This window comes from Aristolochia californica, unplaced genomic scaffold, assembly GCF_029961685.1.
Source record: "Aristolochia californica isolate CCGP_79_NKW_82.1479 unplaced genomic scaffold, dmAriCali1.0.hap1 SCAF_8, whole genome shotgun sequence".
Lineage (NCBI taxonomy): Eukaryota > Viridiplantae > Streptophyta > Magnoliopsida > Piperales > Aristolochiaceae > Aristolochia > Aristolochia californica.
This window is the reverse complement of record NW_027182279.1, coordinates 7,568,217-7,640,305: the sequence shown is the minus strand read 5'-3', so window position 1 is coordinate 7,640,305 and position 72,089 is coordinate 7,568,217. Positions and strand designations below refer to the sequence as shown.

Sequence of the window (72,089 nt, the reverse complement as noted above, 5' to 3'; positions counted from 1 at the left end):
TGTAGATGAGTGGCGCGCATGCCTACAAGCTGTTGAGGCTGGCTAACAATTTCTTTGTCTCATTTAAAATTTAAAATTTTAACTCGGATCAATTCAAATGCTCTTGAATTATATTTTATGAGCTTATTTAGGCATTTTTGACAATGCCAAGTTTGAATTTAAATAAAGGGGTAAACCTCGTACTTAGGTGGGAAGATCATACTGATCCATGTAAGATGAAGGGATAAAGATTCTTATCCCTAGTTTGCATATAAGTAGGCTTTGTAACCACAAGTGTAAACCATCTTCATTTTGTGCACAGAAGTTTCCCTTATTTTCAAAGCTCTTTTTTTTGTTCTTTTAAGGTATTTCTTTTTCATTTGGGAGGCCAACTAGCTTTCTTTCATCATAGTGAGTTAGGCCATATGTTGGGATTCTAAGAGTGTCCTTGAGGAAAGATTGTTTTGCTCGAAGGCCATATGAATATGATACTTCAAGTAACTCCAACTAATTTTCTGCTTAAACTCCATGGTGCACTCCCCCTTTCTCCAAGGTATATCTCCATTGTATTTAATTTATTATTAAAATTTTAGTAAGTTTTTTGGGTCAAATGTATAGTCAAACTCTTGTGGTCAACATTTTTACTCAATTTTGTGCTCCATTGGTTAGTTACTACTTTGGTTAATTTTTTGTGATCATTCTATTTCTTTTGACTCCTTGGTGTAAAACAATGGTCACATTTGTTAGTCATCTAGAAATGGTAATGAAACTTCTTGTATTTTTTTAATTTCATATTTTTTTTATCACTTCAGAGCACTGGCTATACTTCCACTACCTACATAGAACAAGAGTGCACCCAATAGTTAGAGTGAGTTCAGTTTTTTTATTCACCAAAGAAGAATACTTTTTTGAGCTACCATTAAAATAATGAATAATCTTTCTTTTTTTCATGCACTAAAATTGGGCTTGTCTGCCTTCGAAATTGAAAGGAGTCTTTTTTCAAACATAGATCATTTTGAAAGGAATATGGAGTTTTATCATTTGGCTAGAATGATGCTTTCTTCTCTCATATTTCCTATGTTCAATTTGGGCCTCTTCAAAAGGAAAGGGTCACTTAATGGAGAGAAGTAGAAGGAGAAGTTCAAAAGAAGAGGAGTTGAGAAGTAGTGTTGGTAAAAACAAAATTTAGAAATAATGAACATCTAAGTTTGGAGGAGGATAGGTGATGAAAATTTATTTCCATGCAAAAGTTAACAACTCCAATTTGAGGGGAGTTTTTGAAAAAGCAAATATGGAAGAGTCTAATATGATTTTCATGGTAAAGGAGTCTCATGGTGGAACGATTAAAATGACAAAGTATTATTTGAGTCTCATGGGAAAGAATCTTACATAAAAAATCTTTTGATTCTATCAATTTTCTGTAATAGTGATTTACTTTGTTTCGTATTAGGAGTTCTACTCAAGTGTTAAGTGGAACATGGGTAGGTTTAATTTTATTTTGATTCAGTGAGTTTTCTCTATTATAAATAGAGAAACAATGTACTCATTATACAATCAATTAATTGTTTTCTCTCTTAATATTTTAAGAATCAATTCCTATGCCTAATATTTTTAATGACTCAAATAAAACAAATAGAAAATAAAACATAGTATAAAAATAAGATATCCAATTATAACTTCATAACATGAACTAAAAGCATGGTTCTCCTCATTTGTGCTAAAGTAACTCATGACATTACCAGAGGATTTCATAAAGAACAACCAATTGAATAACCAAAAACATGTCAGTACTTTGTCAACTCGAGTCTAATAAGTTAATCTTATAAAAAAGAAATAGAACATGAGTTGAAGAGCTGATATGAGAGAGTCATATATGACCAACCAAGGGAAAATGTGATGACTTTGCTAATGAAAGAGTCATATATGTTAGTGCTATTTAATAGAAGAAATGGCCAACAAAGAGCTTAATTATTACCATTCAGAGGAATAATATTGGATGAATAAAAATTCGGAACAGATAAAGTTTGATGAATTAAAAAATAAACAACAATACTAGAAAGTAACTAACTGTAGGCTTCATGTTCCACAGTTTCTCAAAGGGTGTAACAAATCCTAACCTTGGTTGAGAAATTTTTTTTATCACAAAGGATGCAGTCCTCATTGCTTCAGCCAAAAACCTTCCAGGTACATTTTTCCCATCTAGCATGCTCTGACACATCTCTGCAAGATGCCGGTTCTATCTCTCTGCTACACCATTCTGTTGTGGAGTGTTGCCACACGTGTATTGATGACGTATGCGATATTCCCTTAAATATTGGGAGAAATTGCTTGAGCTGTATTCGCCCCCATTGTCTGCGCGCAAGCAGCGGATCTTCTTTCCTACTTCTCCCTCAATTGATTCTCTGAACTCTTTAAACCTTGAGAATGTGTCAGATTTTTTTTTCATGAAGAAGACCCACACGTACCTTGAGAAGTCATCAATGAATGTCACCATATACTGCATACCACTGATTGATGGTTGCTTAACAGGCCCGAATACATCAAGTGGACTAGCTCTAACGGTTCCTTTACTTTAAACTTTGAATCCTTGTATAGTAATCGGTGTGCTTTAACATATTGGCATCCAGCATAGATCATGTCTGTTCGAACAACTACTTGAGGAAGCCCCTTAAGCGTCAACTTTTTCACTATCACACTTAGGTTAGAATAGCTACCATGACCTAATCACATGTGCCATAGATCTGTTGTCTCATTTTTCCTTGTCTTGTCTACATATGCAGACTCTGCTGATATTATGTAGACTAACTCCAATCATCGCCCCTCCATGGGTGTTTCTAAAATTCTGAGATTACGATACACCTTCACATCTCGGGGACCGGACAGAACATAGTGGCTTGAAGATGTCAATTGAGCCACAAATAGCAATTTTTTCTTCATTCCTAGGACATGATAAACATCTTGAGGTGGTATCTGGTCGGGATTATACAGAGGCATAACTATGGTCTTACCGATGTGAGCTTTCAGTAACCTTGATTTGTCGGTTGTCACCACCACATGGCTTCCCTTGTACTCAGGCAGATTTTGCAGCTTCTGTTTATCACCTGTCATATGATTTGAGTAGCCCAAATCTACGATCCATTCTTGTAGTCAATCCGTTCAGGTGATGTTACAGTGAGAGCTAATTCTTCTTCCCCCATAAAAAATAACGTTTCTGCCTTACCCTTCAGCGAGACTTCTCCCATTTGTTTAGCTAAAACTTCTTGACTAGCAAGCAAATTTTCAAACTCAACAAGCTTACCAGTCACAACTCAAGATAGCTTCACCAAAACAAACAAACGGTCCCTGACCGTCCCGCTCTCATACCAATTGTTGAATAAATAACAGACATATTACCTAGGAAGCAAAAATACCATAGACACCAATTTTTAATGTGGTTCGCCCAAATCTGGCTAAGTCCACAGGCTGCTGCACAATTCTTATATATGGAGAAAAATCCTTACAGAGAGTGTTTACAATACTCTCAAATCAACAAACCCATAACTGCATCTAAGCACAAAGAACAAAAATTTTTACTTACTGTTGTAGTCCTGTCCCTGTTGCTGCCGGCAACGGTAATCAGTCCAACAACTGCAGTGTCGAGTCCCACTGTATCTCACAGCAGCATCAACCTTCAGTAGCGTCGAGCCCACTGAACCCTCTCAATTCAGCAACGTCATTCTGAGAGATCTCTTCTATTTCCCGCAGCGACGAGTCCCATGGCCTCTCTCTGAAGTGTCGTCCTAATGACTCAGAAACCTTTCTCTCTTTTCACACAGCAGCACACCACCACCCAGATCTAGAAATCCAGACCTAAGCTCCCCTTTCCCCTTTTCTTTCTTCTCTATTTCTGTCCCAAATTTTCCCCCTTTCTATTTCTACTTTCTCGACACACCGCTACCACGATTTTGCCCTTTCACTTTATTTTCAACTTACTATTTCTATCTCTCGACGCACTGTTATCTACATGTGGGCCCACATGGGTAGGGCCCCCTTAAAGGTCTAGGGTTGATTTTCAACACTCCCCCTCAACACCAGCTCTCACTAGTTGCACTGTACCGAACTGATAGCGAAACATTTCGAACTTGCCAATCCTACCAATCCCTTTCCTGACTTCCCTCTTCCCCCGTGTTCTTTCCACATTCTTTCCATAAAATAAAATTAAAATTAAAATCTTAAGAAAAAATTGAGATATAAAAAATTAAAAAAGAGCGCTATGTCATTGGATTAAAGAAATAAAACATTCTCTGGCCATGTCTAAACTTAACCAAACTACATTAATAATGGAAAACAAAACAAAATCGTAGTTTTTTCCCTCTTCACTTCTACCCGAACATTTCGAACCGTTAAAAAAGAAAACAAACTATATATACAAATACGTTTCTCTGCCTCTAACTGCAGCATTACGAGGGAGAAATTATCTAGTGTCAAAGGAAAAAAAGGGTAAAAAGGGTAAAAAGGGGTGCAACAAGAGGACTTCTTAGGAGGTCACCCATCCAAGTACTGCAGTCGACAAAACACGTTTAACTTCGGAGTTTTGATGGGATTCAGTGCATTAGTGTTGGTATGATCGCACATGTTTGTGTTTCCCTCTCCATACTACCAATCCCTTCCTCGGCTTCCCTCTCCCCCCGTATTTTGTCGGCCTTTTCAACATTCCCTCCATAAAATAAAATAAAAAATTAAAATCTTCAGCAAAAATCAGGATATAAAAAAGTAAAAGCGTTATGTCGTTGGGTTAAAGAATAAAACATTCATCGTCCGTGTTGAAACTGAAATAACGGAAAACAAAACAAAATCGTACTTTTTTTTCTTTTACCCCCTCTTCTCTTCTACCCAAACGTTTCGAATCGTTAAAAAAGAAAACAAACTATATATGCAAATATGTTTTGCTGCTCCTAACCATAGCATTGCGAGGGAGAAATTAGCTGGTGGAAAAGGGAAAATGGGAAAAAAATGGGTGCTACACGAGGACTTCCTAGGAGGTCAACCATCCTAGTTCTAGTCTCATCCAAGCACGCTTAACTTCTGAGGTCTGATAGGATCTGGTGCATTGGTGCTAGTATGATCGGACTCGTTTGTGTTACCCTCTCCATCTTACCAATCCCTTCCTCGGCTTCACTATCCCCTCGCGTTCTGTCGGTCTTCTCCACATTCCCTACATAAAATAAAATAAAAATTATAATCTTATGCAAAAATTAAGATATAAAAAATAAAAAAAGGAGTGCTATGTTGTTGGATTAAAGAATAAAACATTCATCGTCCATGTCGAAAGTGTAGCGAACTGCATTAATAAAGAAAAACTAAACAAAATCATACTTTTTTTCTTTTTTCCCGTCTTCTCTTCTACCCGAAAGTTTCAAACCGTTAAAAAAGAAAATAAACTATATATACAAATATGATTTGTCACCCCTAACCGCAGCATTGTGAGGGAGAAATTAGCTGGTGGCAGTGGAAAATAGGGCAAAAAGGGGTGCAACACAAAGACTTCTCAGGAAGTCACCCATCCTAATTATATAACTAGAATGTGTTTAATTAATTAGATAAGTACGTGCTTATTCCTTTTTCTATTAAATAATTGATTAGTTATTACATTAAATAGGTCACTTGGCCGATTAATTAGCAAAAATCATCAGGTATTTAATTATTTCTTACTTAATCAGTAATGATATGATTACAAAATACATAATGTCATTAATTAATTAGTATTAGCTATGATCAAGATAGTTTCGTATTACATTAAATGTGTTATTTAATTAATCCCGACCCAACCCTTGCCCCCACCCAGGCATGGGTGAGGATGTAGGTGAGGTGCGTGGGTGAGCCACTTAGGCAAGGCACGTGTGTAGGTGAGTGGCGCGCGTGCATTCAAGCGGTAGAGGTTGGCTATCAATTTCTATGTCTCGTTTAAAATTTAAAATTTTAACTCGGATCGATTCAAATGCTCTTGAATTATATTTTATGAGCTTATTTAGGCATTTGTGATAATGAAAAGTTTGAATTTAAATAAAGGGATAAACCTCATACTTAGGTGAGAAGATCATACTGATCCATGTAATATGAAGGGATAAGGATTCTTATCCCTAGTTTGCATATAAGTAGGCTTTGTAACCACGAGTGTAAACCATCTTCATTTTGTGCAAAGAAGTTTCCCTTATTTTCAAAGCTCATTTTTTTGTTCTTTTAAGTTATTTCTTCTTCATTTGGGAGGCAAACTAACCTTCTTTCATCATAGTAAGTTAGGCCATATGTTGGGATTCTTAAAATTCTGGTACTTTTTTTGGGTCAATTGTTTAGTCAAACTCTTGTGGTCAACATTTTTAGTCAATTTTGTGCTCCATTGTTTAGTTACTATTCTGGTTAATTTTTTGTTATCATTCTATTTCTTTTGTCCCCTTGGTGTAAAACAATGGTCACTTTTGATTGTCCTCTAGAAATTTTAGAATTTTGGTATAGGTAAAGAAACTTCTTGTATTTTTTTTATCACTTCAGAGCACTGGCCATACTTCCACTACCTACATAGAACAAGAGTACACCCAATAGTCAGAGTGACTTAAGTTTTTTTATTCACCAAAGTAGTATTTTTTTGTGAGCTACCATTAAAATAGTGAATACTCTTTCTTTTTTTCATGCACTGAAATTGGGCTTGTCTGCCTTTGAAATCGAAAAGGAGTCTTGTTTCACACATAGGCCATTTTGAAAGGAATATGGAGTTTTATCGATTGGCTAGAGTGATGCTTCCTTCTCTCGTATTTACTATGTACAATTTGGGCTTCTTTAAAAGGAAAAGGGTCACTTAATGGAGAGAAGTAGAAGGAAAAGTTCAAAAGAAGAGGTGTTGAGTAGTGGTGGTAAATTTTTTTTTTAGAAATAAAGAACATCTAAGTGAGAAGGATACGAGATCAAAATTTCTTTTCATGTGAAAGTTAGGAACTCCAATTTGAGGGGAGTGTTGAGGAAACAACTATGGAAGAGTCTAATATGATTTTTCATGGTAGAGTCTCATGGTGGAAGAATTAGTATGACAAAGTCTTATTTGAGTCTCATGGGAAAGAATCTTACATAAGAAATCTTTTGATTCTATCAGTTTTCTGTAATAGTGATTTACTTTGTTTCGTATTAGGAGTTCTATTCAAGTTGTAAGAGGAACATGGGTAGGTTTAATTTTATTTTGATTCTGTGAGTTTTCTCTATTGCGAATAGAGAAACAATGTACTCATTATAGAATCAATTAATTGTTTTCACTCTTAATATTTTAAGAATCAATTCGTATGCCTAATATTTTTAATGACTCAAATAAAACAAATACAAATAAAACATAGTATAAAAATAAGATATCCAATTATAACTTTATAACATGAACTAAAAGCATGGTTCTCCTCATTTGTGCTAATGTAACTCATGACATTACCAGAGGATTGCATAAAGAACAACAAATTGAATAACCAAAAACATTTCAGTACTTTATCAAATTGAGTCTAATACGTTAATCTTATAAAAAATAAATAGACCATGAGATGAAAAGCTGATATGAAAGAGTCATATATGACCTACCAAGAGAAAATGTGATGATTTTGCTAATGAAAGAGTCATATATGTCAGTGTTATTTAATAGAAGAAATGACCAACAAAGAGCTTAATTATTAGCATTCAGAGGAATAATATTGGAGGAATTAAAATTCGAAACAGATAAAGTTTGAAAAATTACAAAATAAACAACAATGCTTACTAAAACATGCAATGAAACCAAAAATTGAATATTTACCCACGTAAATAAATTCAAACAAATAAATCAACTTGTCAGTAGGCTTAGATTATAACACATGAATGATTTATATCACTTTATAATGGCATCATAAATTTATCTCTAAAGGAATTTTCTATTGTTGTGGGCGACTAAAAAATTGTTTTAAATGTTTCTATCCAATCCAAATTAATCACTTAAATATAACAATTACCACGTGAGGTTAAATTATTAGCTTTCCATGGTTATTCACAAATTTGTATGTCATTAACTTTATGTGAGTAAATTTAATGTCACTAGACATTTTTCATAATTAAGAATGTTGTGGTTATTACTTAATTATTCCATTGTAAACCAAAATATGACATCAAAATAATTGACTAAAATTTATGCCAATTATTAATTTCTTATATTTAGGTCGATCATAATATGCATAGAAGATTAAGTTTGCATAAACCCTAAAAAAAAAATTATACAGATAAAAATTAACTAACACATGCATATTAAACATTCATATATGCATATCCAATTATTTAATCCATATGCACTAAAATGAAAAAGAATGAAAACTAAAATATTCTATTTTTCCTATTGTTTATATTTGAATTAAATGTATCCAATGATAACATTGGGCATGGATGGGCTGTGAGCACGTTTGGTGCTCTTGCACGTACAGTGGTGCGGGACAGCAGGAGATCATGATGTCGTGCTTCAGGCTTTGGCTGTGCTCCAATGAGAGGACGGAACACCGGCGCACACAACACCGGTCTCTGCTTTGTTCGCTCATGCCGCTCTCGGTTGCTCATAGCCAGGCACCTCATCCGTTCAGGACTCTACTAACCATCCCCGCACCGCCGTCTCCTTCCTCTGCTGCCATTGTCACCGGTGTGCGTCCGACGAGATCAACACATCGGTGTACACAGGATTCCATTACAACGTCTCTCTCTCGGTGCTCTGTGATTGTTCCTCTCGGCTGTGCTTCGACGCATTGTCTGGTGTTCATTGCCACCCACCGAAGCAACAACTCTCGACCGAGAATCAGTTGTGTGTAACGCTGGTCTCCAAGCGACTGGAAGTGAGGAACGGGACCAACCGGGAGTCAGGAAGAAAATTCGCACAAAACGTCGACGGTTCGATGCCAACACACACAACGAGCCCCGTCGTTCGACTCCCCTCGTCAACGATCCCCTTTGCAAACCCGAACGACGGCTGATGGCTGGCTATGGGCATTTTCTTCCCACAGGCGCATCTGTTCCCACTAACATGCAGACACCTCCAGCACACTATGCGCAACCTTCTCTGGCACACCAGTGCAGCCATCTTGTCTGGCCGAGGACGCTGTTCGAAAACATCACTGCCTCTCCTGGATGCTCTCTAGTCGGGAAGCACCAGCGTGATTGAGATCCGCTAGGCACACAATGTATTGACAGTTACATGTGCCACCACTGGTGTTCGAAGAAGCGCGGGGCTCATAAGGCCTCATCGTAAGTCTACGTCCTCCTGTACTCGAAAACGACACATAATTTTATTTTATTTTTGGCAGAAAAAAATATAGACAACATTTTACAAAAAAAAATAATGGTATTTTAATCAAGACGAGAGATTCCAAATGTAAATCATAATTTCTTAAAAAATATAAAATTCATAAAAAGAAAATCGGTAACCCAAGATGCATACCTTCAGTCATGGAAGACAAAATTCTAGGAATTTTCAGAATAATGTCTAGTTTATTCCTGTTGATGGATAAAACTAAGGCTTATTTCTAGTCCAAATCCCATTTAACGTACAATCCAAACTCAGGCTCACTATCCTTACATCTATGGGAAACTACCTAATAATGGATTAAACCTAAAAAGGGGAAACAACTATCAAAGGGGTCATGGGCCATTCTGAAAGGAGGGAATGGAGGAAGAGTCATGAGATGCTTGGTAATGGGATTGTAGAGATAGCAACAGAGCTTGAGATTAGTGTGGATTTTCTTGCACTAGAAGATGACCCCATTGCATGAACCCATATTCTTGACGTTGTGATGTGAAGGGAAGACAAGGGAGTCTTGGAGCGTGAGTGCTCCTTTGTCATCCAGGTGACAAAACATACTTTCACATATGAAGCCATAGTCGTAGTATTTGCGATAGACAAAACCGAAGTCAATTGATTTGGCAGTGAAAGAAGCTAACTTTCTTGATCATATTCTGCCATTTCATTAAAATAGCTTCACACTTGAGCCGTCATTTCTTGGGTAGATGTGAAAGAATTTCAAGTGAGATGTCTTTGTTGAGGACTGTGAAGCCTGGTCCATTGCACACGATTCTGTTGTCGAAATAGAGATGGTGTGAATAGAGTCCCTTGCAAGAAGACTTTGTCTCTATTGCCGAAACAGGGACGTTGCGCGTAGAGAGTCTTGCATTTAATTTTTTGTTTACTATTGAGAATAATCATAATTTGTCGCATTTTTTTGTGATCTCTTGTTTGCTTAGACAATGAGGGAGCGAGGGACATTAAACATGCATAGAGAATCCATTTTGAAAAAAAAAATGGCATGAAAAAGGTAGGTCGGTTACGCACTTGGGTGGTCGTCTAGGAATACGGCGTGTGCTCTTCCATGGTGACTTGTGAGTGGGGGTGGTAACCAGAAAGTGGAAAAAAACTGGCACTCACTCTCATACTTCTTCCTCGCTCCTATCACAGTTTCCCCAAAGTTCTTCTCGATTTCGCATATTTTCCATGGTGAGATCTAAACTCGAGATGAAGTTCATTGGCGACGAAAGGGCTCGCCGCAAGGTTTTCAAGAACCGAGTCGAAGGGGTTAAGAAGAAGTGTCATCAATTGTCTCTACTCTGCAGCATTGACGTCTTCTTCTTGTGTTCTCCTCCCGAAAGCGAGAAAGAATTCTCTCCTCATTCCTGGCCTCCAAATAATCCTGAAGCTCTTCACATCCTCTCAAGGTACCGTAATCGAAGCAATGAAGAAATACGTAAGCATCCAACCACTTGAAGTGCCAACTCGTCGAAAGAATCTCTGCGGAATTTGTCTTACAAGATTTCTGGAAAATGGGAAGAAGCGAAACAGAGATTGGAATTTCCCAAGGGAATGGGACTGGTGTGCGAAGGAGCATCAGATAGAAAAATTGAGACGCAACCCACAGTTGCTTGAACAATCCTTCCCATACTGCTGTTTCCCTGCTCCCCTCAAATTATAACATCAAAATTCATAAATCAATATGGCGAATTGTATCTTCCGTCGCCAAAAGGGTCACCCTTCAATTCCCCGAAGGTCTCCTCATGTACTCACTTGTTCTTTTAGACATTTTTGAAACCTTTGCTTCTATTGATGAGTGCTTTATTTTGGGTGATGTCACATATGGGGCATGCTGCTATGTGGATGATTTTTCTGGATCTTTTGGTCCATTACAGGCATAGCTATTTAGTCCCAACAGATTACACCAAAATTCCTGCTTTATATGTTTTCGTTGAAATAAAAATTGATGTAGACCATCTCATTAATATAATTAAAGCGTTATTTTGTGACAAAAAGATTGCAATGGCAGCAACCATCCAATTCACAGCAGCTGTGAAAGCTATTATATCTGCTTTAGCTAACTCTGATACTGATATCATTGTTCCACAGTCTAAACCTTTGTCTTCAAGGGAAGTGCATCTCCTACAATTCCTAATAGTATTGCAGTTGATGCTGTTGTATTTGTTGCATATGGTAGATTCCATCTAGAGGCATCTATGATAGCAAACCCCCATATTAGGGCATTTCAATATGATCCATATCTCAAACTTTTCTTCTTGGAAGAATATGATCTCAATGGGATGAAAGAAGCTCCAAAAAAACCAATATTGAATGCAAGGAAAGCTAAGTTCTGAGGTATTGTGCTTCGGACATTGGGGCGACAGTCCATATATACCTCATGCTTCCAAACCATGTTGGGCAACTTGTTCCCTATATTGACTTGCTCGACCAAGAGATCGAGCATTTTGTTGTCTTCTTCGAAGATCCAAATGTCATAATATTGAGCAAAATATGGTCTTCTTACAGCCATTTATAATCTAAATCCGAGATGGTTCTCATCAAACCACAAAAAATAAAATACCATGTGGTGGATATTTATAACGCCTGAATCTCCTCTCCACATGGCAAAATCATTCTATAACACTTCAATAATTTTCAACAACATTCTAAAACATTTCAAAATTAACCAAACTATTTCCATTGTAGATACACTAAACATTGCAAAAACACACATATCAAGTCCAAATTCACTGAAAATCCGTGGTAGAGCCCCATATGATTTTGAAACTACTACAAAATGTACCTCGTCAGTGATGGGGGTCGGGTTTTGTTGGCTAATGGACGCCTTTGTAGGCGACTCATCATTGTTTGAACTGGACTCAACACCACAAACCCTAAACCCTATTAACCCTAAACCCTAATTCTAGAACCAGAACCTAAACCCTAAACCCTAAACCCTAGACCTTAAAACCCCTAAAAGCCCTAAAACCAGAAAACTGAGAACCCTAAAAAAATTAAAAAAAACCTAAATCCTAAAAATACAATAAACCCTAAACATAAACCCTAAAATACCAAGCACCAAACCCTAAATACACTAAACCCTAACCCTAATCCCGACATTAAACCTTATGAAGACAAAATTGAACCATAAACCCCAACCCTAAATCCCACAATTATGCAACAATTAATACATATTATGCACAAAAATTAAAATTAAATCAAATACAACACTAAATAATATAAAAAAACTCAGGGTTTAGGCACGTTCTTAAATTTGGGGAAAACCGAAGTCGAAGGGTGAAATTGAAGCCAAATCGAAATAGAATTTAAGAAATTGATGCCGAAATGTCAAATATCAAAGAAAATCAAAATTGAAATGGGGGAATCAAATGAAATCGGGAAGAATTTTGGGCGAAGAGAGAATAGCTACAGGGAGAAGGGAGTGGGAGGCCGAGAGGACGTTCATAACAAGAGGCAGAAGGGAGAAGGGAGATGGAGAACGAGAGGGAGGAAAAAAAATTTGGAGGAAGAAGAGACAAGAAAAGAATTAGACCGAGAGAGGGAAGAATGCAGAAGAGAGACTGAAAAGAAAAAAATTGACGAGGGTTCGAGGCATCCCGTCCGCTTCATCTGGATGATTCTCAATATACTATGGAATCCGGATTCCCGAAATTAAACTATTGAGATGATTTTTGGGTTCTTTTGATTCATCAACATGAATCATGCACTGGTGCTCCACTAACGATGTCAAGAGATGAACTGAATAATGTGGTTGAAGTTCATCTCCTGCGTGAGTTGACTAACCCTATTAGAACTGAAGTCAATTACTTTGTGTGTTGCTTTCCTAGAGTGAGCACAAAGGTGATCTGAAACCTATCAGCATTAGCATCATTTATACTGAAAATTCAGTTTTCTTCATGTCTGAAAACTATTTTCTGAGCTGATGGGTTAGTTCATTGGAGAAAGAGAATAGAAACTGACTCTTATTACATTAACTGAAATTGCAAAAATGTTTTAGCTTGTCTATCATACTCAGAATTTTTTTCTTTCTACCACATTTATCAAAATGCCAAATTTTATTGATCGCACCCGTTTGTGTTACCCTCTCCATCCTACCTATCCCTTCCTATGCTTCCCTCTTCCCCCGTGTTTTGTCGGTCTTTTCCACATTCTTTGCATAAAATAAAATTAAAAATAAAAATCTTAAGGAAAAATCGAGATATAAAAAATTAAATAGGAGCGCTATGTCATTGGATTAAAGAAATAAAACGTTTGCCAGCCATGTCAAAACTTAACCGAACTACATTTATAATGGACAAAAAAAAACAAAATCGTAGTTTTTTCCCTCTTCTCTTCTACCCGAACATTTCGTACTGTTAAAAAGGAAAACAAACTATATATACAAATATGTTTTGCTGCCCCTAACCGCAGCATTACAAGGGAGAAATTAGTAGGTGGCAAAGGAAAAAAAGGTAAAAAGGGGTGCAACAAGAGGACTTCTTAGGAGGTCACCCATCCAAGTACTGCAGTCACCGAAACACGTTTAACTTCGGAGTTTTGATGGGATTCAGTGCATTAGTGTTGGTATGATCACACCCATTTGTGTTTCCGTCTCCATCCTACCAATCCCTTCCCTAGCTTGCCCCTCCCCCCGTATTTTTCGGTCTTTTCCACATTTCCTCCATAAAATATAATAAAAAATTAAAATCTTAAGAAAAAATCAGGATGTAAAAATTTAAAAGTTTTATGTTGTTGGCTTAAAGAATAAAACATTCATCGTCCATGTTGAAACTGAACAAACTATATTAATAACGGAAACCAAAACAAAATCGTACTTTTTTTTCTTTTTTTCCCCTCTTCTCTTCTACCCAAACATTTCAAATCGTTAAAAAAGAAAACAAACTATATATACAAATATGTTTTTTCCGCCCCTAACCGTAGCATTGCGAGGGAGAAATTAACTAGTGGCAAAGGAAAAATGGGTGCTACACGAGGACTGCCTAGGAGGTCAACCATCCTAGTACTAGTCTCATCCAAGCGCATTTAACTTTTGAGGTTTGATGGGATCTGGTGCATTGGTGCTTGTATGATCGCACTCGTTTGTGTTACCCTCTCCATCCTACCAATCCCTTCCCCGACTTTACTATCCCCCCGTGTTCTGTCGGTCTTTTCCACATTCATTACATAAAATAAAATAAAAATTATAATCTTATGCAAAAATCGAGATATAAAAAATAAAAAAGGAGCGCTATGTTGTTGGGTTAAAGAATAAAACATTCACTGCCCGTGTCGAAAGTGTAACGAACTACATTAATAAAGGAAAACTAAACAAAATCATACTTTTTTTCTTTTTTTTCCCCTCTTCTCTTCTACTCGAAAGTTTCAAAACATTAAAAAAGAAAATAAACTATATATACAAATATGTTTTGTCACCCCTAAACGAAGCATTGCGAGGGAGAAATTAGCTGGTGGCAATGGAAAATAGGTCAAAAAGGAGTGCAACACGAAAAACTTCTCAGGAAGTCACCCATCCTAATTATATAACTAGAATGTGTTTAATTAATTAGATAAGTAAGTTATTACTACTTTTTCGATTAAATAATTGATTAGTCATTACATTAAATAGGTCACTTGACCGATTAATTAGCAGAAGTCATCGGGCATTTAATTATTTCTTACTTAATCAGTAATTATATGATTAGTAAATACATAATGTCATTAATTAAATAGTATTAGTTGTGATCAAGATAGTTATGTATTGCATTAAATGTGTTATTTAATTAATCCCGACCCAACCCTTGCCGCCCACCCAAGCGTGGGTGAGGATATAGGTGAGGTGCGTAGGTGAGCCACATAGGCAAGGCACGTGTTAGGTGAGTGGCGCGTATGCATTCAAGTTGTAGAGGCTGGCTATCAATTTCTTTGTCTTGTTTTAAATTTTAAATTTTAAATTTTAACTCGGATCGATTCAAATGCTCTTGAAATATATTTTATGAGCTTATTTAGGAATTTGTGATAATGCCAAGTTTGAATTTAAATAAAGAGGTAAACCTCATACTTAGGTGGGAAGATCATACTGATCCATGTAAGATGAAGGGATAAGGATTCTCATCCCTAGTTTGCATGTAAGTAGGCTTTGTAACCACAAGTGTAACCCATCTTCATTTTGTGCAAAGAAGTTTCCCTTATTTTCAAAGCTCTTTTTTTTGTTCTTTTAAGTTATTTCTTCTTCATGTGGGAGGCCTTCTTTCATCATAGTAAGTTGGGCCATATGTTGGGATTCTAAGAGTGTCCTTGAGGAAAGATTGTTTTGCTCGAAGGGCCATATGAATATGATACTGCAATTAACTCCAACTAATTTTCTAGTTAAACTCCATGGTGCATTCCCCCTTTCTCCAAGGTATATCTCCATTTTATTTAATTTATTATTAAAACTATAGTAATTTTTGGGTCAATTGTTTAGCCAAACTCTTGTGGTCAACATTTTTAGTCAATTTTGTGATGCATTGGTTAGTTACTATTCTGGTTAATTTTTTCTTATCATTCTATTTTTTTGTCCCCTTCTTGGTGTAAAAGAATGGTCACTTTTGTTACTCCTCTACAAATTCTAGAATTTTGATATAGGTAATAAAACTTCTTGTATTTTTTTATCACTTCAGAGCACTGGCTATACTTCCACTACCTACATAGAACAAGAGTGCACCCAACAGTCAGAGTGAGTTAAGTTTTTTTATTCACCAAAGTAGTATATTTTTTTGTGCTACCATTAAAATAGTGAATACTCTTTCTTTTTTTCATGCACAAAAATTGGGCTTGTCTGCCTTTGAAATTGAAACGAGTCTTTTTTCAAACATAGACCATTTTGAAAGGAATATGGAGTTTTATCGTTTGGCTAGAGTGATGCTTCCTTCTCTCATATTTGCTATGTACAATTTGGGCCTCTTTAAAAGGAAAGGGTCACTTAATGGAGAGAAGTAGAAGGAGAAGTTCAAAAGAAGAGGTGTTGAGAAGTAGTGGTGGTAAATATTTTTTTTTAGAAATAAAGAACATCTAGGTATGGAGGAGGCTGGAGATGAAATTTTTTTTTCATGCGAAAGTTAGCAACTCCAATTTGAGGGGAGTGTTGAAGAAGAAAATATGGAAGAGTCTAATATGATTTTCATGGTAAAGGAGTCTCATGGTGGAAGAATTAGTATGACAAAGTCTTATTTGAGTCTCATGGGAAAGAATCTTACATAAGAAATCTTTTGATTATATCAGATTTTTGTAATAGTGATTGACTTTGTTTCGTATTTGGAGTTCTATTCAAGTTGTAAGTGGAACATGGGTAGGTTTAATTTTATTTTGATTTTGTGAGTTTTATCTATTATAAATAGAGAAACAATGTACTTATTATACAATCAATTAATTGTTTCCTCTATTAATATTTTAAGAATCAATTCCTATGCCTAATATTTTTTATGACTCAAATAAAACACATAGCAAATAAAACATAGTATAAAAATAAGATATCCAATTATAAATTCATAACATGAACTAAAAGCATGGTTCTCCTCATTTGTACTAATGTAACTTATGACATTACCAGAGGATTTTAAAAAGAACAACAAATTGAATAACCAAAAACGTGTAAGTACTTTATCAACTTGAGTCTAATAAGTTAATCTTAAAGCTGGGGGTGAGATAACATCGTAGATACCCAACTTGCAACAGATGGTGGACAAGATTTTATGAGTGACTGATTAGGTGAGAATGTCTGCAACTTGCCCTTGTGAGGAGATATGTTTGAGAGATAATATGTCAGCTTGGAATTTCTCTTGTATAAAGCGGCAGTCCACCTCAATGTGCTTTGTTCTCTAATGGAAGACTGGATTTGAGGTGATGTGAATCGCCTCTTTATTATCACCATGTAAATCCATACGAGTTTTTTTATAGAATCCCAATTCAGTGACAAAAGATCTTATCCATAGAAGCTCACTAACTGTGTGTGCCATGACTCTGTATTTTGCTTCTGAACTGAACTTTGAAACTACATTATGCTTCTTGCTTCTCCATATAACCAACTTCCCTCCTATCATTGTACAATATCTCAAAGTAGATTTTCTGTCATCCGGGGATCCGACCCAGTCTACATCTGAGAACCCTACTACGTTGAAGTGACCATGGTTCTTATAGAGAAGCCCTCTTTCTGGAGCTCCTTTCAAGTATTACAATATTATTTCTAGTGTTTGCCTATGAGTAAGTTATGGTTTGTGCATGTATTGACTCACCACACTTACTGCATATGATATTTGGCCTTGTTACACAGAGATAAATGAGTTTTGCCAAAAGTCTTTGATATTTTTCGATATCCACATCTTGTCTAGTGCCTGCAGATAATTTTGTACTTGAATCCATAGGGGTTTCTGCTGGTCTACACCCCTTCATTTTTGTCTCCTCCAATAGATCAATGACATACTTCATTTGAGATAGTATAATCCCCCAGCTTGAAGGGGAGTGTTGGAAGATGAGCCCAAACCCACACAACCAAGGAAGGCCCACATATCTAAGAGTATTGTAAGATGGGTCACACAACCAAGGAAGACCCACATATATAAGAGTATTGTAAGATGAGCCCAAGCCTATAAGAAGTAGGACCCACCATGATTACCACGAGGTGGCATCCTTATCACATAAGTTGGAAGATCAAGTAAGACTCACAAAGATAATCACAAGTTGGTTGTAAGATCAAGAAGGACTCAAAAGGATAACCACGAGCTAGTTAGAAGATCAAGTGGGACCCACAAAGATTATGGTCACGTCCTCGTAGAAGAGTTATAGTTTGAGTTATGTTGTCTTCTATTTATATTGAGTTATTTAATCATTCTATGACTTATCTTTAAGTGTTAGAGTGTTACGGTCCTAGATCTCACATAGTGATTTGTAGGGTAGAAGAAGAGAAGAGAAGAATCAAGCTGAAGGGAAGTTTGAAAACCCTAGGTTCGTTAAGGAGAATGCACACCCCTGAGCTCGTTGAGGAGAACTCAAAACCCTTGTTTACTCTAAATCAATACTTGCCTTTTCTCATTTCTCTTACCCCTTAAATAGGGTTCACCCTTATAAGGTTCAAGATAGAATATTATAAAAATGCCCTTATGGCCTATTAATTTTTTAACTGAAATAAAATAAATTAAATTAAAGAAAAAAAAGTAAATAACTTAGTAATGTTATTGAAGGCATAACATTACACCCCCCTTGGAGAAAGAGCTTATCCTCAAGCTCGAAGGTAGGGGCTGCTTGCTGAACGTCTCCCCCTGTTCCCAAGTAGCATCTCCGATATCTGTGTCAGCCCTTTGGATGACAAAACTGGAGCATTCTTTCGAGAAGCAATTTTTTTTTTATAATCCAACACTGCCAGCATCACTTGTTGTAGCACACCCTAATACAGTTAAACAACCAAACAACAAGTTGAACTATCACCTGCTCCATTTTGGAAACATCTGCTTCTACATTAACAACCCTTGTGTGATCTGCCTCATTGGCAAAATGCAGCATATCCCCGGTAACCTTAGTAACCGAATTGAGCTGATTCCTAATTACTGCTGGCTGGCCAAGTTCATCCAGTGGTCATTCACTTGTCTGTGTATACATTGTTGTTATGGCTATAAAAAAAATAAAAAACAATGAAGAGGGCACACTAGTCTTGTCAGCCAATTGGCATTGTGGATGATCTATTATCATATCAACCAAACTATGTTGAAGGTTTGACTTGGCAGCATCAATGTTGCTGGAATTGGGCTGAGAAGTTGGTGCAAAGACCACCCGGTGATGTAGAGAAATTTGTGTTCCATTTTCTTATGTAGAAAGAGTCTGATTCCATACCGTGACCTTGAATTTGTTTTTTAGGAGATTCATAGACATTGCCTTCCCCATGATTCCTAAGCCCTGAAATCCGACCTCCATTTCTGCAGTTTCTTTAGCATAGGGTGATCCATGGACTCGGGAAAAAACTGCTTCTCTAGGATCACTCTGCATATCCTCTTCACTTGTCTGCTTTTTTTTTTTTTATATAAAAAAAAAAAAACTCCACAAGCAGTCGTGACAGTACTGGTTACGGCCCTGATTAATGTTGTGTATATAATTCCAATTTTTGGTACACCAGCAACTGCAAGACTTGGATCCAGATCAGGTTAAATTGGTACATGTCGCCTCTCCACATCCAGAAGTGAAGTCAATGCAGTGTCACCAACATGCCCTTGTTCAACTTGAGCACCCAAGTTTGTAGTATCACTAGTTGAAATGTCAGTGGAGGGTAAAGCGTTACAGCAGCTGCTGCCAAGTTCATTCAAGGATGAGTCTCTATAATGCTCAAACTCCTCTGTGGCAAATTCTCTGTTCCAGGTATAATGCCCTTGTTATGGCTGTCACCCATAGAAACCATTGTCTCAGAGAATGGAGGACTGAAATGTGTTCTCTTCCAGCTCCTTCCAGTCCCTACTTCGTTGAGGCACATATCCAGCCATTACATTAAATTGATCTGGTTGTAAACCCAGTGACGGTTCCCCCAAGTTGCAGTAACCCTCAAGGAGAGCATTCCATGCTGGTAGCACTTGCTGGTCCCTGCTATCAAAAACAGAAAACGGATCTTTGTTGTCGCTATATGCTGGGACTTGCTGGGACTGACCTGCTCGACTGAGAACAGCCACGCAGCAGGCATCGTTTTCAATCTTTGGAACCAGTCCATGTTCATCAAATAGCCCAGCCTTCATTACTAAAATACCATGAGTGTAAGCACAGGCTGAGAGGACTGAAATAATAGCAACCCCAGCAAGCTTAACACCTCCTTGGTCGTTCTGCTCAGCTGTATCAAAATCCTTACTCGCAGTTTTCATGCTCTACTGTTGGTTACCGTTCATCACTGCAATAGCAGCAGCAATGTTAAATTTCATCCTCGTCTCAGTCTCAAGAGCTCCAAGAATGTCACATGCAGCAAGAACCCCGATGACATATGTTGTTGTCCCTGTGCTGCAAGAGTCAACAGCATCCTGTACAGAACTATAATCCTTACCCACAGCAACATCACCACCCATTTTAACAAAACCTCTTAGCATAGAAATCCAGTACTCCCACTCTTTTGTAGTCATTTATCTAGTATAAGATCAAGCCACTGCAAGAAAATTTCTTTCTAGGCATGTAATGCCACTGGATGTGATGTAGCTCTAAATTTCTTAGGTTATGTAAGAGACACATCGCTGCTAAGGGTCAGAATAAAAAAATGTAGTTTTCAAGCAGAGTTACCTTCAATACTACCGGAACAGAGTGCAGTGCTGAAATTTTTTTTGACTGTAGCCATACAACACGTTGCATATACATCCACTAACATTGCCCCATTATCCTGGTTGGCAGCACCTAATGGTCCACTGGCAGCACCCATTTTTGTCACCGATGAAATAAAGTCAGTCTTTCCAGAATTAACAGCACTTGCTTCATTATACTCAGCTTCTTCCAAATCCTTACTGTCAGTTTCCATCTTCTGCTGTTGTGTATCTTTCTTCACTGCAACAGCATCAGCAATTTTAGAATTCTTCATCATCTCAGTCTTCAAGTGTTCTCCTGAAATATTTTTTATAGTAATATCCCTTTTATTCTCTACATATTCCAGGAGTTGCTCATATGCATCCTTTCTAATAGTTTTTATTTTCTGCTGTTGTACCCCTTTCTGCACTGCAAAAGCAGCAGCAAGTTGAAAATTCGTCGGTCTGTTCAACCCAGCAGTCTCCCCATTTTTGTTCACGTTAGCTACCTTATCATTTCCAGAACTCACACAGGGGGTGTTAGAAGGTGGGACCAAACCCACCATGCCCACACAAGGTGGCATGATGAATCATCACACAAGGTGGAATCCTCATCACATGAGTTTGAAGATTTGGAAATCTTCCTTGATTAATATAATTGATTGATCTTCTTTTGATTGATGTAATTTAGCTAATCATGATTGATGTAATTAGGAATCCTAATTGTGAGAAGTTTTCCTAAATATGCAGTGAAAATAGTATAAATAGGGGTCTTAGTTGAAGGCTTCAATCAAACTCTCCTCTTCTCGAATTCATGGAAGAATCTCTCTCCTAGCCTAAAGTCTCTCTTCTCCCTTTTCTCTTCTCACCTCTCTACTCGAGTTCTCTCTCTCTTTGCTCTTTTCTTCTTTTCTCTCACCCCTCTCTTCTCCCCCTCTCATCTTGCTCAAGGTTTCAAGCATGGGGTCTTAAATCCAACAAAGCGTAAAGGGAAGAGCTTAAAGAAGAAGTTAACAATCGTAGTAAAGTTAACAAGTCTATTCACTCCGTCTCTAGTTTTCTTCCTCTCAAACATGAAAGTCAAGTACTACGTTGGGCATCAAAGATGCTAATTGAGGGTTTGAATAAAAACACATTAGCCCTTATAATCTGAGTATATAGATATGATTACTTATGAGTAGGGGTGGCTTCGAATCGAGCCGGCTCGAGTTCGGCTCAGTTCAATTCAGTATCTATCGAGCTCGAGCCGAGCTCAAACACCGAAATCGGCTCGTTTACCTTAACGAGCCAATCTCGACCGAAGCCAGGTTCGGTTCATCGGCTCGCGAGCCGGCTCGTGGTGAGTCGGATCGGTATCGGGTCGGGAGAGGGGGAGTGGGATCGAGAGTGAGGGGGGGTGGGAATTTTTTCCTCCCCTCGTCACCGCCGAGCCCCTCCTTTCGGCTGTTGTCCCCGCCTCTACCGCCATCGCAGCTCTTCGCCGGCCGTCTCTACCGCCGTCGCATCTGCTCGCCGGCCGCCTCTGTGGCCGTCCGTTCGATTTCTTCCTCTCCTCGTTGTCGCCTCTGTTTTCGTCACCACCGCTTCCGTCACCGACCCTTCCATCGCCGCCGCCTCCATCGCAGCCGTCATCCCTGACGACAAGTCCTCCCCGGTACCGTAACCCCCTTCCCTCCGCATCGTCTCGGCGGAAACTCCGAACCTAAGTTCAAGGGAGAAATTAGGAGAGAAATAATCTCCCCCCTCCCCGCGCGAAGATGATCTTGCACGTGCAAGATAATAAAGTAAAAAAAAATTTATAGAAATAATTTTCTATAAACTATTAGTGTCTCATGTTTTTTTAAACATTTTTCTAATTGAAATTTTTTATTAAAAATCATATAATTTTTTTAAGTAAGATTTTCGTACCAAGACGGGGTAGAAAACTGTATAAATATTTTTTGAATAAGTATTTAATAGTTGATGTTGTAATTCTTTTAGCATGAAGAAATTTTCATTGTAATTTTGTGTTTGATATTTTATTTAATTAAAAAATTATCGATAAGTATAATAATATATTAGATTGATTATTAATTTTTATTTATTTCCCTAGAAGAGACAATAAAAGGTCCATATAACTTTCCTAAGAAAATTTTAAAATATTTCTTGTAATTTTCTAATAAGTCACTAATAGTAATAAGATTTTATTGAAAGGTTTTTTTGGGAATATGTATCATAGGAAAAATATTTTTATTTTTTCGTAGAATATAAATTTTCATCTATGGGGATTCAAAAATTAAAAAATAAGCTAGACAACAATTGGAGTAAAAAAGATTAATATTGGTGCATTTTAATCCATTATTGAAATTCAATCATGAACCGCCCCTATCATTATATTTTTTAAAAATGTATGCATAATTTTATATATAATTTATTCAAAGCCACCTCTACGAGCGAGATCATAAACAAGGAAAAAAAAACTCTTTGTCTCTTCGGATCTTAAAGAAATTGCAAAGATATTTTAGTAGAAATACGTTTCTAGAGACTTTTAGTGGTTTTTTCACTAAATGTTGAAAAGACATTTTTAGTAGAAATATAGGGACCATTAGTGCATCATGTTTTTTCAAAATATTTTTCTAATTATAAATTCTTTTTAAAAAATCATATAATTTTCTAAGTAAGATTTTCTTGCCAAGATGGGTTAGAAAACCATATAGAAAAATTTTGAATAAGTATTTGACAGTTGATGATATAATATGAGCATGAGGCAATTTTCATAGCAATTTTGTGTTTGACATTTTATGTGATTAAAAATTTATCGATAAGTATAATAATATGTTAGATTAATTATTAATTTTTATTTATTTCCTTAGAAAAGGAAATAAGAGGTCCATTTAAATTTCCTAAGAAAAATTTAAAATATTTCTTGTAATTTTCTAGTAAGTCTCTAATAGTAATAGGATTTCATTTAAAGGATTTATAGTTTTTATTTGGGTGATTGTAAATTGATAGTGATATTTCATTTAATTTTGTTGTGTTTGATTATTGTATGTAGTTTATTTATAATGGTATACAGTGTATGGAGTGTTTAGACTATTTTATGAAGTGTATAAACAATTTCATGGAGTGTTTATGGAGTGTTTATACAAGTATTATATATATAGATTATGTTCAATTTTAAGTAGAGGTTATGCCCAATCTTATACACGTATTATATATATAGGTTATGCCCAATTTTATGTAGAGGTCATGGCCAATTTTATGTAAAATGTATGCATAATTTTATATACATTTTATTCGATATATATTTTTTGAAAAGTTTTAAATGTATGTTGAGGTTCGAGCTCAGCTCGAAGCTCGGCTCGAACTCGTTGGGCTCGAGCTCGATAAAAATTTTAGGCTCGAGACGAGACTCGGCTCGAAACTCGGCTTGAAATATTTAAATCAAGTTCGGCTCGAACATAGGCAGGTTCGGGCTCGGCTAGGCTCGGCTCGACTCGATGCCACCCCTATGCCCACGAAGAATTGAGAAATTAATATTAAAATATCGGTGAGAAGGCATTAGAGTTCCAATAAGAAAATGAGCTCTTGAAGTTCCAAAAATTATTGGTTGAAAGAAGAGAAGTAGAGTTGTCCCATGTTGGCCCACGTGGCTTCTCAAGAGGGAGTAAATTGAGAATTTGTAATTAAAAATTGAGTGCTTGAAAAAAAAATTGAAAACCAGTAAGACAATCAACAAACACATCATAATAGGAGACAAATAATTTTTTTATCGTTGTTCCCCTATTGGTAGTCACCACCCAAAAACCCTAAAGAAAATTCCATTAATTGCTCTATTAGCTGAAATTTTACATAAAAGAAATTTCGGCTCTTTTAAGCCACATTTATGCTCAAATACACAATTACAAATCTCTACTTGAGATTGATTAGCTAGATTCTAGCTCTAGCACACTTTAATATCTAGATTTCTTGGTTCTAGATCTGACTTAAAAAGAAATAATGAAACAACAAAAATAAAAGGAAAACTTACACCCATGAAATTTGGTGAGACATGGGTTCTCCCGAAAATTTCCAAGTCTCCAACCCTCTTACACACAAGTGAAAGAGTTTTTGGAGCTTAAATTGTTAGCATGCTCAGAGAAATTTGAGAGAGATAAGGATTTTTTTGCAAGTTTATAGCGCTTTTCTCTCAAAAATGGGTTGTATTTGAAAGTAAACACATTGGTTAAATGCAATAAATTACCAATAAATGCTCTAGTGACTATTCACAAGACATTTGGAGGGGTATTTGTAGGTTCCCCCATCAAACTACCCTTTTTTGCTCATTTTGAAAAAATTATAGAAAGTGTTGATTGATCACTGAAAAGGTATGATTAATCAACCATGTATAGCGGCTATATTTTTGTGTTCCTTCGGCTTGTTGATCAACCAGGCCATTGATTAGCCAAATTCTCAACTAGTCAAAAATGGTTGGTTGATCAATCAATCCAAATATATTGATCAATCATGCTTTATGGGGCTAGCTAGGCAGTGTATTGGATGATCGATCATAGAATAGGGTATGATCGTTCATGCTTGACAGCTCAATATGATATTCTTTTATCGATCTTGCTTATAGTTCAATATGATAGTTTTTTTTATGATCGATCATGATTTATGTGCTTATGCTATATTGCATTCTATATGATCGATCAAGCTCATGTAGGTTGGTCAATCATGTTTTATACCAAATTATGAATGTTTAATTTTATGATAATGATGTAAATAAACGGTTTTACAAGTGCTGAATTTATGGAAAAAAAATACTTCATTGATTTATTATAATCAGAGTAGATGGACCTCTATTTATAATAGAGGAAGGTAGTAGAGTCCAATTACAATGAAACTACCTGTGTCCCAATTATCCCTAAACTCTAACACTTAAAGATAAGTCCTAGCATAATTAAATAACCCAATATAAATAGAAGACTAACATGACTAAAACACCTTTAAACTGAAACTCCTCTATGAGACTTGCTTCCGTAACAATTATTGCTTTGTTAGACTTCTTATTGTGTAAGACTTCTTATGCCACCTTACATGATCATGGTGGGTCCCATATCTTATGGGTTTTGGGCCCATCTTCCAACTCTATTGGATATGTGGGCCTTCCTTGGTCTTATAGGCTTGGGCCCATCTTCCAACACACTTGGATATGTGGGTCTTCCTTGGTTGTGTGGACTTGAGCCCATCTTCCAACACTTCCCCTCAAGCTGGGGGCGAGAGAACATCATGAACTAGCAGCTTGTTGCAAATGATGTATTAGACTTTCTTGTATAAAATGGCAGTCCTCCATATCTTCCAACACTCCCCCTCATGCAGGTGGTCTCTTCCATGAGGCCCAACTGGCATAAGATAAGTGAGAGTAAAATCACTCCAAGCCGTATGACATTGTTTATACGCAATGCTCAGAAGTGTAATAAAAACTCCTCTGTCACCGTGTCCTTCCACAGGACAATGAATCTCAAGTGGTAGGAGTAATAAATGCTAATTAAGAGGGGTAAAATATATGTAGTAATAAGCTCCTCCATCACGGTGTCCCAACCCGGGTACTAACTCTCACAGGTAGAAATGGGTGATAAATGCCTGTCATTCACAAGACGGAGATGCGATACGTGATAAATATCTGTCATTCACAAGACATTGATAAAAGATGTGATAAGTAGGTAATGTCTGTCATTCAAAAGATGACGATAAAAGATCCACTTGTACATAAAAAAATCTCAATGGACTTAAAACACCCAACCATGATAGACTTAAACTCCCAACAGAAGCAACACGGAAAAGGTTGGCCCAAAGATGTATGTGTGAGTCAAATAAAGGATGGTACATGTAAGGTTATCAAATAACTAATAGGTAATGGGTAAACACGAAGATAGGATGCTGAGGCCACCACTTCTTCAATAATAATGTCTCATCAAAAGAGACACAATAACTACAGCTGAAATGGGCCCGGGCCTATATAACTTGAACCAAAATAATAAAAATCCTTGTAAAAAGGACCCATGAAATAATCCGATACAATATATTGACCAAGGAATATGTTGCAAATACCTCAAAATAATAATCCAGCCGGAGAAATAGAATTGAGTCAAGCCGAGTCAGGAATCACCAATAATTACCACAATTATTACTTTAGTCCGTATTCTTGATCTTCAATTTTATTTCTTGCAAAAAGTTTCTTCTTAGATGCAAAAGCTTCATCTTTTGTGGTCCCCCTTTCTCGAATATTTTGGTCACATAAAAGTTACCACAACATATGGAATAAAATACCTCTTTCTTGTACTTCTTCTACTTCTCGCCCTCAAGCCGGGAGGTAATGGCAATGTTCCCAGCTTGAACCAAATAACATAGATATAGAAACAAAAAAAGGGGTAAGTGAAATATTTTTAGATATTTCTTTTGATATACAATTCTCCATATAAAGTCTCATTCTTGATAGTATAAAATAGCTTTGAAGATGAAGCTTTCTACTACTGCAAGAACCTCTTTTGCAATCTGACCTTTGCTGCTTCAAATACCGATTTCTCTTTGTAGATTATTTCAATTGCAAAAAATTCATTTTTCCTTGGAAAGTAGACTCGAATATCTTTCCGTCAATATATAATATGCAATATGAAAAACTTAGTATAGAGGTGAAAACATAAATCAAATAATAGGTATAAGGACTAAAACAAAGAGCAACACGAACCTAAACTTCTAGAGATAATAAATTAGAAAAGGATGACATTACCTCTGTGGGTAGACCTTGTCAACTCACAGAACCTACTCTAATACCATGTTGAATTTATGAAAAAGAGAAATACTTCATTGACTTATTGGAATCAGAAAACATGAACCTCTTTTTATAATAGAGGAAGGTAGTAGAGTCCAATTACATTGACACACGGTTGCGCTGGAGATCTTGTGTTGAGTTTTGTTGTTTCATCTTATAGGCCTTCGTCTTTATTTCTCTTGAAGGAGTTGCATTTGAAATATTTGATTACAAATATTAGTACAGACATAGTTAATTTTGTTACCATCCAATTATTGATGGAGGTCAACCTAGGTCAATAATTTCCCTATTTTTTACAATGACAAAGGCTAACTCCACAAAACTAAAATACGAGATCCCATACGTTTATTAAATTGATCCCCCTAATTTATGCATAAAAATTTAAATTTTTATTTTGATCCTTTTCCCCTTTTTGTCATAAGTAAAAAAAATTGCAATTGAAAAGTAAAAAGATGCACCCAAAAGAATGGCTTAAGGCCATTTCATTCACAAATGAGATGTGTACAAGTATGATAAAAAAAATGACCTTAAAAGATATACATGTAGTACAAGAGAAAGGTCAATCCTAGTAAAATATAAGATTCGGAAGGAGGAAGTAATGCTCAACTGATGATGTCTAAGGCTGATAGAATAGAGAAAGGAAGTTGATCATTGAGTGAAGGAGGTCTTGAAGCTCTTTTTGCCCTGTTTAGAGTGTGACTTGGGAAGATTGGATACAAACAACACTCTCCTTCGTGTCTGAGATATCATCTTCAATCCGCATGAGATGGTCTCTTTAGAAACTGAAACTAGTCTCCATTTTCTCTATTTGGACTAGCCTCATCTCCCGAATATTCATTGTCTATTTTACCTTTTGAGTGCTTTGACATCCATCTGCCTTGAACTTTGGCGAACCCGAACTTGCTCATCTTCAACTCACCAATAGGCATCTTCTTGGTGAGTACAAAGATCTCCCTGTGCTTGAGGTCAATTCTGTGGAGCTCCATGATCATGGTGATGACTTGATCGAATGGGGACCATGTGCCCTAGTGTTGTATGCTGCTTCAGCCATCGGTAGGAACATGAAATATGCAAAGTTGAGAGGGATCTACTGGGTCAAGGCCCATAACCAAAAAATATCACAGGTGGTGAACTCAGAGAAAGTTCATTTCCTTGGATTGAGGATGTGGGTCACGATCTCCATGAATAGCCAAGTCTCTATACTAAGATCCTTGATCTTGATCTCATATGAACTTCCCACAATTTTCTCGATTGCATTCATGGTTGTTTGAGGATTCTCTTCCTCAAGATCATTGGGCCAACTCTCCTTGATATATCATCTGAGCCCATCTTTGGGAGTGCCAAGAGCTCATTGAGCTCACTGGTAGTCAGAGAAATAGAGGTCATCTGAACAAATGATGTCAACTTCAATTCCCTATTCTCTAACTTCTCTACCTCAAGGTTGGTGTAAAACATCTTTGCAAGATTGGGATAGATGGGCAAGTTAAATTCCACAATGGTTGAATAAGACCCAAAAATATCATCAAAAAAAGATACCTATCAACAACAAAATCCGATGTCCAATCGAGTGGGTTCTACCATACTTCTTTTTGGAAGATGGGCCCAAGCCCACAGGACCAAGGAAGGCCCACACATCCAAGTGTGTGGAAGATGGGCTCAAGCCCACAAGACCAAGGAAGGTTCACACATCTAAAAGAGGTGACATGATGGTAAATAAGAAGATTTCTCGTAAATATGGCACAAGGATGTAATTAGTAAAGGAGGGACATGTCTTCTTATGTTTTTTTCTTATGTAAAGCCTTGTAGCCCTAAGGGCATTTTTGACATTGTAACATCCTTTCAAAAACTATAAATAGAGGCCCTTGGCTTGGGGTAGAGCAGTCAAGCTTTCTCCCCTTCTCTTAATTCGTCTAAGCTCTCTTAGCCTAAAGGCTCTCTCTCTCTCACTTTCTCTCTTTTCTTCTTCTTTTCTTCTCCTCTCTCTCTCTTACTTTGCTCAAGGTTATAATCATGGGATCCTAAATTCAATAAGGTATTAGAGTGGGGAAAGAACTGAGATGGAAAAGGAGAAGAAGATGGAGAAGAACAAGAAAACGGAAAAGAAACAAGAGGAGTTTCTTGTTTTTCCTTTAGTCTTCTTTTCCAATTCATATTTTTCATTGGATTTTAAACTCTCTTACTATATGTTTAATATTAGAAAATTATATATCTTTGGAAAGATATTTGAGTCTAGTTTCCAACTCAAAAAGAATCATTGAGATCACATTTTCTAGAAAGAGTATCGACATCTGAAGCAGAAAAGGTCAAGCAATAGAAAAGTTTCGTGCAACATCAGAAAGCTTCAAATTTCGAGCAGTTTATGCCATCAAGAACAAGACTTTATATGAAGAATTATATATCAAAAGAAAGATATGTAAGTATATTTTCTTAAATATTCAACAAATTCTCAATATGAATTTTTTATATGGATATATCAATCTTTGAAGAGTCAATTGTCATGTTGGTCAAAGGAGAAAGAGTACTCAGTTCGGCCAGATTTCGGAGTCCGAATTCTACCAGATTATTTATCTCAAAATAAGTATATTTTATCAAGAGAAGTTATGCTTGGATGAAATTTATTTAAATATAGTTTCATAAGGAAAATATTTTCTGTCAGGTTGATATGAATTTAAGGAGATATTCAAATTAAAAGAATCAAAGGTCATGCTGGTATCATGTCGCATGCGAAGATCTGAATTTAAGCCGAATTTTGTGCTTCATTTTTTGAGTTGTTGTTATTGATCAACAATGTCAGGAACATATCTCAAGATCTACCCTTGGAAATTTTATTTTTTGTTCACTAACAATATCTAAAAAGAATCTTTAGAAGATCATCTTATTTTCAGAAACTTTCCTTGATTTTTTTGTCAAAAAGAAGAAGTGTTCCTATTCTGAATTATGAACCTTTTTGGCTAGCAACGAATTTTGTGAGATTTTATTGGTGATTTGGAAAGATTAAAAGAATCTAATTTGATATCCTTGAGTATTGAAGCAAGGAAAGATTGATTTTTTGGTAAGTGGTGTCATAATACATGGGAAAATTTCCTTATTTATATCTTATAAGTGGCTCATTTTATGGAAGATCATCTCAAGATCTTGATTTGGTGCACATTCTCCTTATTCAAGGATGGACTCATTGTGGATTATTTCATGTGTCTTTATAAAGGACTTTCATTATTTGGTATGTGTTATTTGAGCGTTGGCCAATATCTGCTATTGCTACTGTGTCTCTCTGATTGAGACATTATAATTGAAGAATGACTTCTCAATTGCTATTTGTTGTTAGCATTGGTTACTTCGATGAAGAAGAAAGAACATGGTGGCCCCAGAGTGTTATCTTTTGGTGATTACCTTTTATCCCCTTATTTGGCAGTTTTACTCCTACCATTTGAAAGTTGGTGCCCTATGTTGGAACACCGTAATGTAGGAACTTATTACTACATTTTTTAGCAATGTCTATAGACCCACTAATAAAAAAGATAGGAGTGTGTCCAACATCGAGAATTGATCTAGGAGATGTTCTATAGTGCTGTCCGGATTGTCCTGAGTGTGAAGCGTATGAATGTGATGTGGCTTGTCCACTTGATTGCCTTGTAATAGTACTTGGTGTCCGCCAGTTTCAAAACTCATAGTTAAAGCAGTAAAGTCCCATAAAATATGCCCTAAGGTTTGCAACCATTTAATACCCAATACCATATTGAACCCAACTAAAGGTATGAAAAAAAATTTTGAATGAAAGAAAGTCGTACCGATTGAGAAGTTTACTGCTCTACTGATGCCATAACTAGGAACTTTCTCTCCATTGGCAACCGAAACCATGGTTGTTGGGTGTGGAAGGATCTGTAGTTGAAGATGTTGAGCAACTGTGAAATTGAGAAAATTATGTGTACTTCTCAAATCCATGTGTACTTCCCAAATCCACAAGGCTGACAAGGTTCTGGTCAGACTTGCATAGTTTTGGAGGATTTCTGGCCAGTAATGGCATGCAGAGAAATTTCTGGTGCATCTTCCTCAGTAGGATCATCAATTTATTCTGGTTCTGTGATTTCATCAACTTCTAACCAGAACAACCGTTTACACTGATGGCCTGCCCTGTATGGTTCGTCACAGGTGTAACGTAAGTTCTTTGCCCTACGGTCAGCCTTCTCAAAACTAATTAATTTTCTAATATACTAGGCGGGTGGGTTGTTGGCCCGTGTATCTACAGCAAGAGTAGTAATGAGATTAATTCTGGCTTGTTGCCCTGCTGGGAATGTTGTCTTAGGGGTAGTGTTGCGCCTCCCTTGCCAACTATTGGAAGTGTTCTGATCCCCTTGCTAAGTTGTCCTCCTGTTTTGAACTTTTTGTCGAGTTTCCTGTGCATGAGCTAGATTCATTGCTCGAGCTAAGTCAGCAGGTGTGTGGATCTCCACTTTTAACCTTAACGACTCATTAAAGCCCGCTGTAAATAAATTGACTGCTGGTCTACGTGAACCATCCGATTGGCTCATGCCAATTTTTCTTGGAACTATTTTTGATATAGTTCCACTTGCCCTGTTTGTCGTAACAACACCAAATCCCTCAAGGGGTTGATGTGGGCTGGAGGACTGAACCGTAAAGTGCATAATTCTTTAAACTCTTCCCGATCCAACACCAATCTATCCAACTCTACTTGATGAAATCAAAGTTGTGCTTCATTGAGCATGTGGAAAGCGGCCAATCCCACCTTATCAATTTTTTATGTTCTTTGATGGATAAATTTTCTTTCGCACCTATGTAACCAAATCAAGGGGTCGTCTGACCCATTAATAGTAGGAAAATAAAGTTTTGTATACCTTGGTACGGTGCCTCCTCCATGGTTGAAATTTTCATTCTGGACAAGAAAGGCAGTGTGCCCTACAAACTGGTCTCCCACTCTGTTGTGCGAGTTGTCCTTTCCTCTTTGTTCTGGGTTTGAGTTCCTTCCAGTCGTAATATTTCCCATCATCCCAGAAAGTCTATAGATCTGGAGATTCATATTTGGAAGGTTTTCCAACTTCTCCATGATTAGAGAAAACTTTCTTTCATTTTCTGCCTATGCCTGCTGCCCTATGATCATCAATTCTTTTAACTCACTATTGTTGGGCTCCCCTGTGTTACCCTACTCTGATACCACGTTTTTATGGTCCCTTGCCATGGATCGAGTAACTCAGCGTGGGATTGGTGAATCCTGCACTGTAAGAGAGTTTCTGCTCTCAGTAAGGAGGAAAAAAGTCTCCTTTTTGCAGCTTGACTGCTATTCTCAGTAGGGGTTGAGAAACCCTTCCTACTCTAGGATAGGAAGGGGATGGCCCCTTGATGCTCATCGTTGAGACTGGTTAGGACCCTTCTTGCTTCTTGCTGCTGCTCTTGGCTGAGAGGGGTTAGGGGTCCCTAACCATGCTACTCGCTGGACTAGAAGTTGAAGAACCTCTATTTGTGGTTGGTCTCGGTATAGGGGCTAGAAAGCCCCTATCTTTGCTCTGAAAGAGAGAGAGAGAGAGAGAGAGAGAGAGAGAGAGAGAGAGAGAGAGAGAGAGAGAGAGAGAGAGAGAGAGAACCTCTCTTGCTGCTGTGGATGGTTGAGAGGCTATAGCCTTTGGTTGAGCTCGGAAAAAGGGAAAGAAATTCCCCCCTTGGTTTCGGTAAGAACAAGGTAAAACAGAAATCAAAGAGAGAAGAAAGAAACTCAGATTCAAGAGGGAACCTGGACATGAAGCTCGTCAAGGAGACCTCCCAAACCCTAGTGCTTGTCAAGGAGAACTCCAAACTCTTTTTAACCTAATTCAAGACTTTATTTTCTCTATTCCTTTTCCCTCTAAATAGGGTTTGATGCCATTAGAGTTTAGGGTTTCACGATTACAATTCTGCCCCTGCAGCATGTAGGCTTATATACTTACTAAAAGTTATACTTAAAAGCAATATAAAATATGAAAGTAAAAGTAATTAACTCAGTGAGTCATTGGCACCTCCTTTGGGTGACTTGGTCAGCTATTGAGTCCTCAACACTATTATTCACCCGGTATTTTTTTAGCAACCATGAGAAAGTGGGTAGACTCTCTGCCTCAAAGTAGGGCTACTTTTCTGCCTGTGAAATTGAGTGAAAATTATTTTTTACTATGACCATTTAACTGGAGTATGGAGCTTTGTCTTACGACTATGAGTGATTTTACTCTCTTATATTATGCCTGGTAAAAAACAAAGAGACCACTAGCTGGAGGAGGGGGGGGGTGTAGTGTTGGAAGATATGATGGGCTTCCATTTTATATGGAATGATCCTACACATTATTTCTCATAAGCTGAGCATTTATTATGTTCTCTCACCCCCAGCTTGAGGGGGAGTGTTGGAAGATGAGCCCAAACTCACACGACCAAGGAAGGCCTACATGTCCAAGTGTGTGGAAGATGGGCCCAAGCCCACAACACCAAGGAAGGTCCACATTTCCAAGAGAGGTGTAATCATGGTAAATAAGAAGATTTCTCATAAAGATGGCATAAGGATGTAATTAGTCAAGGAGGAACATGTCTACTTATGTCTTTTCTTATGTAAAGCTTGTAGCCCTAAGGCCATTATAGACACTGCAAAATTCTCTCAAAAACTATAAATAGAGGCCCTTGGCTTGGGGTAGTGCATTCAAACTCTCTCCCCTTCTCTTAGTTTGTCCAAGCTCTCTCTTAACCTAAAGGCTCTCTCTCTCCCTTTTTTTCTCTTCTCTTCATCTTTTGTTCTCCCCTCCCTCTCTTACTTTGCTCGAGATTCTAATCATGGGATCCTAAATTCAACATTTCTAACAACTGCCTTCTATGAGCATGCATGCTTGATACGCATGCAAAGGAGAGAACATGCCTAAATAAGGCAAGCCTAGTTTAAGAAAGGTGTTGTTGTTCTCCTTGACACCCACGTGAGCTTGCTTCTTGACTAAGGGGTTCTTGAAGGTTCCCTAAGACTCAAATTTCAGTCCAGCTCACATTATTATTAAGTGTCCTAAACTCTATTGATTCATGCTTATGAGATTTATTTCTTCATGCATACGTAGGAATAACTGCAAAGGAAAAAAAACAGCACCTTTACATCTGATTTTGGTGATTTAAGACTCATTGTACTGCTCTTTTTCATCCTTTATAAGAGCAATGTACTATTAGTACTTGAGTGATTGACTGATATTTCATGGCTAAGAATTGAATTTTTATAATAGCTTGTAAGAGTGAGTGATTTACTTAAAATCACTACAGTTCCTTTGAAATGATTATCAAACTATCTGAGTTGGTCTCAATCAATGAGGCGGTTCCTTTATTAGTCAACATTTAATGGGTCACTGACTAAGCTACCACCACCGATGGATGAAGAAGATAGTGTATACATGAAATGGATTAAAGAGGATACACTTGTTCTTAGTTGGTTGATTAATAGTATGGAAGAGAATATTGTAAATAATGTCGTTCATCTTGAGGCTAAAAGAGTGTGAGATACTTGTGCCAAGTTATAATCTAGTGCTAATAGCTTTCAAAAATTATATGATATTTTTCAAACAATGTATAATACTAAATAGGGGGAGAATGTGCATGATAACATTGCTCGATTTGGGAGACTTATTCAAGAATAGAAAATTGCTTAGCCGTATTCCACTCATATCATGGTTTAGGAAAAACAACGAGAAGCTTTAGCAGCTACTTTTGACTTGCTAATATCAGACGATATCTTGAGGTAGCTAAATCTTAAATTCTTTTCTCGACTGCTCTTCCCTCTTTTGATGATATATCGATCACATTAATACTTATGCGCTCCACTTCACAAATTGATGTTTCATTAGCTATGTACTCAAGTAATAGGGGGAGGTTCAGGTAATAGGGAAAATACTAAAGGTGGCAGTGGCAAAGGTGGTAGGACAGGAAAAAAATCTTCTAGACCTGATAATCAAATTTGTACTAACTGCGAGGGCATAAACTACTTGGTAGACACATTCTGGAAAAATTCATGGTAAACTAGATTGGGTTACATCAAATCAAATCTCTAGAATTAATGGTGAGAAGAATGAAGTCAAACTTTAGAATCCTAAAGGCAAGAAGATTGTATCTAAAGAAGATTTTGAATTACTTCAGAAGTTAAAGAATATGATGGTACCTACCCCAAACAAGGTCTATCCCACTATTGCAACAAATACTATAACATGTATGATCTTAGCTACTTCACCTTCCTCATCCTAGATCATCGACTTTGGGGCCTCCGAACATCTGACTAATAATCGTAATCTTTTAAGTTCTATATCTCCTTGTTCAACTTATAAATTTGTCTCTATAGCAGATGGATCCTAAACCAAAGTACATGGTGTGGAGTCCACCTTTGCTACACCCACACTTCACCTGCAAGATGTTCTTTTTGTTTCACAGTTCTTTTAAATCTCCTATCAATTAGTCAATTAACTAAAAGATTCACTTTTTCTCCTATTTGTGTTTTTAAGAACTAGAAGATGAAACAAGTAATTGGTGGAGGCCATGAACAAGGGGTACTTTCCTATCTCATTGTGAATGCAGTTACTGCTACATCCAGCTTTTAGATCAAAGCCCTTCAATGGCACAATAGATTAGGACATCCATCTCTACAGTCTCTCAAACATATATTTTCTTATTTATGCTTTGTATCTAGTTTGAATTGTTGAGTGTTAGGAATTAAACGCCTTTAATTCCAAACTAACGAACAATAATAATAATTACGGAAGAAAGGAAAAGCAAGCATGAAAACAAACAACAAGGTTTAAACAACAAGGTGAGACTACGTCCTGTCTTCTGGCGTTGCAGTAATCCACTATGAAGATGAAATAGTTTACAAGAGAAATCACACAATTACATGTGTTTCTCTCTAACTTCTCGGGCTGCAAATCGAGATGTTCCTTGAATTAAGATGATAAAACCCTAATAGTGGCGCTCCTCAGTGTACGGCGTTAATTAAGCTCCACAACTTAACAATTTCCCTCTTGGAGACTAATCCATCATTAATATCTCCTTTGCAGCGGCAACAACTTCTCAATCCTAAGAGAGAAGTCCAACTGAAGTTGCACACAACTTCAGTTTCTTGATCGTAACAGTCTTTGTCAACATATCAGCTAGATTCTAACTCACTTGAATCTTCTCAAGTGCTAAGACTCCATCCTCTAGAGCCAATCTGATGAAGTGATAATGCACCTATATGTGCTTTGTTCTGGCATAATAAACATGATTCTTTGCTAAATGAATAGCACTCTGACGGTAATAATACAACAAATTCTTCCTAGGCTTGAGACCTAATTCTTCCCAAAAAGACTGCAACCATACCATGTCTTTGTTGGCTTCTGTCATGACAACATATTATGCATCAATAGTTGAAAGAGCAACTATCTTCTGCAACTTAGAGACCCAACTAACTGTTGTACCACCCAAAGTGTATACATATCCACTAGTATTCTTCTTCCATCAATGTCTCCAGCCATGTCAGCATCTACATAACCCTGTAATCCCAAGTCTGACTTTCTAAAGCATAACATTGAGTCTGCAGTGCCTCTCAAATACCTGAGAATCCACTTTACTGCTTCCCAATGTTGATTACCCAGATTAATCATATATCCGCTCAAAACTCCCACTACATGAGCTATGTCTGGTCTAATACACACCATGGCATACATGAGACTACCAATAGTAGAAGCTTAAGGCACATTGGCCATGTTGGATTGCTTCTGCTCTGTAGAAGGTGACTGCTCCTTAGATAGCCTAAAGTGACTAGTCAAAAGAGTATTCACTTGTTTTGCATTATTCATTTTGAATCTACTCAACACCTTCTTCACATATTCTTCTTGTGACAGCTTCAAGACATCAGTATTTCTAGTAATCCTCATCCCATGGGTTTGTTTTGCAGCACCCAAATCCTTCATTTCAAACTTCTTTGACAACTACCTTTTCAAATTATCTATTTCCCATTTGCAAGTACCTACTATCAACATGTCATCAACATATAGCTATAGAAAGATGTAGGAGTTATCAAGCTTCTTCACTTAACCACAATGATCTGCCTAGAACCTCAAGAAACCATTACTACTCATAAAGGTGTCAAACTTCTTATACCATTGTCTTGGAGCTTGTTTAAGACCATACAGGCTCTTTTCAAGTTTGCACACTATTTTCTCCTTTCCTTGTGCTTTGAAACCCTGTGGTTGCATAATGTAAATTTTTTCCTCCATATCATCATGAATCCCTTTGTGACTTTCCAAGAAGCATCAATAAAAGTCACATTATGACCTTCACCATCAAGCTGCCCTACTGAGAACAAATTACGCATCAGTTTTGGCACATCTCACCTTGTGAATTTTCCACATTGTCTCGTTTGACATCCTCAAACTGACATTACCAATATTGAAAATATCCAAATGTTCTCCATCAGTAAGATACGCCTTCCCATGATCTCTAGCAATAAAATTCTCCATGATCTCACGATGTTCAATGGTGTGTAAAGAAATTCCTGAATCTAACACCCAAGAGTCAATAGGGCTATCAATCGACAAAAGTAAAACATCTTGTACCTCTTCAGTCACCGCATTCACAACATTATTTTTCTTTTCATCCTTCTTTGGTGCTTTGTAGTTCCTTTTTATGTGACAAGACTTGCCACAATTCCAACATTCCATATTCCTTCCGAATTTGGACTTGCTTCTACCATTACTTGACTTCCCTCTACCATTGCATGTTAAGCACCTATCCAATACTACCCAAAAGACTGGCCTGTTAGGAGAGGAAGGCATAGGTACTTAGCCCAGGATCCAGCTGTCTGATGCACTGTGATTGCTATCCCATAATAGTACTCCCACCATTACAATCCGAAGACCACGGCGGCGTAGTGACACTGGCCCAACCGCAGTCAACCAGTAATTTTAATCCAGCCTCTCGCACCCCAGGAATCGAACTCGCAACGTGGCACCCGCTCTGATACCAAATGTTAAATACCCAGCCAATACTTCCAAAAGACCAGATTGTTATGAGCGGAAGGCACATGTACTTAGCCCAGGATCCAGCTGTCCGATGCACTGTGAATGTTGTCGCATAACATTGCCCTTGTTGGAATTCCTCTCGAAGTCACTTCTCCTAGTATCGACACTTAGGGCAGAATCAGAGTCCTTTCTACGAACTTCCTTTTCTAGAATGGTATCCTGAACATCATTAAAGATTAACTTCCCATTGCCTAAAAAGTTGATGACCGTAGCTCTCATAGGCTCCCAAAAATTTGGTAGAAATGCCAAAAGAATTAAAGCACGAACCTTATCATCAAATTTAATTTGAACGGATGCCAATCGATTGACAATCTTGCTAAACTCGTTCAAATGCGTTGCAAATGATGTATTTTCTATCATCTTTAAATTGAAGAGTTTTTTCATGAGAAGTACCATATTATTTGCGGAAGGCTTCTCTTATATGTCAAATAGAATCTTTATCATCCCTGCCGTGGTTTTCTCCGATGCCATGTTGTGAGCAATGTTCTTCGATAGTGTTAACCGGATTACTCCAAACACTTGTCTATCGAGGAGATTCCACTCATCATCTTTCATACCTTCTCGTTTCATATCCAAAAGTGGTGCGTGCAGCTTTTTATAATACAGATAATCTTTGATTTGCATCCTCCAGAACGTAAGTCCATACCACCAAACTTGTTGATTCCTAGTGTCGATTCTTCTCTACTAGCCATTGCTCTCAATCACCAACCAAAGCTCTATTACCACTTGTTAGGAATTAAACGCCCTAATTTCAAACTAACGAGAACAATAATAATGATCGCAAAAGAAATATGTTGAATTTATGGAAAAGAGAAATACTTCATTGACTTGTTCGTAATCAGCGTATATGAACCTCTATTTATAATAGAGGAGGTAGTAGAGTCCCATTACAATAAAACTACCTTTGTCCCAATTACACCCAAAGTCTAATACTTAAAGATAAGTCCTAGCATAATTAAATAACCCAATATAAATAGAAAACTAACATGACTAAATCTCCTTTAAACTGAAACTCCTCTGTGAGACCTGCTTCCATATTAATTCTGACTCTGTAAGACTTCTTATTGCACCTCGCATGATCATGGTGGGTCCCATATCTTATGGGCTTGGGCCCATCTTCCAACACTCTTGGATATGTGAGTCTTCCTTGGTCTTATGGGCTTGGGCCCATCTTCTAACACACTTGAATATGTGGGCCCTCGTTGGTCGTGTGGGCTTGGGCCCATCTTCCAACAATAATCAGAATACATGAACCTCTATTTATAATTGAGGATAGTAGTAGAGTCCAACTACAATTAAACTACCAAAACTCTAACACTTAAATGTACCCATTTAAAAATGTACCCTTTACATCCATTTGGTACAATTTAAATTTCATGTGACAAGTATATGCTAGAAGGTTTCGAATGGCCTCTAGTCTTTCCACGGGTGCATAGGTTTCTTCGATGCCAATACCTTCTTCTAGGCTATATCCTTTAGCAACTAACCTCGCTTTGTTTCTCACTACCTGATTTTCTTCAATTGCTTTGTTCCTAAGGACCCACTTTGTTCCTATGACTTGTTGATTTTGGGGTCTGGGTACAAGAGACCAAACTTCATTTTCTTTCAAATTGATTCAATTCCGCTTGCATTGGCATGATCCAAAAATCATCTTTTTTGGCCTCGGCAAAGCTTTTGGACTCTATTTGAGAAATGAAGGTACTATTTTCCATAGTCTCATGAGTAGTTCTTCTAGTTATAATTTTACCTTGAGGGTCACCAATGATTTGTTCTAGAATATGACTAGCCATAAGCTTGTAGTTCCATGGCTCCATAGATGATTCTTATTGGTTATTCAGGTCATTTGGGTTCTCTTCAATGTTTTTGTCTTGAGGTTGAGATCTCAAAGATGAATCGAAGGGGTTTCCCTCTTCATCATTGGAAATTGGAGCTGGGGTTTGATTTGGAAAATCAGATTCATCAAACTCAACATGAACCGACTCCTCTACTCTCATAGATGTTTTGTTATAAACTTATATGATTTTATATGAGTAAAATAACCCCGAAAAATTCATATATCAGCTCTAGAGACAAATTTTCAAAGTTTTACCATTGGTTCTTTCAATATGAATACTTTGCATCCAAAGGTTCTAAAGTAAGTTATTTTGGCAAGGGTGCCCGTATACAACTCATATGGAATTTTGTTGAGTAGAGGCCTTATGCTAACTCGGTTAATGATATAACATGTGGTGTTTACAGCTTTGGCCCAAAACCTATGTGGCATGTTATATGCATGAAGCATAGCTCTAGCCATTTCAATTAAGGTTTGATTTCTTCAATCAACAATACCATTTTTTTGTGGAGTTCAAGGAGCTGAAAATGTGTGGTCTATACCATGCTTTGTGCAATATTCCTAGAAGTGTAAATTTTCAAATTCTCATCGGCACTCCTAATTTTAACAAAGTTATAGCCTTTCTCTTTTTGAACTTTTTTTACATAACTTAGTGAAGGCTAGAAAAACATCATCCTTGTGAGCAAGGAAATCTACCCTTATTAGCCTTGAATAGTCATCTACCACCACTTAGGTGAAGTGCTTCCTATTTAAGCTTAAGGTTTGGGTAGGTCCAACTAGGTCTATGTGGATTAGTTTAAGAGGATGACAAGTTGAAATGATATCCTTGGATTTGAAAGATTTTTTTTTTGCTTTCCAAGTTGGCTAGCATCACAAGGTTTCTTTCTTACAAATTTTTTATCCAGTAGTCCTCTCTCTAGGTTATTTTTAGCTAGTTTATTCAAGGGATCTATTCCTATATGTCCTAGTCTTTTATGCCATAATCAAGATTCAACAATTTTTTCACCCAAACAAATGGCACTAGTTTAGGGTGAATTGACTATGTTTGCTACATACACATTCCTATTTCTTTGTCTCTCTAGAACTAATTCTTCATTTGCATTCTTTACTAAGCATATGTCCTTTTCAAATAAGACTTTGTTTCCTTTATCAAAAAATTGACAAATGCTAAGTAAGTCATGCATCAACCCCTCTTCATAATATACAACATATGAAAGCAGTTGAGGTACCAATTTTACCAATTCATTTTATGGTACCTTTTCTACTGTCTAAAAAAGTTAGATGACCTCCATCTTTGGGTTTGAGTTCAACAAACTTCTTCCTGTAACTTCTTCCTGTCATGGCCATGTGCCTTGACCAACTGCTATCCAAAATCCAAATATTTTTCAGTGCCTTGGCTCAGAGACATACCTATATCACAAAAGATTTAACCCGTAGAGATCCATTTTAGGTTGGGTCCCTTTGGGATGACATTTGAGGTGGCAGGTCATTCGGGCTCCCAAACTTGTTTGCCCGAGTTCTTTTGGGTTACCACTACCATTTTGATTGATTTGGGTTCCCAAGTTTATTTGATGTGTTTTTCATTCTTTACTTATCAAATGTGGGCATCGTGACCCATTTAATTGCAATAGTGGCATCTAATATGAGGAATGGGAGAGAACTTCTTCTTTTTCTTTGTTTTGTTCTTCCCAACTTTCCTCTTGGGTATGGATTTGAGAGATAGAAGTTTGACTTGTTGTTCTAACTCGAAGCTCTTATTCTCAAATACAAGTCTATCACATGATAGCTTCTCAATCAATCCACTTTGTCTTGAGGCATTTTCTATCAAGAATGAGACTTATATGGAAAATTGTATATCAAAAGAAATATCTATAAGTCTATTTTCTTACCTTTACAACTAATTCTCAATCTGAGTTTTTTAAATGGAGATATTGATCTTGGAATAGTCAATGGTTATGCAAGCAAAAGAAGAAAGAATACTTAGTTCGGCCAGATTACAAAGACCAAAATCTATCAGATTATTTATTTTAAAAGAAGTATATTTTATGAAGAAAAGTTATAATTGGATGAAAAGTATTTAAGTCTTATTTCAGATGGAGAAAATTTTATGTCAATCGGATCTATATTTAAGGATATATTCACATTGGATGAATCAAAGGTCATGCTAATATCCTGTTGCATTGAAAAATCCAAATTTAAGCCGATTTTTGTGTGTCACTTTTTGAGTTGCTGCTCTATCTAGGTGATCTTTTGGAATATATTTATTGCTCTGTCTCTACTGGCTCATGCATCATAGGGAGGAAGGAGATGTTGATTAAGCCTTTGTCTACTGGAACCAAGTCATCGGTTCTCTGCTTCATTTGGTAAGTTGATGTCTCCGTCACTGGCATATTTTTTTTCTGAAGCATATCTGCTCGATTGGAACTTCGTTGGAAGATTGTGGCTAGCTTGATCCAGCCTATTCATTCCCTTTTCAATCCTGAAAGTTACTGTTGTTCCCATAATTTCCGCTTGCCATCGCAGTACTGACTCTACTCAGATTAAACCTGGTTCGTCGTATTCCCAGCATCGTGAGATTGTCTCTCCATTGTTGTTGCTAATTGCTTGTTGAGTATCTCTATCGAGGTTCTATTTCTGTCAAGATTACGTTTTGTTGGGTTCGAATAATATTTTTGTTTGCTAATTGGTTCCCATTGCTAGAGAAGATGACTCTACTAAGTTTGTTTTCTGTTTTGGCTCGTTGGATTATTTCCTCCTCTGTGAAGTCTATTTTTACTGATTTATTTGATCTTATCGGTTGTTGACATCTTCTAAAAATACTTGCCTAGGCGGATGGCCACAACGATGGCTCTCTGCAATCATTAGCACTGTGAGTAAGAAGACGCACTGGTGCTAATATTAATTTTTCCTAAGTTAGGAAACATTTAGTTTGGTTCTGTTGAGCCTCACGCTGAACCTTGCCGAGAGAACCACAAATGGAATACTTCTTCTACCTTCTAGATAAGGGATTATCCTATCTCTTGGTCTCTGAGCCTTTTGGTGTCGTGGGGAAGAAGAAGGCACTATTGATGAATTAAAGTTTCCCTAAGTTAGGAAATTGGTTTTAATTGAGCGTTGAGCAAAACCCGGACCAGACATTATTGGGTCAACCTAGCAAACTGGTAACCCGAGAGTCATTTGTTCCACTTGGGTTAACTTAGCAAGCAGAGTTGATTCAGTCCAACTCGGATCGAGTCAACTCAGATCTGGGTCAAACTAACTTGGCTTACTTGTTTTCTACCTCAGTTATACGTGTCTGGGTCTGGAGTTCTATACCTATTTTTCTTGCGACTTGGCTATATTGGTCTGATATCTTACTCTATTCGACTCGGTTCTCTATCTTCGACTGAATTATTATCTAGGATTATTACTCAATTCCAACATACTATTTGGTGCAACTTCCTTATTTACTAATGGACTCGTTGTGGACTATTTCATGTGTCCTTATTACCCTTAAGGACTTCTATTATTTACTGGTTATCCACTGCTATACAACTGCACATTTGGTACATGTTATTTGGGCATTGGCATATTTCCGCTACTACTAGTGTGTCTCTTTGATTGAGACATTATTGAAGAAGAACTCCTCAGTTGCTTGCTTTGGGTTCATTATTTGCTGCCTATTGTCAGCATTGGTTCGTTTGATGCGGAATTTGAAGCACATGGTAGCCTCAACATCTTATCTTTGTATTTACCCATTACCCATTGGTTATTTGGTAGTCTTTCTATTACCATCCTTTATTTGAATTTCACATACCCTTTTGGGGCAACCTCCTGTATGTATGTATATATATGGGTGTTTTAAGTCCATTGAGACTTTTTATATGTATCCAAGATCTTTTATGACCTTCTTGTGAATGACAAGCATTACCCACTTATTACACATGTCTACCTTTTGAGAGTCGGTGCCCGGGTTGGGACACCGTGATGGAGTAGCTTATTACTACATCTATGTTATTTGGTTCAAGCCGGGATCACTGTCATTACCTCCCAGCTTGAAGGGGGAGAAGTAGAAGAAGAAGTATAAGAAATAAGTATTTTATTCCATATGTTGTGGTAATTTTTATGTGACCAAAATATTCAAGAAAGGGGGAGCAAAAAAGATGAAGTTTTTGCATCTATGAAGAATTGTATTTGTCAAGATTTTTTTTTCAGCAAAGAAAATTGAAGACAAATAATCCTTTCTATTGCAGGTTGAAGTTATAAACGACCTTGAGGGGGAGTGTTGAAGAGCAAATACAGAAGAGTTTTACATGACAATCACAATAAGAAGTCTTACAGAACCAAAATTATTATGGAAGAAGATCTCACAGAAGAGTTTCAGTTTAAAGGTATTTTAGTTGTGTTAGTCTTCTATTTATGTTGGGTTATTTTATTATGCTAGGACTTATCTTTAAGTGTTAGCGTTTGGGTGTAATTGGGACAAGGGTAGTTTAATTGTAATTGGACTATACTACTTTCCTCTATATAAATAGGGGTTCATGTACTTTGATTACATAAAATCAATGAATTATTTCTATTTTCCATAAATTCAACATCAAGCTTTACAAGGTTTTTCCCCTTGCAAAATTCTGGTTTGGTAGTCCTCTCACTGGATTTTTCTTTGGTAATTTGCTCAATGAATCTATTCCAATATGTCCTAACCTCTTGTGCCATAACCAAGACTTATCTATGTTACCACCCAAATATATTGCATTGGTAGAGGGTAAATCAATTGTGTTCAGAATGTAGAGAATTTTTTTCTATGTCCCTCTAGCAAAATTTCATCATTTTCATCCTTTACTATGCATTTGTCTTTTTCCAATCAAAACTAAATAACCCTTATCACAAAATTGACTAAAGCTTGGTAAATCATGCATCAACCCCTTCTATGTAATAGACATTTGATACAAAAGAATTGGCGTACCTCTATTTCTAATTCCTTGGATGGTACCTTTACTATTGTCTCCAAAAAGTGACATGACCTCCACCTTTTGGTATAAGCTCTACAATTTTTTCTTATCACCAGTCATGTACCGTAAACACCCACTATGTAAAATCTATACATTTTTTGGTACTTTGTGTAGGCCCTGGTGGTGTTAAGTTGTGGAGCCTAATTAACGCCCTACGCCCGGTCCACGATATATTAATTGTTATTTCATTAAGGGTAGTTTAAAAATTTCACTCTTGTAATGCGATTACCCTAATTTTCTCTTTATAATTGAGGGGCACCACTATTAGGGTTTTATCATCCTATACCGTAGAGCATCTCAAGTTGCAACCTGAGAGGTTAGAGAGAAACACCTGTAAGTGTGCAATTTCTCTTGTAAAATATTTCTTCTTCATAGAAAATTACTGCAACGGCGAAAGATAGGACGTACTCTCACCTTGAGGCAAACCTGTATAAATCTTGTTGAGATTTTTCGTGCATGTTTTTTCCCTTTTGCTGCATTTATTATTATTTCTCTCATTAATTTGGAATTAGGGCGTTTAATCCCTAACAGGTGGCTTCTCAAGAGGGGGCGAATTAAAAAATTTTAGTTTTAAAACTTAAGGTGTGTAAGAAATAAAGATTGCAAAAATTTATTTTGTATTGGAAAGAAGACTCAAAAATATTTCCGTCATTATATAATATGAAATGTGAAAAGCTCAGTATAGAGGTGAAAAAGTAAATCAAACAACGGGTATAGGGACTAAAAATAGATAAAAAAAAATAGATACGAACCTAAACTGCTAGAGATAATAGATCAGAAAAGGATCACATTATCTATGTGAGTCAAATCACAAAACATTCTCTAATACCATGTTGAATTTATGGAAAAGAGAAATACTTCATTGACTTTATGTAATTAGAGTACATGAACCCCTATTTATAATTGAGGAATGTAGTAGAGTCCAATTACAATTAAACTACCCATGTCCTAATTACACCCAAGCTCTAACATTAAAGATAAGTCCTAGCAGAATTAAATAACCCAACATAAATAGAAGACTAACACAACTAAAATACCTTTAATCTGAAACTCTTATGTGAGACCTTCTTCCATAATAATTTTGGCTCTATAAGACTTCTTATTGTGAGAGTCATATAAGACTCTTCCATATTTGCTCTTCAACACTTGCCTACTTGGAAAGAAACACAAAACTTCTGTTTAATCCAAAAACATAGTCTCTACCACTCGACCTCTTAAAAAAACCCACATGGATTTAGTTTGACCCACCCATCTTCAACTATAAAATAAATCATCTCATCCTAGTGGTTGTAGATGACTATTCTAGGTTCAAATGGGTAGATTTCCTAGTAAACAAGGATGATACATTTCTGGCCTTTGCTAAATTATGTGAAAAATTGCAAAAGAAACAAGGTTGTAGCATTGTCAAAACTAGGTGAAACATGGAGGAGAATTTGAGAATTTTAACTTTGAGAACTATTATACTAAAATGGAGTAGATCATACCTTCTCAGCTCCTAGAACTCCTCAACAAAATGATGTTTTTTTAGAGGAAGAATAGAATGCTAATTGAAATGGAAAAAGCTATATTACATGCATATGACTTGTCTCATAAATTATCGGTGGAAGCTAAAAATACAATTTTTCATCATAAATAGTGCAAGTATTAGGCCCCTTCTTAACAAAACTCCTTATGAGTTGTTTACGAGCACCCTTCCTAATATTATCTATGTTAGAAATCTTTAGATATACATAATAAGAGAACCAAAGGAGAAAGTAGAGAAATTTGACTCTAGGATATCAAGGCTTATAGAATGTATAAAAAGACATCTATGAGAGTCATGGAGTCGGTACATGTTGAATTTTATGAGTCAAATCTATCGAGTACAACACCAACTCCAATTTTGTATGAAGAAGAAGAAGAAGAAGACCCTCTTGATCCATTAATAGGCTCCCTAAAAGACATGAATAACCAGGAGGAACCTCCTATCTAGCCAAAGAACTATAGGTTCATGGCTTACCCCCAAATAAAAATTGTAACTAGAAGGACAACTCATGAAGATATGGCAAATAGTGTCTTCGTTTATCAGATAGAGCCCAAATGCTTTGCCAAAGCTGAAAAGGATGACTTTGGATAATGGTATTGCAAGAGGATTTATATCAATTTTAAAGAAACTAAGTTTGGAATCTAGTACCTAGATTCAAATATCAACAAGTCATAGGAACTAAATGGAATTTTAGGAACAAAGAAAATGAAGAAAACATGATTTTGAGAAATAAAACTAAGTTAGTGGCCAAGGGATGTAACCAAGAAGAAGGAATAGACTTTTCAGTAAACATATGCACCCATGGTCGTGGTAGAGGTAATTAGGAATCTATTAACCTATGTTTGTCACAAGAAATTTAAATTGAACCAAATGGATGTGAAAAATATATTTTTAAAGGGATATATTTAAGAACAAATATATGTAGAAAAACCCAAAAGATTTGAATATATGAGCAAACCAACCTTGAATGCAAATTACATAAAGCCTTATATGGGTTGAAATAAGGTCCCAACGTGTGGTATTAAAGACCTAGTGAATCCTTGCAAAAAATGGATATAAACTAGCTAGTGTGGATAAGACCTTATTCACCAAAAGTCATGATAAAAACTTGATTATTGTCCTTGATGATATCATTTTTGGCTCTATCAAAACCTCACTATGCTAATAATTCACTAAAATAATGAATAATGAATTTGAAATGAGTCTAATGGGTAACACATTCTTCTTTGGACTTCAAGTTATCAAAATGAAAATGGAACATTCATAAATTAGTTCAAGTATACAAAATGATTGGAAAAGAGATTTAACATTGAAAATTTTAAGTCAATTATCACACCCATGAGTTCGTCCCTCAAATTGGATGCTGACAACTTGAGTAGACCCTTAGATTATAAATTGTATAGAAGGATGATAACTTTCAACTAGTAGACCAGATATTATGTTTTTGGTATGCCTATTAGCTTGATTTGAATCTAACCCTAGAGAATCCCACTTACAAGCGGTGAAAGGATTTTTCAGTATCTACTTGGAACACCAAAGTTGGGACTTTGGTACTCCAACTCCTCTTCCATTGATCTAGTAGGATACTCTAACGTGATTTCAAAATTGATTGGAAGAGTATGAGTGGTAGCTGCCAATTACTTGGAAATGTGGTAGTTTCTTAGTTTTCCATGAATCAACATTTCAGTTGCCTTATCTACCACTGAAGCTGCTGAAAGTTGTTATACAGAACTTCTATGGTTGAAACAACAACTAGAGGATAAAAACCCTAAAGCTACCACTCTTGGTCCAAACATATTGAAACTAGACATCATTTCATACGAGAGCTGGTTCAAACCAAAGTGATTAAAGTGGAATTTTTCCTTATAGAAAACAAACTAGAAAACATTTCCCAAAGTCATTAAGATTTGATTGATTGTCTAAGCTAAGAGGTGTAACTAGGCATGGGCAACTCATATATGTCTATGTAGCTTGAAAACCATGGAAATAAGAATCATATCCAATAAAATTCATGTTAGAAGAGAAAATTGAAAAGATGAAATCATTTCAAATACTCACTATATGGCATGATCAATCAATGTTGAAGGCATGATCAGTCAACTTAAATAGTTTAATCAATCAACAAAATTCGTTTGATTGATCAACCAAGACATAAATACTTTTATAGGGTTTGCACCTCATTTTTCAATATTTCAAAACCTCATCTTAGTTGCCAAAGCTCCCCAAACAACTATCCTTCTCTCCTCCATTTGATTCAAACCATTTTTCATAAGATTTCAATTGGATTTGTCCTTGCCTCCACTCTAAAACCATAATAAACACCCTTTTTGGCCTTAGACCAAACTCTTCGGGCATCCCATTTCTGTTTAGAGTCTCCATCCACCAAATCGACCATGGTAAGCACAAAGAGGACTCCGAAGAAGCCTCCACCACCTAGAGAAGATGAATACTTTGTAGATATGCCAATGGTTCGGAATTAAACACCTTAATGCACTAACGAGAGCAATAATAATAAATGTATAAGAAGGGAAAAAATACCACAAAAAATCACAACAAGATTTATACAGGTTCACCTCAAGGTGAGAGTACTTCTTGTCTTCCACCGTTACGGTAATCCACTATGAAGATGAAATACTTTACAAGAGAAAGCAATTACTTACAGGTGTTTCTCTCTAACCTCTCGAGCTGCAACTCAAGATGCTCCTTAGATTAAGATGATCAAACCCTAATAGTGGCGCCCATCATTTATAAAGAGAAAATTAGGGGAACAGCGATACAAGATTAAAATTCCCAAACTGCCCTTAATGAAACAACAATCAATATATCATAGATCAGACAGGGGCTCCGCCTCTGCACCCCCGGGAGGGGGGCTTCCCGTCCCCCTTCCAACCCCCACGGTGACCTGATCGCGTAGGTCGATCTGCGACCAACTCCACGTCGGGCGTTAATTAGACTCCAAACTTTACACCACAATGGTGTGACCATTTTTTATCTAAAAACCAATTGAGTCAATATGTCAAGATGTTCTCCACACGTAGCATGGTTAAGCCTTCTCGACTGGACCTCGGTTTTTGTGGATGGGGAAGTACCAAGATTTAGAGAAGCATTCGAACCCTACCTGTCCTCATTAGAAGAAAACAATGCCATCCATCCCACATTGGACAAGATTTCATGAACAAACCTTGAATTCAAATAACTTGAAGACGGTGAATTGAAGGTCACCATGTATGTGTAGAAGACTCCCATCTCCCTCACCACCAGAAAGTTGAATGCCCTATTGGGCACCCCATGTGACAACCTAAAATAATATATCAAGGAAAGCTGGTCGAATGACCTCTACGAGGAGCACCCCGAGTCCAACACTGATGCTATCAGTCTTGTATTTGACAAGACTATGGGAAGCTCATTTGAGATCAAGATCAAAGATCTTCCCATGGAACTGAGGCTGTTCGTGAGATTGTCATGCACATTCTCAACCCAAGGAATGGCACCTTCTCACATTTGACTAACATCTTTTGGCTATGAGCTCTCATTCACCACGTGGAGCTCGACTTTGTCTATTTTAGGGTGCTTTAGATGGTCAACATGGACAACAACATTCGAGTGGATGGTCTTCCTTTTGGGAAGATTATTACTACTATTCTCCAACTCCATAGAGTTTCTCTAGAAGATGAAGAGCATGTCAACCTGGCTAAGAAGACCATTGGAGAGATCAAGGTCAACAAATTTGGCTTTACAAAGACTAGAAGCCGATGGGTCTCTAAGAAATCGAACCGGAAGAATGTGAACATAGAGGATGCCTCAAGAGATGAGCCTTGTTCCAATTGGACTTGGGAGATCAATTCAAGTTTTTCAAGAGAAATCAGACAAATGACTCCTCAAGCTCTGACCAAGTCACTGACTAGAGGATGATGTGGCCAACCTCAAAGAAATGCTACTAAGCCTCAAGGAAGGCCTACTCCTCCACCATCAGCTTAGCTTCCCACCATAATTGACCTCGGATTGGCCTCATTTTTTATCTATCCTCCATTTACATTTTACAATCAATTTACATTTTATATTCACTTGTAAACATTTTTTATATGATATGAAAATCCTTGAGCCAATCCTTGTGCGCAAATACTTTTTCTTCTACTTTTAATTATTTTTTATATATGAAAAAAAGGAAGAGAAAAGATAGAACTAAAAAAAAATCCAAAACTTAGATGCACAAATCCAAGAGAAACAAAACTTTAGAAATTCTCAAAATTTAAATGATATACTTGATAAATTTAGTTTCTATAGGTGGATTTTCTCATCACAAAAAAGAGGGGAGATTTTTTACCTAGGTTGACCCTCATCCGTACCAAAATTTAACCTAACGTACTAATGATTATAAAGTAAGCATGTCAGATTCAATTCCTTCAAGAGAAAAGATTCATTGTACTTGCAAAAGAATCGACCAATTTATCAAAAAATTTCAAGCCACAAGAAATGTCAAGTCATCTTGAAGAAGCATCTACAAGAAGATAGAAGACATGAAGACTAGAGTCAAGTCAATTAGATTGATCTCAAGAACTCTAGCTATGTATGAGGACAATCAACCAAATCTCAAGGTACAAAAGAGTTTTAGAGCTTTAGGGCATAAATATGTTTCAAAATAAGGAATAATTGTATTCGATAGTTTTCATCATGGTTAGAAGCCATTTTAGAAAATTGGCAATTGGCATGATCGATCATCCAAAATACAAGTGGCCAAGCAATATAAAGCGTGAACAATCATCCAGACAAGCATGATCAATCATACGAAATCCTATGGGATAAGGTTATAAATCATGATCGATCGTACCCTACACAGTATGATCAATAATCCAGAATTATGCATAGCCATCACTTTAAAGCATGATCGATCAATCCAATAGGCTTGATCGATCAATTAATTTTTAAAAAAAAATTAAAAACACGTTGATCAATGCTATGATCGATCAACAAGCTTAGGGAACCAAAAAATATATATTGTTTACACATGGTTAATCAATATACCTTTCCAGCGATCGATCAAAAAATCTGTCAGCTTTATAGTGATAGGTAGATAACGGCTAGTTTCATTGGGAATCTTATAAATGGGCCACCAGACGTCTTTTACAACATTAACTGAGCATTTATTTGAAATCCCATGCATTCAAAGAATCTTTTACTTGAAATTTCCATACAAACCCATTTTTTGAGAGAAAAGAGCTTTACTCTTGCATTTTCTTCATTCTCTCTCAAAGTCATTTAGTATGCTCTTTCTCAAGATACAACATCTATTCTCTTGTGCTCAAAGGATTGATGAATTGGATCTTGCCAAGAGAAGACCGTTTCTCCCAGTCAAAAGTTGTAAGGTTTTCCTTTTCTTTTATACATCTTATTGATTTATTGTAGAGGTGTTTTTGCTCCTAAATTCACAAAGGAAAGGCCCACTAGAGCTATAACCTATGTATAATCTTTGTGGGAAAAAATTTCATAATGTAATTGTGTATTACACTTGGCTTAAAGAGAGTTTGAATCTCTTTGGACTTATAAATTTTCAACTAATAGATCTTATTAGTGGAATTTTTCTGAGCAAGAGTTCTTAGGTGGTGATTACCAATAGGGGAACATCAAGAATAAAAATTATTTGTGTTTGTTCTGGTGCATGCTTGTCTATTATTTTAATTATTTTATTTTTTCAATTAAGTATCAAATTTAAAATTTAATCTCCCAATTCACTCCCCTCTTGAGAAACCATTTGGGCCAATATCCTCTTGCCACATATTTAGTAACAATAAAAGAAAAGCCAAAGTTAAAAATTGACTTTTACCTATGGAAGCTTGAACCAATGGTTCAGCTCTTACTAGTTGAGATACAACACTCTCGAATATATTATCTTTACTATCCAGAATTTGAGCATGTATACCCTCAAATTCCAAACCCAAACAATGCACAAATCTTTTAACTTTACTATCTTCTCTCTGTCTCTCAAGTATTGCATCATTCATAACCAAAGGATGATAATTTAAAATCTCCTCCTACTCTCCTTTTAATCTACCCTTATAATACATCACACTTTTGTCTCCTCTTTGTATTATGTAGTAGAGAGCATATAGATCATATACTTTTGATATGTTCTATTCGTGTGACATCCTCTTCCTTAAACTTTGTAGTATATCAAATGTTGTCTAACAATAAATCACTTGGTCAATAATAGTTTGTTCCATACTATTTATAAACCATGACGTTACTTGATAATTCTTTGTTTCCAAAGTTGTAGAAGGATTTGTTGGAGTGACAACTGTCAAATAATGTTTTTTCTTCCCATCCCCAACATAAATCTCCACAGCACAGAAGCACATAAGGAAATTCTTGCCATTGAGTTCAATAGTGGTAATAGGGAAAAGTTGCCCATCTTTGTCATGATTCTTATCACCAACTATAACTAGGGATACAATATCACTTGATCCAAATAGCTGAATTTCACTTAAGAATATGTCATGGTCAATGGATATAATAGAGGTCAAAGTGTGCATGCAGAAAAAGATGACTCATATAAGGAAACTATCTTTGTTTCTTCACGAGGATTAGAGATTTACCTAGGTATGCATTGTTGAGGATGTCATGCCTACATCACAAGTGTAACAGAAATTCCATTGAGGATTTTATGCCTACATCAAAGGCAAAAGATTATGCCTTGATCTAAGGCATAATTGACAACAAATCACTATATAAATTGTAGGAAATCACTCTGTAAATTTCCATTGCAATCTATACAAAATTGTATAAATTAAATATGAATACTCACCATAAATTAAGTGGTGATTAAAGATTGAATCAATCTTTACGTGGTATCTGGATTCCTTGTCAACCCCTTCATTTTCCCTTCCAATGGCCACTGAATCATTTCATCATCTTCTCCCCTTTCATACCCTAATCCACATAATTACCATTAAACTCTCCTCCACAACCTATCTTCTATGGAAAAGCCAACTTCTTCCCCTTCTTCAAAGCCAAAATCTCTTCAACTATGTGGACGGAACCCTAACACCACCACCTCAATTTACCGCCACTAATTCTCACATCCCTATTGCTGAATACTTGGCATGGACAGCTATCGATCAAAGCCATCTCAGCCTCCTCCCTTCCTCCCTCACCGAGGAGGTGATGGCTGAAGTTGTTGACCTCTCCACTACTCGAGAAATCTATCTCAAGGATGACCTCTAGCAGCTGAAGTGTGGCACCCAATCCATTGCCACCTACACCTGCATCTTCAAGGGTCCATGTGATGAACTTCATGCAATCCATAGACCTATTGATAACACCGATAAACTCTACTAGTTTCTCCATGGACTCGGAGTTGATTTCTCCACATTTTCCACCACACAAATGGTGTGCACGCCTCTCCCCTATTTCTCTAACCTCGTCTCCAAAGCTGAGAGCTTTTAGCTCTTCTAGAAATCTCTTGAGACCTCTATTCCTCATGTTGCCGCTTTCACTGCCGCACCCAGTGGTTTTGATCGGTCAACCCAACACGACTCTGGTCAAACCAATGTCTAAACCAATAGTTCCGGTCGTCATTATGACAATCAAGGCTGGACCCATTCTGATCAAGGGTGTTGCCCTCCTCGCTGCTAAATATGTCTTCTTGATGGTCATTTTGCTGATCACTACAACCAACATTATGCCCGCAGTGAGTCCAGTGAGTCTCGCGCCCATCTTGTTGAGGCTTTCACTGGATCGTGCTCTCTCATTGGATATGTACCCTCTGATCTTGGACACTAGGGCTTCGGCCCATATGTCCAATGAATCATCCATCCTGGATCAGTCCACTCCGTACATGTGTGAGGAATTTTTTATTATGGGGAATGGTGCCCCCTTACCTATTTCACACTCTGGTATTCTCTCTTCTACCCTAGATATTCAGTTGTTAGATATTTTAGTTGTTCGTCATCTCACCAAAATTTTCTCTCCATTAGTAAATTAACGTCTTATTTTCCTTTATTTGTTACATTTACTAAAAATCTTTTCACTGTTCAAAATCTTCTCATGGGAAGGGTAGTGGTGTCTGGTAAGAGAGATGGAGGCTTATATATGCTAAAGTGTGGCAACTTTACCCTTATTTCTGTCCTTAAGAATAAATCTTTTTATGCTTCCTATGATTTATGGCATGGTCACCTTGGACATATACATACTTTCCATGATTTATGGCATGCTTGCTTTGGACATGTACATCATTATGTTATTTCTTCCTTAAATAAATAAGGACATCTTTATCTTACATCCTTATTGCCCTCTCCATCATTATGTAGTACATGTCAACTTGCGCAAAATCATCGTTTTCCATATTCACGTCATGAACATAGGTCGTCTAATGTGTTAGATCTTATTCATTATGACATATGGGGCCCTACACCCATCAAATCCAATTTAGGATTTGCCTATTATGTTCTCTTCATTGATGATTTTACACAGTTCCCCTAGTTTATCCTTTGAAATTCAAATCCAACTTTTATGATGTTTTCATCCAATTTCAAAATTTTGTGGAAAATCAATACTTTGCCCAAATTAAAATTTTCAAAGTGATGGTGGGGATGAATTTACTTGCATTTGTTTCAAAACTCATTTTTCGTACCTCTGGCACTCTCCATCAACTTTCTTGCCCATATACTCCTGCCCAAAATGACCGTACTAGACGCAAACATCATCATGTGACTGAGACTGATCTAGCACTTCTTTTTTCATTCCCATCTCTCTCCTCATTTGAAGGTTGATGCCTTCATCAATGTAGTTTACATCATCAATCATTTGCCACATCACTTCTTGGAGGTAAATCATCATTTGAACTTTTATATGGTTCCTTTCCGAACTATGAAAACTTTCATCCCTTTGGTAGTTGTGATTACCCTTACGTGAGTATATGCCAAATAAAATTTTACCTCATAGTATTCCATGCATTTTTTTGGGTTATAGTCCCTCTTATAAAGGGTTTCGTTGCCTTGATCCCATCACATCTTTGCTCTACATCACCCACCATGCTCAATTTGATGAACACACTTTTCCATTCATCAAAATCTCTCAGGCTCAACCCCTTTCCTCTCTCCATTTTTCCAACTTTTTGGAACCTAGTCTTCTCCAAACAGAACCCTCCTTCTTTTGAACACCATTCTTTGCTCATTACTCAATCCAGATTTAACCCATATACTATTTTTACTGATCCTGAAGATGAGTCCTTGTAGGCCACTGATTCTTTTGTAGGTCCCTCCTTGCCGCACCCGACTTCCAATCCAAAACCTATTGAGACACAGGTCACTCCTCCTGCTACTACTTCTACATTTCGGTTAGGTTCTCACCCTATGCTTACACGAGCTAAAGTTGGTATTTCCAAAACTCGTCATCCGGCCAACCTCGGTATCGTGGCATCCTTTGAATTCATCTCTACTCTTCTTGTCTCTACTACGCCTAAAGGATTCAAATCCGCTGCTTGTTAGGAATTAGATGCCCTAATTCTAAACTAACGAGAGAAATAATAATAAACTGGTTCGCCTCAAGTTAAGACTACATTCTGTCTTCCGCTGCGACAATAATCCACTATATAGATGAAATAGTTTACAAGAGAAATTGCACTCTTATAGGTGTTTCTCTCTAACCTCTAGGGTTGCAACTCGACATGCTCCTCAGATTAAGATCATAAAACCCTAATAGCGACGCCCCCCAATTTAAAAAGATCTACGACCTACTCAGTGTCAGTTATTAATTAGGCTTCACAACATAACACTACTAAGAATTTAGCTAGGCTTGCTATCATGGATGAAGAAATTCAAGCTCCGCAAAATAATCGCACTTGGATTTTAGTCACTTGACCTACAAACATCAACATTATGGGGTCCAAATGGGTGTTTCATGCCAAATATCTACCTAATGGATCCATTGAGAGTCTCAAAGCACACTTTGTTGCCAAGAGCTACACTTAGGTACCTAGTTTTAACGACATTGACACCTTTAGTCCTTTTGTAAAGGCTACCATTGTCTTAATTGTGCTTTCTATTGTTGTGACCAACAAATGGCATCTTCAACAACTTGACGTCAAGATTAAATTCCTCAATGAAAATGTTTATGTGCAACAACCTTCTTGGTACATTGATCCTCATTTCCCTCATCATGTTTGTCAGTTGCAAAAAGCTCTCTATGGTCTCAAGCATGCTCCTTGTGCCTAGTTCCAACACTTTAGCTCCTTTCTCACTCAGCTTGGTTTCTCCTGCAACCATACTAACACTTCTCTATTTGTCTTTGATAAGCACTCTGATATTATCTATCTGCTCCTTATGTTGATGACATCATTGTTACTAGCAACAACTCAACTCTTCTTAAAAGCTTCACTCGTAAGATCAATTCTGAGTTTGCCACTAAGGATTTGGGTCTTCTCAGTTACTTTCTCGACCTTGAGGCTTCGCCAACTGTTGATAGACTATTTAGTAGTCAACTCAAATATGCACGGGATATTCTTATTAGAGCTCAGTTACTTGATAATTATTGAATTTATAGAAAAGAGAAATACTTCATTGACCTATTATAATCAAAGTGCATGAACCTCTATTTATAATAGAGGAAGGTAGTAGAGTCCAATTACAATTAAACTACCTTTGTCCCAATTACACCCAAACTCTAACACTTAAAGATAAGTCCTAACATAATTAAATGACCCAATATAAATAGAAGACTAACATGACTAAAATACCTTTAAACTAAAACTGTTCTATGAGACATCCTTCCATAATAATTATGGCTCTATAAGACTTCTTCTTGTGTAAGACTTCTTATTGTGTAAGACTCATAATACCACCTCACATGATCATGGTGGGTCCCACTTGCTCGTGTGATCATGGTGGATCCATATCTTATGGGTTGGGGCCCATCGTTCAACACTCTCCCTCAAGCTGGGGGTGAGAGAACATCATGAACTCCCAACTTGTTGCAAATGATGTATAGGATCTTCTTGTATAAAATGAAAGTCCTCCATATCTTCCAACATTCCCCCTCATGCTGGTGCTCTCTTCCATGAGACCCAGCTGGCATAAGATAAGTGAGAGTAAAATCATTCCAAGCCGTATGACATCATTTCATACTCCAGTAATAACCCATGCTGGATGTAGGGCACACTCTTATTATTCTCAGGTAGTGTCACTCCTATCTCTCACAAGTAATGGGTCTATACGCAATACTTAGAAGTGTAATAAAACTCCTCCATCATTGTGTCCCTCCACAAGACAATGACTCTCAAGTGGTAAGAGTTATAAATGCCAATTAAGGGGGGTAACATATATGTTGTAATAAGCTCCTCCATCATGGTGTCCCAACCCGAGCATCGACTCTCACAGGTAGAAATGGGTGATAAATGTTTGTCATTCACAAGACGGCGATAAAAGACATGATATGTGATAAATGCATGTCATTCACAAGATGGCAATAAAGGATGTGATAAGTGGGTAATGTCTATCATTCACAAGACGACGATAAAAGACCCACGCGTATATATATATATATAAAGTCTCAATGGACTTAAATTTTAAACCGAAGCAACACTCAAAAGGTTGGCCCAAAGATGTATGTGAAAGTCAAATAAAGGATGGTAGGAGTAAGGCTGCCAAATAACCAATGCGTAATGGGTAAAGAGGAAGATAAGATGTTGAGGTTACCACTTCTTTAATAATAATGTCTCATCCAAAGACACACAATAGCAACAGCTGAAATATGCCTGGGCCCATATAACACAAACCAAAATAATGAAAATCCTTGTAAAAAGACCCTTGAAATAATCTGTTGCGAGTTTGTACCAAATAATAAGTTGTGAATACTTCAAAATAATAATCTAACCAGAAAAATAGGATCAAGTCAAGCCAAGTCAGGTATCACCAATAATTACCACAATTATTATTGCAAGTCAGGATTCTTGGTCTTGAATTTTCTTACTCTTTCTTGTACTTTTTCTTCTACTTCTCCCCCTTAAGTTGGAAGGTAATGGTATTGATCCCAGGTAGTGATCCCAACTTGAACCTACATAGATGTAGCAAATTTTTAATTGTATAGCATTAGATAACCGGTAAATGATGAAAGCCCTTAAGAGTAATAAGGACACATTGAACAATTCGGCTTAAATTCGTATTTTCCAATGCAACAGGATACCAACATGACCTTTGATTCTTTCAATGCGAATATATCCTTAAATATAGATCAGATTGACATAAAATTTTCTCCTTATAAATTAGACTTAAAAATAAATTTCATCCAAGTATAACTTCTCTTCATAAAATATACTTTTATTCAGATATATTATCTGGTAGATTTTGGTCTCTGTAATTTGGTAGAACTAAGTACTATTTCTCCATTGACTCTCCAAAATCAATATCTCCTTATAAAATACTCAGATATAGAATTGGTTGAATATGTAAGAAACTAGACTTACAAATCTTTTTTTTATATATAATTCTTCATATAAAGTCTCATTCTTGATAGCATAAATTAACTCAGAAGTTGAAACTTTCTGCTGCTGCTCGAACCTCTTTTGAAATCTGACCTTTGTTGCTTCCAATATCAATTTCTCTTTGTAGATGATTCTGATTGCAAAAAAGAAATCTTTTTCCTTGAAAAATAGACTCGAATATATTTCCGTCAATATATAATATGTAATATTAAAGTCTCGATATAGGGGTTAAAAAGCAAAGAAAACAACGGGTATAGGGACTAAAAAGAGAGAGAGAAAAAAAAGATAAATACGAACCTAAACTACTATAGATAATATATCAGAAAATTATCACGTTACCTCTGTGAGTTGACCAAGTCAACTCATAGAACCTGCTCTGATACCATGTTGCATTTATGGAAAAGAGAAATACTTTATTGACCTATTATAATTAGAGTACATGAACCTCTATATATAATAGAGGAAAGTAGTAGAGTCCAATTACAATTAAACTACTTTTGTCCCAATTACACCCAAACTCTAACACTTAAAGATAAGTCCAAGCATAATTAAATAACCCAATATAAATAGAAGACTAACATGACTAAAACACCTTTAAACTAAAACTCTTCTGTGAGACCTCCTTCCATAATAATTGTGGCTCTGTAAGACTTCTTCTTGTGTAAGACTTCTTATTGTGTAAGACTCATAATGCCACCTCACGTGATCATGGTGGGTCCCACCAGCTCGTGCGATCATGGTAGATCCATATCTTATGGGTTTGGGCCCATCTTCCATCACACTTGAATATGTGGGCCCTCCTTGGTCATGTGGGCTTGGGCCCATCTTCCAACAACAACAAACTTGTCCATACGTCTATGGTCATTTCCTAGCATCTATCTGCTAATGGTCATCTATTTTTTTATTCCAGTCTTTATAGGTCTCTCGTTAGCGCACTCCAATACTTGACCATCATACACCCTGACATTGCCGATGCAGTCAACTCTATTAGCCAATTCTTGCATGCTCCTACTGACGATCATTTTCTTGCTATTAAGTGTATTCTTCACTATGTCAAATGCACCATTCACTTTGGCCTCACTTTTTACCCATCTACTACTCCTAGTGCCCTAGTTGCTTACTCTAATGCTGATTGGGCAGGTTGTCCTGACACTCGTCATTCTACCCCTTGCTAGTCCATTTATCTTGCCGACAAGTTGATTTCTTGGAGCGCTAAAAAGTAACCTATTATATCATGTTCCAACTTTGAATCTGAGTATCATACTGTTACACATGCTACAGCCAAACTTCTTTGGTTATGCATCCCCTTTGTGATCTTCATATTACTATTCCACAATGATCTCTCCTCTTATGGAACAACAAAAGTGCAATCTTTTTTAGCTTCAATCTAGTTTCTCACAAGCACCAAGCATGTTGAATTAGATTATTATTTCCTTCACGAACTTGTACAAACTTCACACATAGTATGTGCCATCTCACCTACAGGTTGCTGACATCTTCACCAAAAGTATTATGCACCCTCTTTTTTGAATTTTTTCACTCCAAGTTTCACATATGTTCCAATCCAACACTCAGCTTGCCTTAATCACAGGCGTAACAAAAGACTTGTTGAGGATTCTATGCCTGCATCAGAGGCAAAAGATTATGCCTTAATCTAAGGCATAATTGACAGCAAATTACTCTATAAATTGATAGGAAATCACTTTGTAAATTGTCAGAAATTACTCTATAAATTTCCATTATGATTTATACAAAACTATATAAATTAAATATGAATACTCACCATAAATTAAATGGTGATTAAAGATTTACATGCATTAGATAATCAAACTTCGTCTAGCAATTGCCACTCAAACAACATTCTTCCACAATCTTGCAACATATCGAATAATGAAAAACAACTGAGCAATGGAGTCTATTGAATGATGTTTGGGTGGAACTCAGAAACACCTAGAATTGAAAACGATGGCCAAAAAATTCTGTCTTTCACGGGAAAGACCAGAATTTGGTAGTAAAAATCCTAGCTTGAGTTAAAAAACACCTTATATCCCACTATCTCGCTCTGATACCCTGAGAAATGAAATGAACTTGACAAGGACTTCTTAGTTTTTTAAGAGTTATTGATTAAAGAATGATATTATTGTGCCAAAATGAAAGAAAGAGAAGAAGGAATTTGTGTAGAAGCTGAAAAGAATACAGCTCAGCCTTCTCCTACACGTTTTTGTTATTATGATTAGGTTTCTCTTTCACAAATAACATGTATTTAGACTCACACTTTCTCACATAAGCAATCAAAAACAATATTGCCAAATGTCAGAAATTTTAAAAGAGAACAGAGAGAAAAAATGGAATTGAAAAAGCGGTTGGATCTGTGCCACTTGGAGAAGGCACGATTTCCCTAGTTATGAAAACAGAAGAAATTTATGATGAGTGAAGAGAATCAATGACTTCAGTGCCATGAAAATAAAATAAACTTGGTTCGGTGTTGACTCTTGTATAATACTAGCATCGCTTACCCAAGCAGTACCTAACTTGTGTCCTCTTGCTTCACTGCAGACTTTTTGTTGCAATTTAGATGAAGAAGAGTGAGAAGAGGAAGAGAAGTAATGGGAAATTCAGGGCTCTTGTTTTGCTTTCTTTGCTTGGCTCCACTCCTATCAGAAGTCGGTGCCTGGAAAGCCAGCTGCAAGAACCCTTACTATGGAAAGTGCTACGGGATCCCTCACAACTGTCCCCCTGGTTGCTCCAGGCTCTGTGAAGTCGACTGTAGGATCTGTAAACCTTACTGTCGTAAGCTACTCTTCCCGCTTTGATCATTTTTCTTATACTGCTTCATGCTTCAGTGTTTGAGAACTTCTTTTGCTCCTTATCATGGCGAACAGGAGTCTGTTTTTGTGTTAGAATTTTTGATTTATTCTTTTAAAGAAGAAAAAAATCTAACTGGGTGAAACACGTTTTTGTGTAAGAATCGATGATCTATTATTTTTAGAGATGAAAAAATCTAATTGGGTTTGAACACAGCTTGTGACAAACCAGGGGCTGTATGTCAGGACCCGCGTTTCATTGGTGGGGATGGAGTCTTGTTCTATTTCCATGGAAAGAAGGATAAGGACTTCTGCCTTGTATCAGATTCTAACATTCATGTGAATGGTCACTTCATTGGCAAGAGAAGCAAGAAAAGGAGAGATTTCACATGGGTCCAGTCCATCGGCGTTTTGTTTGGCTCTCACCAACTCTACTTGGGAGCACGAGAAGTGGGAAAATGGAACGAATCCAGTGACAATATGCTCATTCAGTTGAATGGAAATTATATTTCCATTGCAACCAGAGCGGGTGAAACATGGAGGTCTCCGGAAGTTGGTCTGAGTATTCGACGAATTTCAGATTGTAACGAGGTGGTATTAGAAGCAGAGAAATTTCTCAAGATAGCAGCGAAAGTGGTGCCTGTAACTGAAGAGGAATCAAGACTGCATGGTTACGATGTAGACGATGATAACTGCTTCGCTCATTTGGAGCTCAACTTCAAGTTCAACTCATTGAGTCCAAGAGTGAATGGAGTGCTGGGGCAAACATATTCGCCAAGTTACCGCAGCCGAGTCAAGATGGCAGCAGCAATGCCAATCATGGGTGGTCGTAAGAAGTTTGCTAGTTCTCATCTCTTTGCTACTGATTGTGCAGTCTCCAGTTTTGGCTCAAAAGCAAAGGAAGGTAACGGTTGTAAGCCCTTGAGCATCGCCTGTAATCGGGGCATTAGTGATGGAAAGGGTCTTTAGTGCAATAGATGAATCCAAATTGTGATACACTCAAGTAAATGTCTGAGACATGAACTTGCCTACGACCCTGCTTCTTTCTTCAGTATTTCTGTCAGGAAACATATCGTATAAACAAGCTCTACTTCCCTTATTTGCTGCATAGTAAAGGGTTTAATCAATTGCAACACGAGAAATGATCTTCTTTTATATAATTCCTTGGATCTGAAGGATTCAACTCAAATAATCTCTCTGCTGGTACTTCCTTAATTTGAAATCGATATGAACCCTACAAGCACTAAGGGGGGTTAGTGCCCCAAGTGGATTCTTGAAGATCAAGTTCATGTCCAACATGAAGATCATGTCATGTCATGTACATGAAGATCATCTTCGCATTTAGTGTTAGTGTTGACGCCTTCATGTACAGGAAAACAGTTTCCAGTGAATAGTGCCCACTAATTAGAAAAACATAAAAAATAAGAGAATCTCTAAACCTGTACAGTACACTTATAATTACAATATAATCCTCGAACCCCAAATTAGGTAAAACCATCATTATTACTACACGAGTAACTTATTTAATGTATAATTAAAATATATTAATATATTTATTAATTGAATTAGATATGTTATTGTGCATTAATATAGTAATTACGTGAGGCAATGAAATACACACATGAATAATTATAATATAGCCTAAAAATGAATGTTTTAAGAGGAAAAATTGATTTAATCATAACTTTAATACACTATATATTTGTACGTAATATTACCTCTATTAAATCACTAATATAATACAATAAATAAATAAATATATAATGAGTAAATAAAGAATTATTTTATTAAAAATGTAATATGCGTAGTAATAATTGATAATATATTTCTAAAAAATTAAAATTAATCAATTGATCAAATACATATTGTAACTATATTTTATTTATCAGACTTAAATATCTATTTTAATATAGTAATAAAATTTAATAAATATAATATATAAATAAATATACAACTTTATTCTAATGTAATAGAGTTTTATTGTAATAACCAGTTTGTGATTAGCATTAAAATCATCAAATTACAAGTTTAGTACATAAGAACAACACATGTTCAAATACAATAAAAGATACAATCATCAGTTATCATTCCACATGCAAGTCGCTATGTCATCTCGAAATTGTGCGGCTCTTGTGGATTCTAATGCACGCTGCCTCCGAAAGCTTGTTACTTGGGTATCCTCTTCCACAAGACCATCGCTATCATCGCTATCTGTATCGTCTGTTGCACGTAATTGAACCCCATCACCTCCTCCACCAAACTCATCATCCGAATCATCATCTTCCAAATCAAATATATCATTGTAATCCTCTGTACGTATATAATTGTGTAATATGCAACAAGCAATGACAATTTTTGTCTGCACCTTAAAAGAAAATGGAGAAGTGTCTTTCAATATTTGAAATCAAGCTTTTAAAGCACCAAAAGTTCTCTCAATAGTATTCCGCAAAGACGAGTGTCTTCGATTGAATAATTCTTTTTCATTCTTAGGAATATTATCTCCAAATTCTTGCAAATGATATCGAGTTCCTCGATATGGAGCCAAAAATCCTCGTAGATTTGCATAACCAGCATCGACTAGATAATATTTACCTACAATACCAAATATTTTCTACATTAAATAATTAAAGATAAAATAGATAAAATATTACTGCATAAAATATATTATTTTCCTTCAAGTACAAATAGTCTATTTCGGCGAGTCAATGCGTCCTTCAGTACACGAGAATCAGCTGTTGATCCCTCCCATCCAGCTAGTACATAAGTGAATTGCATGTTGAATGTACATGCTGCCATCACATTTTGTGAGAGATAACCCTTTCTGTTCCAGAACCTTGGTTGTTCTTCAAGCGGGATGTTTGCTTTGATATGCATTCCATCAATAGCCCCAATACAATCCTAATTATATAAGCGGGGCCATTAGTATTGACTAAATTTGTATAGTAATCTAAATAGAGGGCAAGTGATGTTACCTTGAAGTATGGATAAAACATTGAATTGTTTAAAATCCTCGAGTGTGTGCGTTCTGAAGGCTGTTTGATATAATCAGAGTGAAGTTTGAGGATAGCATCCAACACCTTGTTGAAATATTTACTTATGGACCAGTTCGATCTATCAAACATTTCTGCTGTGACACGATAGGCTTGTACAGTTAGGAGGAAATAGGCAAGTTGTTCTTCCACTGAGATGGTATTTGTCGCTGATAAAAACCCTCTGGTATTAAGTATTGTTGCCAATTTGTGAAATACAATTTGATTCATCCTGTAAACTTTTTGAAATTTAATAGGAGATTTGTCTAAGGCCTTTTGCAAATACAACGGACCATTCATCCCATAAGAACGTGGTACACCTTTGTTGCTAGGGCATAGATAGTATTTTACTATGACGACAATAATACATGCCAATCCAATCATAATTACATCCATATCTTCTTCTGTCATAATATTCATGAGAATCTGCAAATTTAAACTTCTAAATAGTCATAAACAAAAATAATAGCTAATCTTTAATCATAACCTATTCATCCAAACTCAATAATCATATTCACATCAATACTCATCCACCATATTATCCACATAATATATTAAGACAACAAACATATAAAATAGAAACCTTAACCATACTGGTAAGTCTAGCAACGTTATAATTCAAACATCATCTTTAATACATAACAATCTTCTCAAAAAAGATATTGTACTTAAAACGCATTACAATTACTTGTTTGCACAATAATTAAGCCACTGAACCCGCTCCGCCACTGTCATTTTTAAAAACAAGGTCTTCTTACTTGGCGTATTTATCCATTCAGGAGCGCCATACTTCAGTGCATCTGACAAGTCCGGAATTTCCATGAGGGCATTGACCCAAGGTTCTTCGACATCGCGTTCCTTATACTTCATAACACATTTCATAGCTTCAGCAATCTGGCCAACTACATCAATTAATTGTCTATTGTCTTCAGTGGGCAATTCGCTTCTCTTTCTACGACGACGTGAAGATGGCCCTTTACTTCCACAAGATTGATCCACTGTCGAATCATTTCCACTATTGAATTGCAGTAGAGTTCCCATAACTATGTCAACATTGTCGAGTTCATCCATCGGGATAGGAGCCGACTCATCATGGATAATTTCATCACACAGATCTATAGGAGTTGTACTACCATTCCCTACGGCTATTGTGTTTCCGACTACAATAGCCAATTTGTCGTAAAGGGGGCAACCTTGTTGTCTATACTTCTCAGCCTCTTTATGCTCCTACAAGAATAAAACATCATTCTTAGTAATGTGAAACAATACAAACTGTTTTACAATATATCATGATTTACTGACCTTAATGTAGTCTTGCCATACAGAATGACATGCAGTAACTTGTTGTGTGGTTGCATCCCAACCGAACCCACTAGTGTTGAGACAGCTCGTTACCGTTTAGTATGTTTTCTTCCATGATCTTGTTCGATTCTTAAGTTGATCAATAGTGTTTTTATTGACAGCGTCTTCATTGAACTTACTAACACATTCCGTATATACCTCGTGCTTCCAAACACCATTGGGCAACTTGTTCCCCATATATACCTGCTCAACTAAAAGATCGAGCATTTTGTTGTCTTCTTCAAAGCTCCAAAAGTCATATGGTCGACCACTTGGTTGTTTTCTTGCAGCCATTTTCAATCTAAATCCGAGATTGTCCTCATGGAAAAACCTTTATCATACAACCATTACCCGTCACGAAACAAAAACCACAAATAAGAAAACACCATGTAGTGGATATTTATAACACCTGAATCTCCTCACCACATGACAAAAACATTCCATAGCACTTCAAAAATTTTAAACAACATTCTAAACCATTCCAAAACTAATCAACTATTTCCATTGGAGATGCAAAACAATGCAAAACACACACACACACACACACACATCAAGTCCAAATTCACCGAACACCCCTGGTAGAGCTCCATATGACTTCAAAGTCACTACGAACTATACCTCGTCAGTGATGGGGGTCGGGTTTTGTTGGCTAATGGACGTCCGTGTAGGCGACTCAACCTTGTTTGAATTGGACTACACACCGTAAACCGTAATTGAGAACCTTAAAAACCCTAGACCGTAAACCCTAACCCTAGACCCCATAGCTCCAAAACCTCCTAAACCCTAACCCTAGACCCCATACCTCCAAAACTTCCTAAACCCTAACCCTAGACCCCATAACTCAGAAACCCCCCTAAACCCTATACCCCAAACCCTAATTCCAGAAGTTAAACAAAAAACCCTATCTCTTAACAACCCTAAAAGCCCCAAACCCTAAACCCTAAACCCTATCACCCATTAAACCTTAGCTGAAAAAAATTGAAAAAAAAACCTAAATCCTAATTCCAGAACCTAAACCTTAACAATACCATAAATCCTTAACCCTAAAAACTTAACCCCTCAATACAAAGCATCAAACCCTAAAAACACTAAACCCTAACCCTAATAAAAATTTTAGACCCTAATCCGTAACACTAAATCCCACAATTATGCACAAATAACCCCAAATTAGACACTGGAACTAAAATTAAATCAAATACAACACTCATTTAATCAGAAAAAAAATTAGGGTTTAGTCATACCTTCTGAAATTTGGGGAAAACTGAAGCCGACGGCTGAAATCAAAGCCGAAATGGGAAAATCGATGCTGAATCGAAGTAGAAATTTAGAAATCAAAGCCCAATGTCAAAATCGAAGAAAACCAAAACTGAATTAGGGGAAATCGCAGGAAATCGGAGGGAATTTTGGGGGAAAAGATATGAGCGAGAGGGAGAAGGGAGTGAGATGTCGTAAGGGAGAAAAGAGGGAGAAGAGACAGAGAGGAGAGGGAGGCCGAGAGGGATAAGAGAGAGGGAGAAACGAGCGAGAGGTTCAGAGGGAGAACAAGTTCGAGATGGAGAAGGACGCCGGAAGGACGCTCGCAACGAGAGACGGAGGTAGTAGAGAGGGAGACCGGAGAGGGACGGCGGAGACGAGAGAGGGAGCAGAGAGCTCAGGCTTCACGGAGACGACAGAGGGCTGCGGGAAAGAGAGTGTCTGTGCGGGAACGAAACGAGCGAAATGAAAAAAAAAGAGCGAGACGGTCAAGATAGAGAGAGCCCACGCGAGAGTCATGTGGATGATTCTCAAAATCGGGCGGAAAGCACTTTCCGCCCGTTACTCTTGAGACATGAACTCTTGATTCATGTATATTCTTGTATATGACATGAATTTCGGCGCCCCCTAACGACATCAGGACATGAACTGCGTAATGCGCATGAAGATCATGTCCTGAGTCATGTGCACTAACCGCCCCTAAATAAAGCTCCCAAACAGCTGAATTGGGTTGAACAGACTCTCTACAAGTTGACGCGCTTCCTCAAGCAATCCAAAGCGACCTAAAACACCAACAATGTCCACCTACACTTGAATCTTGTAATTCTCAGCAAGTACTTATTTCCTTCATTGACAAGTCTAGAAAAAAAACAAAAAGAATTTTACCATTATTATTCTACTTTCACTAACTATTTTTTAAAATAATAATGGTCAAATTCTCATTTTCTTTTCTTTTGTTTTCCATGGGGTTCAAACAAACCCTAAATAACTACAAGCATGGGTAAATGTCACATGATAGGTATTACATCTTTATTGATCATGATCAAAAGCTTTTATTGTTGTTCAAACTCCCTCCATAGCTCCCTTTAGGAGAACATTTCAAGAACACTAGATAAATATTTGTAGGGTTGGCCAAGTTATTGGGCAGAGATTATCCTTAATAGTTTTGGTGAGGGTTAGGGACATAGATTTCTTTGAACACGAACCCCCAAACTGATGGGTTTGAACCCCATCCTTTTGACAATTGCTTGGAAAGGGATGATCTAATACGAAAAGTCATTTGGTGTGAAACATGTGGAATGCTCTTTCAACCATCCGATCATGATCAACAACTATCTCAATCGTCTGATCAACAACTATGTTAGTCGTCCGATAAATGGCTATCACAACCGTTTGATCATGATTGAACGGATGAGACAGTCGTTTTGCATGTTTTGCACCAAATAATCGATAGACTGAGATAGTTGTTTCGCATGTTTTGTACCAAATAGATTTCCATATTGGATCAGCCATGTTGCTTGGAAACTATAAAAGATGATAGTACACTAACATCGTTGAAATTTTATCTAAAGAGAGATGGCTAATTAGGAGAGGCAAATATTATTTTTGTACCATGTGCTTGTCCATAGATAATTTGAGACTTTATGGCTACTAACTTATGTCATGTAATTTATTGAATATTTTCAGAAGTATTAGCTACCAGAGTTAGGGATGTCTTCTCATGGATTGTGAATATAGAGCAAGGGTTTTATAGCTGATGTTCTTGTAACACGGGTAGTTTTGCATTACTTAGAAAGATCTAGACCTAAGGGAGAGGGAATGTTTGGTCAGGAATGAAGATAGTAATGGCTTGAGCAAAACCCCTTAGTTCTCAATTATAAGAAATGGATGCAAAATTAAGAGTTTTTAACCATCAAGGGACATAGACGAGGAGATCAATTATATCATTATTTAGTTGTTTTATGTGCTGAGGTGCTAGGAGAAGGGTCAGAGTACGGGGACCAAAACAAAGCTCTAGATTCCTTAAGAATTTTAGGAGATATCAGCTTTAAGCCATCTTCCACTTTAATATGCATGAACCATAATTATAAGAAATCAACCTAAACATTAATCAAATTTTAGAGGATTTGAAGTTCAGATTGGTTGAATGAAAAATGAAGAAAAGCCTATTATGCAATATACGAGGACGATTAAGAGATGAGTGAAGGTTGAAATCAGTCAGATTTTTGGAATAAATAGGATTGATGGCCTCAAGAGATTTCTCAAAGGTCTGGATTTCGCCTAATAAGAACCACAAGTTAGTAGATGTCACTCAATGCTTCATTTTATGACTAGTTCATTTGATTTTGATGATTACAAATACATAGCCTAATCTTGTTAGAACTAAGTGAATAAGACAAGCAAAAGTAAAGAAGATTAAAGTTGATAGATATTTTTTCTATTTTATGTAAAGGTTTGATTTCTCTTCAAAACTTCACTTAGCTTGTCTTTTTCGATGTGATTGGATATAGCCAAGGAACATCTAGGCTTAATCTAAAAAATTTGTGTCTCAAATACTTTGGTGTATTTTTTTTTTGTCTAACCCTTTTGGGTCAACCTAATAAATGCAAAAGGGTTTTGTAAGTGTTCGGGTCAACATAGTTAAAATTTTAGGGGAAAATAGAGAAAATACATAGAACTAGAGTAAAATTAAACTAAAAAATATTAGCAAAATATATAGTGAAGAAGTCGAGGCACAAGATTCCTCTAAGTACTCAGATTTTGAGGATAACAAATATGAACTTGATTATTTGTTTTTTAAATGATTTTTGTGCAAAGAAGAAAAGGCTTGTTTAAGACAAATTGAAAAAGGAGTCAACCTTATACCATAGGAGTCGAGCTCATATGTAAGAGGTAGAAAAATAATTCAAAAGATTGTTGAAGACAAGTAGTAGAAGAAGAAAAAAGGAGTCAAGTTCGTGCACATAAAGCGACGTACATAACATACATGACAAGTACTAGAAGAAAAAAGGAGTACAATACATGCACACAGAGTGACATACATAACATAGACTCAATTATACATGCAAACCACACAAGCCCCTTTTTTAGAGCATCAAGTCAAATTCTATGCTTAAATTTCAAAAGGAGTCGAGCCAATAAGGTAGGAGTCAAGCCAATAAGGAAGGAGTCAACCTCATCGAGGAAGAAGAATGAACCAAGGAGTCGAAATCTATTTACAATAAGTTTTGGAATTAAAAAGGATTTGACATTGTAGGAAAGACTTCTATATAAAAGTCAATCATATAAGAAGGATTTTACCCCATTTGAAGAACTAGAATAGAGAGGATTCGACCCCATAATAGTGGAGTCAACCCTTGTAGAAAATAGAAGACAAAGCATTCAAGTCAGTGAAGGAATCCATCATTTGAAAGAGTCATTTGAAGGAAAAAGTAGTTGACCCCAAGTAAGGGATCAACCCCAGTCTGCACATATGGAAATTTTAATGTAGGAAAGTCTACAGCAATCGACAAAATTCCACTAGAAGTAAAGATCAATGATCATATAAGTCTTGTGAATTTCTTTGTAATTAATGCACGTGAAAGTGTAATGCCATCTTGGGTTGAGACTACATCCATCCCAATATGTGCATGCCATGTAGTCAACACCAATTTCTCATGCTCTGGCAAGATGAAAAAGTGATGGTTGCTGATTTCTAGGGATAACACAAATACAAAAGATCTCAAGGGAAGGAGAGAAGAAATGAACTCTAGCTCTTGAAAAAGAGGAGACAAAAAACCAAGGGAGAAAAAGAAGAGGAAAAGAGAGAGAGGTGTATGGGCGAATTTGAGCTAAGAGGAAGAGGCTTAAATGTTCTACCCCATGTCTTGAGTTTGTATTTATAGTTGTGTTAAAGGTATTTACAATGACTACAATGCCCTTAAAGCTACATGTTTCAAAAAGAAAAAGACATAAGAGGACATAGACCAGCTTACATAATTACAATTTTATGTCATCTCTATGAAAGTTCTCTTCATTTACTAATCATACCACCCATTCACACGTGGGTGTCTCTTAACAAATCCAATGCATACAAGTGAGGAAAAAAAGACAAGAACCAACTGCAAGGAGGATCTAGATGTTGTATGCATACAATAGAGGAAGGAAATATCAAGAACCAACTACAAGGAGGATCTAGACGTTGTACACTCAAAGGCACAGTCTAGCTGAGCGTTGAGGACAAGGTTCAAATCAAGCAAGGGGAAATTGTTCTAGAATGTTTCCCCTTGAGTCACTTCACAAATCAGCCCTTCATTGAGCCCAAAAGGATTCAACCAAGTTGTTGAGGAAGGTTCGAAGGTGAGAAGAGTATTGAGTTCAGCCTCGAGTGGCAGCCAATAGCTGTTAGTTTATAGGAGTATAATTAAGTTTAATAAATAAGAATTTCATTTAGTGAAAGAAGTTCAAAAGCT

At 36.8% G+C, this 72,089-nt stretch overlaps 1 protein-coding gene and 4 pseudogenes across 1 annotated transcript; 2 read left to right on the top strand and 3 right to left on the bottom strand.

Moving 5' to 3' along the window:
• Positions 1–4,474: 4,474 nt before the first annotated feature.
• On the bottom strand, positions 4,475–4,593 carry LOC137939641 (5S ribosomal RNA; annotated as a pseudogene).
• Positions 4,594–4,972: 379 nt separating this feature from the next.
• LOC137939638 (5S ribosomal RNA) lies at positions 4,973–5,091 on the bottom strand (annotated as a pseudogene).
• Positions 5,092–10,504: 5,413 nt separating this feature from the next.
• On the top strand, positions 10,505–11,775 carry LOC137938248 (uncharacterized; annotated as a pseudogene).
• A 1,981-nt stretch (positions 11,776–13,756) lies between these two features.
• Positions 13,757–13,875, bottom strand: LOC137939582 (5S ribosomal RNA; annotated as a pseudogene).
• Positions 13,876–54,311: 40,436 nt separating this feature from the next.
• On the top strand, positions 54,312–62,983 carry LOC137938247 (uncharacterized). Its single transcript, XM_068783239.1, has 4 exons — positions 54,312–54,627; positions 55,988–56,103; positions 61,872–62,000; positions 62,261–62,983. The coding sequence occupies exons 1-4, from the start codon at positions 54,312–54,314 to the stop codon at positions 62,981–62,983; spliced, it is 1,284 nt and encodes a 427-aa protein (XP_068639340.1).
• The last annotated feature ends 9,106 nt before the right edge of the window (positions 62,984–72,089 follow it).

Bases quoted from the DNA above. Each gene is read 5' to 3' on its own strand.
- LOC137938247 (XM_068783239.1), top strand. From the start codon at position 54,312: ATGACAATCAAGGCTGGACCCATTCTGATCAAGGGTGTTGCCCTCCTC. The intron at 54,628-55,987 runs GTATTCTCTCTT...ATTCTTTTGTAG, and splicing joins CTTACCTATTTCACACTCTG to GTCCCTCCTTGCCGCACCCG. The intron at 56,104-61,871 runs GTTGGTATTTCC...CACTCCTATCAG, and splicing joins CTATGCTTACACGAGCTAAA to AAGTCGGTGCCTGGAAAGCC.